Source organism: Heloderma suspectum, chromosome 1, assembly GCF_057233095.1.
Source record: "Heloderma suspectum isolate Gila_16-S chromosome 1, 16-S_ref, whole genome shotgun sequence".
NCBI lineage: Eukaryota > Metazoa > Chordata > Lepidosauria > Squamata > Helodermatidae > Heloderma > Heloderma suspectum.
This window is the reverse complement of record NC_139458.1, coordinates 143,095,621-143,166,467: the sequence shown is the minus strand read 5'-3', so window position 1 is coordinate 143,166,467 and position 70,847 is coordinate 143,095,621. Positions and strand designations below refer to the sequence as shown.

The following is a 70,847-nucleotide window of genomic DNA, read 5'->3' as shown; positions in this document are numbered from 1 at the left end:
AATTCAAATGGTAGCTACATCTAGCTGCCCAGCATCACCAATGGAGCAGGGAACCCACCAGAGGTCACTTTGTAGGGCCAGCCATGCCATGAAGCAGCGTGAAGTGACTTGTTTGAGGTAGCATTTTGGGGGGTGGGATAGATGAAGGTAGGAACTGTTGTCTGAATGGTACTTCAAGACTTTTTAAGAGCAGCGATGGGCAACTTGTGGCCCTCCAGATGTTTTGGCTTACAACTCCCATGATCCCTCTCCTTGGGCTATGCTGGTTAGGGCTGATGGGAGTTGTAGGCTAAAAATATCTGGAGGGCCACAAGTTGCCTACCTCCATTTTAAAGAGTTGGCTTGGTCTTGTGTATGGATAGCATTTGAGCTCTGCTTTAGGCAGCAAAATGTCTTGGGCTATGGCTTGCACTTTGTCTGAGGCCCCTTCAAACCTGGAGTTGACCCTGAGTAAAGTTGCCAAATGTCTTTTTTTTACAGAGATTTTCCATTATTCTACAGTGTTAAATCCATATAGAATATAATAAAAGCCCCATACTTCATGGTGTTCACGGTAGGTCCAGACCTTCAGAGGGCTCCTGTGCCTTTAAGAGTTATATAGAAGGAAAAATTTGATCACATGCAGCTTCTTCCCACTGCAGCACTTTGCTGGGGAAAAGCACACCTGGTCAAATTGTCTTCCGTACAGCTCCTAAAGGCATATGGGAAGCTGTCTCAAAATCTGGACTTTGCAACTGTACCACCAATGTTGTCCTGTATTTTTAAACTTTTGACATGGCATCTTGAGGCAGGGTAAAAAGCTTACCCAGTCAGGAAACAGGAGAGTAGTGATAAGTTCCCTGTTGGCAGGGTGGGGCACCAGGATGTGGTAACTCTGCAGTTACTGGTAGTCTATTTGGCATCCATTACCCTGAACAAATAGAAAGCAGGGATGCAGATATAGCCGAAATGCGTGCTTTATAAGGTGGCCAGATGCAAAGGAAGCCCAGCCTGCTAGGTCTTTAAGGGTGCAATCCTATGCCGTGGATGGAGAATGCTGGGAGTTGTAGGACTTTTTTATGTCTAAACAGGCATAGGATTGTGCTCTAACAGGTCTTTTAAAGACAGGAACAAAAAGTTTTGCAGGCACAGCTTGTCAGTCAAGGGTGATGATGAAGTGCTCCCACCCATCCTAATCTCAGGGCTGTCCCCTTTGACTCCTTCAGAGCAAGAATAATCCAGACCCAGTAAGGCCTTAGTAATATAGATCTGTGGGACAGGTACATAAATACCAACACATGATATAGGAAAACAGAAAAGTGTGTTTTATTTAAACCGAGCAAATCAAATGCCACTTCTGTAGTGTCTGACAGCATACTGAACTTTGCCCCCCACCCCAAATTCTTCTCTTTGCCAGGGCTTCTGCCTTTGATAACTGCACAGCAGGCAATAATTCAGGAGGTGGCTCAGATTTTCCCAACAGAGAGATGTACTAATGGGGAAAGGCTCTGTGTTGAAATTTGACAGCCATCAAAATTTTGACAGTTGTCTGTTAACAGCACAGGACTTCTGCCAAAGATATTTTGTAATATTAATGTCAAAATATGCATTTCCCAAGTCCAGGACTTAAGATGACCCCTGTACCTTTAAGAGTTGCATAGAAGAACACTGTAACAGGACTGCTTCTCCCATCACGGCAGCAGGTTAAAGGAGAAAAGTGTATGTGACAAAAGTCTGCGCAACTGAGAAAGGTCAAGGAGCTGACCTGATAAGCCTAGGTAGGAATGGCATACAGCCATGAAGTACGGTTGCTTCTTCGTTCCTATCAAAAGCTTCAGACTTTGAACAGCTTATGGCAGGCAGAAATTCAACAGCAATGGGGAAAAGCCAAACCTACAGAATTTCTGCCTATCATAGACTTGTTTTTAAAAATAGAGCCCCTCTTAGGTTGGTAGCAATACTAGTGTGGATTGGTACAGCAATCTCCATCCATGTAAACACATTCTATACCTGAAATCTAGGTGGAGAGAATTAAGGGCCAGTCTCCAGAGAAGGACTGGAGGAATGTCTAACCCAGGAGCGGGGAACCTTTTCCCCCCAGAGGTCCACATTTCTTCAGGGGGAAGTGGTTGGCGTCCACATATGGGTGGTAGGTGGGATCAAAGCCCGAGGTAGGCAGGGCCAAAACATCCAGTTTCCGTTCTTCTCTCTGAGAAAGTGAGCCCCCTTTTCAGCATGCAGCAGGGAAGCAAAGCGACCTGTGCATTGACAAAGAGATCCAATCTCTACACATATGCCTCATACAGCAGCAGCACTTCACTTCTGTAATGTGCACACTGCCAGCTAACTCAGTGTAATATTTGACTGCTGGAGTGAAATGGCTGTTGTTCGGTGTCGCCATTCCCTCTAGAAACAGCCTAAAGGAGTTGCACTGTTTGAGTTTGCAGTGCAGGGGCTGTGCAGCAGGAGCTTAGATGGTTCTGGCTGTTGTTGCAGAGTTGCTTTCCTGTTCCAGAGTGTTGTGATATTTGTGTTCATAGGAAGCTTGGGTGAGAAGCTCTCCCTAAGTGATTGATGGCTCTTCTGTTCCTAGCCGGTCACCCTAACCCCAGCTTGCCAAGGACTGGCACCACTACTCCTAGACTCCCAGATACAATGTCCTGATGCAAGAGACACTGATGGAAGCATGCACCAGTGGGGAGAGAGTGCGAGTCAGGTGGTAGATGGGGAGACAGGGACTAGTTACAGTCATGAACCACGTTGGGGTCAACCAAGCTAAATACCACTTGGTGTGCCATTTGTTTAATCCACTTTTGACAATGGAATGGGTCTCACATGAACAGATTTTTGATGGGGGCAGGGGAGAGAGACGAAGGACCTAGAGAACGATATTTCTGCCTAGGATGGAGTGGCAATGGTAAAGTCAGCAGCATTTGCAGGGGTGGCCTCCTTTGCTGTCCCCCCCCCCAGAAAACTATCAGGGCCAATTATCAAAGTTTGGGATTAAATCTAGGGGGGGCATTAATGAAACTGAAAAACCCCACTCTGACTCCCCGCAACTGTAGCTAAATCATGGACTCCCAGAGTCTTCAAACCAACAAACAAACACCACCCAATAGCTAAGGGGGTCATCACAGAAGATATGGGGCTGGACCCACTGGGCCTGTTAGCAGGTAACTGTGGCAACTCATGGGGTAATTAACCCACAATTTGCCACAGCACATGCCAGACATGTTCTACAGCCTTTTAAGATATTCAAACCCTGATCAGGCCAATCAGAGGTTGCTATGTGATGGCTGTTGCTATGTGACACTATGAAGCTGTTTGGATGGGTGGTGGGGGAGAAACCATTGTGGCTCCCCCACCCATCCATGCCACACATCATTTACATAATTACCTGCTTTGCAGCATGGGTTGGCATGTTGTCTGAGCCAGGTGCACAGTGGGCTTAGCTTCGTACCCACCCTACAACCCCTACTGCAAGTCGTGGGTTGTAGGATGGGTACGAAGTCACCCCCACTTGCCATGCAGCAGGTTTGGACAACACACCAACACGTGCTGCAGCACAGGTAATTATGTAAGCAATGGGCATGTGTGCAGCATGCAGAAGGGCAGGGGGAGAAGCTATGATGGCTTCCCCTCCCCACACACACACTATGATCCAAACTCAGACTATGACTGGGTTTGCATGACACACCAACCCACTGTGGATTGTCCTTTGCATCAAGCCATGGTGGGTTGTCATGTCATCTGAACCAGGACAGCTGCCCACAGGGTGACTTGTGTTTTTTTTGCCAACAAGCCACCCTGACAGCCCATAGCTTGTTCTAGGGGTTGGCATGTCATCCTGACCTGGCAGAGTCAATCTATCATGGGTTGTGGCAATTGGACAGTGAGCTGCTCAGCAAGAGTGTAAAGAACCCCAGCTGCTTTTCCCAAGTGATCTTGCCCATGGTGCAGTGACAGCCCCTCTACTGATGCGATGCCCAAACTGCCCTTTGGAGGGGCTGTCACTCATTTGCCAACCCCTCCTTTTTATGCCCTGTCATTTGAGCAAATGGGGCTGGATATATATATATATATATATGCGCGCACACACACACACACACACACACACATACACACACACATATACACATACAGTACTGTGCAAAAGTCTTAGGCCACCACCAACTTTGTTGTTTTAGCAAAGTTTTAATGACCATCCATAATTATTTTTTGGTCTCTGTATTAAGATACAAACAGAAAATACAGGAAATATGTACAGGCAAAAGTCAGTATTTAGTGTGACCTCCCTTGGCTCTAAGCACATCTTGAAATCTTTTGGGGAGACTATCCTGAAGTTTTCTGAAGTAATCTTCTGGTATATTATATTTATACCAGGCTTCTTTCAGCACTTCCCAGAGTTCTTCTTTAGATGTAGGTTGTCTTTTATTTATTTCTCTGTCCAGGTGATCCCATACTGCCTCTATAATATTCAGGTCCAGACTCTGTGGAGGCCAGTCCATGACTGCCAGTGTTTTATCAGCTGTTTTCCTCACTAAATATGATTTCACTGCATTAGCAGTGTGCTTGGGATCGTTATCATGCTGAAAAATGAAACCATTCCCAATCAGGCGCTTTCCAGAAGGAATGGCATGATGAATTAAAACCTGTCCGTACTTTTCAGCATTCATGAGCCCATCAATATGGACAAGATCGCCAACACCACTGGCAGAAATGCAGCCCCAAACCAGGACAGACCCTCCACCACGTTTCACTGAAGGTCGCAAGCACTCATTCGTCCATCTCTCTCCAACTCTTCTTACATATTGTCGACGATTGGACCCTAACATTTCAAACTTGGATTCATCGCTCCATAATACTCTTTTCCACTGATCCTCATTCCAAACTTTGTGAGCTTTAGCATATCTTAGCCTTTTCAGCCTGTTCCCCTTCCACAAACGTGGTTTCTTGGCTGCTACTCTTCCACAAAGACCATTCCTGGCCAGGCGCCCACTGTTACTCTAGTGTAAGGGGAGGTCACACTAAATACTTGCCACTTTAGCCTATGGAAGCTGTTTTTTTCTGATTTTTTTTCTATTGTTGAATACTGCATACAAATCTCCTGTATTTTCTGGTTGTATTCTAATGACGAGACTGATATGGTCATTATGCCATTGCTAAAACAACAAATCTAATGGTGGCCTAAGACTTTTGCACAGTACTGTGTGTGTGTGTGTGTATATATGTGTATGTATATGTGTATGTATGTGTGTGTGTGTGTATGTATGTATATATATATATATATATATGTGTGTGTGTGTGTGTGTGTGTGTGTATATATATATATATATATATATATTCAGCCCCAGGAATTTCCCAAATGTCTTCGATGATGATGATGAGTTGGCTTTTCGCAGTTGCACAAGGGTGCACTTGCAGATGTCAAATATATATATAGCCTTGCCTTGCCTGTTGCCTTGTATGTTTCCGCTGTCAAAGGGAAGTACTGCAGTATTAAACACACAAGGTAATTGACAAGATGGGACTTCATATAGGCAACTTTGACAGCTGTTGACAGGTGGGGAAAAGGGGTCACGATCACCTTTAGCAAGGTGATTCCCAGGATTTTAAGTGCTGAACTGACACTTGGGGGTGCCCTGTTTCTATTCCACAATTGCCCAAGTCTCCAGCAAGTCCTTTTAAGAGAGATCTAGGGTCCACACCGCTTTTCATGGCTCCCATTCACAGTACCTGCTCTGAATGGGAGCTGCAAAAAGGGGGTGGACCCTAGATCTCCAGGGTGTGTTGTCGTGTCATGTGAACTCACCTTCTAGGTCAATAATGGGTTAAGCAACCCACAGTTCCCTAATGACTAATTAACTGTTCAATCCCCGATTTCCTGCCATTACATGCAAATCGGGTCATTCTGTAATTTGAGCACTGACCAGTATCAACTATTTTAGTTCATAGAGCTCTTCTTCATTATACTCCCCCCCCCCCAAGCTCTGTGAAACTAAAAAAACCTAAGGGCCAAACTAGACAAGATGAAAATGTTGGTGATCTGTGATTAGTATCTTTTCTCTCTCTCTCTCTCTCTTTTAAAGGAGGGAAAGCCATGGATGGTGGTGGTGGGGATTTGGATTTGGATGGCAGTGCTGAGAGAGACTTTCCCCCATATATTTTCCCAACTAATCTCTCTCATCCCCTGCCCCATCCCTGATGCTATTTCCCTTGGGGGTTTTTTGGGGGGGAAACAGGCCTTATCTGGAGTACTGTGTTCAGTTCTGGGCACCACACATTAAGAAAGATATTGATAAATTGGATTAAGAAGGATATTGACAAATTGGAAAGAGTTCAGAAGAGGGCAATCAAGATGGTGAGTGGTATGGAAAATAAGTCATGTGAGGAAAGGTTGAAGGAACTGGGTATGTTTAGCCAGGAGAAGAGAAGACTGAGAGGGAACATGGTAGAAGTCTTCAAATGCCGCAAGGGCTGTCACACAGAAGAGGACAAAAACTCGTCCTTTTCTTCCCCAGAGGGCGGGACTAGATCAAATGGACTTAAGTTACAGGAGGGTGGGTTATTTAGGTTTTTAGTTAGGGCACCATCTGGATTTTCTGTCTCAGGCACCAAAACATCAGAGGCTGTCTCAGCTTTCATCACTCACCAAAGCCTGTTGGACCATCAAAAGGAATTCAACTTTATCCCAGTCTTTGAAGCAAATGAGGCCACAATAACTAATGAATGCAAACTTGTCAGTTGGGCCATTTTCATAAGTGTTGCTTAAATTGTTGCATCTTGTAAATATTCCAGAACTATATTGGCTGGATGGTATGGGTCCCTTCCACTTTCTACGCTAGAGTAAAAACATTCAGGAATGAAGGATATATGCTGAGATGTCACTGGTTCAAATCTCACTTCTCAGCCATGAACTCACGAAGTGGCTGGAAGAAGATGAAATATTCAGTGGCTGCATCGGGGTTGTTGTTCCCAGCCCAGCTGTCGGGCTGGGAGCCCTCAGGCAGAAGGATGTTCTGTTCTCACTGTACCACAGTCCTCACTTTCAGGGGAGGGACAGATCTACCCAGCAGGGTTTCATTCATGATGAGATATCGCAGGCAGGTTTTACTGCTGATGATATCAAAGGAGTTTGTTCAGCACCCTGTAGCATGCAATCTCTTTGGTCCCCCCCCCATCACATCTATTTCCTTTGCTTTAGGATCACCATTTTTTTTATTTTAAGGGCAGGCAGAAATTACCAGGTAAAACATTTTCCACCGCCATAGTTGTGGATTTCATACAGCTATTAAAAGACAGCCAATAATAATGATGATGGCAACCCCAGTTCTGCTAATGTCCTAGGGTTGCCAACTTCTTTACCAGCTTCTTTTCTGTGCCTTTCACAGCAGCCTGATCTGTGGACATTAGCAGATGATGAAGATACTTATCCCCATGCTGTGAAAAGTTTCACCTGTTGATTTATGGGTACCAAGCTACTAGTGATGGCACAGGAGAAATTCAAGCTGTTGCTGTGTGCTTTCTCCTCTTGGCCAGTCAGCTAATAATTTACAATACCCTTCAATCCAATGCGGCTGTTTCCCTATTACTATATCCTTAGGCTGCATTGAAAATCACAGAAATTTTGTCCACCAAGCAATCTTGCTTTGAAAGCCACCCCCTTCAAGTGCTACAACAGTTTTCCTCAACCCAGCGCCTTCCAGATGTGTTGGACACCCATGCGGACTAGGGATTATAGGAGCTGTAGTCCAACGCATATGGAAGATGCTGGACTGAGCATGGCTGTGGATCTTCATGTCACTGGACCCAGGGTAGGAGCCAGCTTTCACCTCTCTTTCCTTCTCTCTGTCCCCCTGCCTATGCTGGCTGGAAGGCACCAGGTTGCTATATCACCAGCCAGAGTTCCCTCTTTGAGCAATCAATCCCAAGATGAAATCCCTCCCTGCAAGCCCCTAGAATAAAATACAAAGCCATTTCTGTTTGCTAATGCTTTCAGGTGAGGTATTGTCCATCTCTTGCTATTTAGGTGCTGCTGTTTTGGTTAGCTTCTTTTCATGTGAGGTAGTTTTAACAGTAAAGTATTTTTGTTGGCGCAGGTCACCTTAACTACTAGGACAGGAAGTATGTAAAGGAGTATAAAAATATACTGTTTAAATTGATTTTATCTGTATGCCACCCTGAGATCTTAATGGGATCTCAGGGCAGGAGACAAATATTTTAAATAAATAAAATAAAGCTTTTATATAAATTGTATATGATGTTTTATAATAAATAAAATGCATAAATATTAAAGATATAAATGTCCTGTCCTTTATTGCATCTGGACATCCTAACACACTCACATATGATTGTGAAAATACACATACCCTGTCCTGCATGTAGGGTGACTATGTGTAAAGTAGCAGGGCGAGGGCCCAGAATTTTTTTTTTTTTTTTTAAGTATAAGGAGCTTCTGCAGGCTTAGGTTTTCTCATTCCTGCATGACAACCTCTACCTGTCAATATCCCCTCTTCTACCTTTATGGTACATGCATCCTATCACTTTTATACCTGGTTACCTTTCCTGATGAATGCACACATGTATATGTCTGGCAGATCACTTGCCAAGTGCCCCCCGCCCCAAATGACATGCAAAGTCCAGGTAATGGATTCCTTGGATCCATGACCCGAAAACATGTGGCAGTGTGAGTGTGTGTGTGTGTGTGCGCGCACGTGTGTGTCTGTAAAATAGGCAAAAGAAGCACGTCCTTGGACAAGTATGTAGAAAGTCTTAGGTCCAATCAAACCGCAGTTGAGGAGCTGGAATTTGAATATTTGTTTTATGATCCTATATAGTGCTGGCCACTATGTGTTGGGTAATACAGCCTTGTTTACACACACCCCTACCTCTTAAAATACCTTCCTGTTGGATCCTGCTGAAGAGCCTCTACACTGAAGGAAATATGAACATCCATGGAGGCCTTAACAGCAGTTTCCTCCAAAGTGACCCTGGATACTTTCAGGCGAAGCTTTTATTGTGTCATTGCCCTTCCTCATTCATGGAATTTTATGGTGTATGTGTGTGTGTGTGTTTCTAGATGGTGTTCTTCCATTTGTGACCTTCATGAGCTTTCCCACTGCTTCTTCTGTCTTGTCTTGTTTTGTTTAGATCATGGGAAAGCAGGGAAAGACAGAACAGCATGCTGGCTGTCAGTGATGGGGACTGTAGTCCAATATATCAGGAGGGCACCAGATTTGGGAAAGTTGGTTTGGAAGAGGAAGTCAAGTTGTGCCCCTCTCTCCTGTCAAAAGAAATGCAAAGCATTTTTCAAAGTCCTGCATGGTGGCTGGGTGATGCTGGGAGTTGTAGTCCAACACATCTGGAAGGCCCCAGGTTGGGCGAGGCTGTGTTTGGGATCCTAGTGTTCACTGATTTTATGAGTCCTGGCTTTTGTTTCCACTGAGACATTTTATCTGACGTTTTTCTTACTGTGGTTAGCTGCTCAAGTGCAAGAGAGGTGGCACACACATTTTATAAATAAAACAACAACAGCAATAAAACAACGAAGTTCATACAGCTGGGTTCCGAGGAGCTGTGTGTTTATGGTCTACGCGGCACAGTTCTATGGAGCACTGAGGCTTCTACTGTGAAAGAGGCATCAGTTAGAGACCCTTGTTTCAGACCCGGTAGCCAGGCAGTGAGACATCATCATCTGTGTGGGAACAGCTGGCTGGTCCTTCGTAGCCTTCCAGGTGGATTAGTCCCCATGGCAATCAGAGAGGCCAGACAGGTAACCTGATGTTCAGGGTGGGGGAGGGAGATGCTATGCTCAGGATGGCAGCAGCCCTGTTTCCTTTCACAGGCCTGAGGCTAGGAGGTGTATGCCCCCAGCATCCAAATATAAAGAAACATGACCTGAATGCTGCTTCTTTCAAAGTTCCCTTCAAAGAACCATTTCCTCGGAGATCCTTCTCCCAGAGACCCCCAGGGGCAGTGGTTAAGAGCATGAGCTATGAACTGGCACTCCCTCGGAGTAACCCTCAGTTTAGTCATGAATACACTGGGTTTTAAATTATATTCCTGTGATGCGGAGATTAACAGATGGACAGAAAAAGTGGACTGTGGGAGCCCTACCAGTTGCAAAGAAACTTGTGCTTCAACCCTGGAAGAATAAACACCCGCCACCTATTAGTCAGTGGACTGAAAACCTTACTGCTCTTGCTGCATTTGGACACATATCTTAGAGTCATCAATTTCATCTAGATGTCTCTTTAGACATTTGGTCTGCTGACAGTAATACATATATTTGAAACAGAAGTGTCAAACTTTTTTTTTTTAAATCAAAGCTGATGCAAACAGTTCTTGGGATTGGATAGCTTTTATTATTGTTTTTCTTATATTCTTGCTATCGGTGTTATAGTTCACAGGGTTCCCCCTTTCTTTTGTTATAGTTGCAAATTAAATAAAAATGAACTCAGTGGCTGCCCTTAGGACCTTAGGTGAACCATTATCTCAGTTTCTTCCCTGATTATTATACATGGATAATAATACTGACCTACCTCACAGGATACTTGTAAGGATGATCATTACTGGTAAACCATGTGCTTTGGGCTGTTTGGAAAAGCACTATGTGAATATTTCTTATTCTTCTTTAGGTCGTAATGCACTTAGTGTAGTGAAGTCTCTTGCAGGGATTGACTCAGCTGTTCTGGTGCTATGGAATGTTCATGATCATTCCATCTGCTCAAGGAATACAGCTACCAGCAAGAGAGTATCTGCACTCCAGTTTTTGTCAGGGGAGAGAAGAGATAGATGTCCATTTGATTCAGATTAACAGGTCCTAGGCACAGGGCAACCTGTGTGAGCCAAACTTGAGACTTGGAAAGCAAAGGACTTGTCAGGCAAGGCCATCCCAAGAAACCTGGCCCATTCTGGTGGAACATCCAAATGTTCTTTCCCATCAGGAACATCCAAGAACATCCTCCCACTGCCCATGTTGCACACAGATCCACATGCTGCTGTGATAGTGTGCTATCTGTCTCTCTCTTTTTCACATTGTATTCCCTCTGTCACTTTAATGCACCCCAAATGAGTTCTATGACCTGAAATCATTTTGTTTCATAGAAAGCCTATGAAGGTGCATTTGCAAGTACATTTTTACATAATTAATTTTGAAAATTAAATTTCTGCAGGTGATCTTGCATGACAAGCAACACCTGCTGGAGTTCCTTCTTCTCTACAACTATTAAAAGGTGCAGGAGCCCCTGCCGACTTTTGCTCCTGGTCACTCTACTTAGCCTTTTCACTCCTGCTTCCTTTAGCCATCCAGTACACTTGGGCAGCCCTCCTTCCTGCTCAGTACTAAAACAAAGCCCTAAGGAATTTATGGGTGCTGGGGGGATGGAGTCAGGAGGGGCCGGGGGTGGGGGGAGGTTACACAGTCTACATCTGGGTCAAAAACCTGATACAGGGCAGGAAACAGGAAGTTCTTTAATATGATGTCAGGAAGAGAGTGGACAGGTAAGGCAATTTTAGAAACTGTAGGAAAGGTTGCCACCTTTTAATGGCATAGCTTACATACCTTTAAGATTTGTGCTATGATGGAAAAGCATACCTGGTGAACCTCCTTATATGTAGCTCTTGAAGCAACAAAGGTCTGGATCTGAAAAATCTAAGGGGTAGTGAGGCCCAAGAGGTGTTATGGAGGGCACAGAAAGAAGGCAGAGGCTCAAAGAGAGGCCTGGGCAAGCTATGAGGAAGCAATGGGACATCAGGAGCTTATGAAAAGGTGCTTAGGAACATAAGTGCTAGAAACATAGCACAGGAAACTATCTTATACTGAGCCCAGGAGTGTCAACACTGACCAGCAGCAGTGGCTCTCCAGGGTTTCAGGCAGGACTTTTTCTTAGCCCTACCTGGAGATGCCAGGGATTGAACCTGGGACCTTCTGCTTGCAAAGCAGGTGCTCTGCCACTGAGCCATGGCCCCTTGCCATGCTTGAGGGAGAGCGGAGACTGGTAAACCTCTGCTTGTGATCCAAGAGCACATGTGCTTGAAATGGTGTTGGAAAGACAAGCATGCCCTGCCCAAGATGTTGCCAGTACTGCCTATTGGTCCACAGTAGCAGGGCAATCGATGCAGGTGATGTGGGCTGCTGATGTGGTTAAGGGAGCTTTCCTTGCATTTGGAACGGGTCAAGTTAAGCTTATGTGGCTTGGCCATCTCCTTGCTCTTGCCAAAGGAGATGCTTTGCCTGCTGCCCCTGGTGCACCTGGTGTAATGGGGAAGCAGCCTGCTCCCTGCCTTATTTGCATTTCCTTCCTAAGGGTGCAGGGTGATTTGTTAGTGAAATGAGATGGGGGGGGAGCTATTCCTGATCTAATCAACCAGGCCTGGCAAATAAACCCAGCTGTGTCTGCGCCTGCAGCAGGAAACGGTCCTTGGAGCAAACACCGCACCAGGCAACGGGTGGCAAGATAAACAGGGGTTGGTGTTGCTTCCATCTGCTCTAAGCAGGGAGGGGGGAGACGGGCCTCCAGTGAAACTACCTTTCTACTGGGGGAAGGTCATGCAAAGGGAGGTGGGGGACCAGGAATCTGCTGTAGCACATTAATTGACCAGATTGTCCACCTATTTCTCCATTGCCCCAGCAGGACACAAAATAAAAGACTATGCAGGGGTCATGTTTTTTAAAAGTTCCCTTTGCTTTGGAAATCTGCTGAAGCTTGTACAGCAGGCTTGTACGATACTATTCACCCACCTGTAAACTTACCTAGCTTAGCATTTCTTGTTGCCTCGCTTCCTTATTCAACATTTACCTAATTTGCAGGTGTAATGTGACTGGTTGTGGGGTTGGTCACAAGATGAGAAATAAGTTATTTCATTGGTTGAGTCACTTTTAATGAAGTCAAAGATCAGGTTTGGTTACTCAGCGATTTAGGAGCTCTACAAACTAATTATACTCCAGCCTGTTATAAAAAACAAATGAATCAAAGTTAATGATGCCGAGTTCTTTGTAGGCACTCTAGAGATTTATCAGCTGAAATAAATGTTCACGTTTAATTCGCAAACTGGATCAGCCAAACAAATTTCTGTCTATGTTGTGTTCAAAGCAGACAGCTTCCTCCAGAAAAGAGCCACCCCATTTGCCTGCTAGATAATCTATATTTTCACCAACACTCTAGAGGATCAGATGCAAACGTGTGCCTTAAAGAGTTTCGTAGAAGAATGGATTTTTGGTCGGTGCAGCTTTTCTCATCCCTGCATAACAAGCTCTGTGGCCTGCCAGTGTGATTGCCAAGCAAGCACCACAGAAAGAACAAAAGAACTCCCCCAGCCCAGTGCCCTCCAGATTTTAAACTACAATACCCATAATCCCTGACCATGGGCTGTATTGGCTGGGGCTGATGGGAGTTGTAGTCTAAAACTTCCAAAGGTTGGGGATGGCTGGAGTAGAGACACTCTGTCTTTAAAAGCTGGCCATGGGAAAGAAGCATTTGGCGTACTTTAGTCCATTGCTTCCCATTGCATTTGGGCATCCCAAGCCAGTAAAGCAAGGGGAGGGACCCTGTGGCCCTCCAGATGTTGTTTGACTACAACTTCTATCATCCCTGACAATTAGCCCTGCTGGCTGGGGCTCATGGGAGTTGTAATCAGGCAACATTGGGAGGGCCACAGCTTCCTCATCCAACCCATGTTATAAAGGATGATGAGACAGCATGGAGGCCATGTGAAACTAGACCTTTAATGTTGAGATCCTGATAACCTGACCTGCAGGGAAGGGATAATTAAGCAAGGCCTGTTGGGCACAGCAAAACACAATCTGGTTTAGTGCTGCGTGCAATGGCCTGACCGATCAAATTAACTTATGCAGCAGAAGCAGCAGCAGGCGGTCCTGAACTCACAAGGAGAGGTAGCACCTTCAACAGAGGGAGCACAATCCCTTCCTCCTGCAAGTGTATGGAGGGCAGATTAGCCGGAAGCCCCTGGAGACAACACCAACTGGCCAGGATAGAACAGCTGGGAGAAGGACATGGGATGGCAATTGTCCCATGGTATTAGGAAGCTAAGTCACCTAAGGGTGCTAGAAGACATTGCTGCCTTCTCTCTTCACCTTCCCTCCACCCAGCTCCTTTTCCCTTCATGCAAACCAAGCTGCAACAACTGAGACTCAGCCCCCCTTTCTCATTGGAGGCAGCTGTGGGCTTCTCATTGGCTGGAAGGAACATCAAAAGTTATCTCATCCATCATCTTTCTAGAGTGGGCAAGACTCCACCTGACCCAACTGACGATCCATGGACAGCCTAGGGTCAAAGTTAATTGTAGAATGACACAAAGAGAATAAAACTGGTGGGGCTAAAATATACTGCACCACATTGCATGGCTGTACTCCTGAACATTCCAAGACCTGGCAAAAGAATGGTGTGAGGAGCTGTTACTGAAGCCATCCCAAAACTGAAGCCTTCCAGATGTGTTGGACTACACCTCCTATCACCCCCAGCCAGCATAGGCAAGACTATGATGGCTGGGATGGGAAATGTCATCCAATACACCTGTAGGGTACAAGGTTGTATTACAGTCTATATCTCCTGATTTGTCCCTCAGTGTTGACTTTTGCTCAACACTGATATCTCCTCATAAGGGCACATGCTGTTCAATGACGGGACTATTCATTTTTATGAATACATCCAGTTTGTCTCCTGCAATTTCCCCAAGGAGGTCAAAGCAAGGACACAGGTTAATATCTCATTTTTCTCCTTACACCCCAATTCCAGTTTCTGCACTTGGGCATTGTGATCTTGGAAATGCTGTTTCCACACAGACCAGGTTACTGTACACTTAAGAGGAACTTACCTTTCCTTCATAATCCTCAAAAAGACAATGTTTTGCAGCAGGTTTATTGTTATTTTTTAAGGTGCACCCACTTTGTTTTTATAAATACAAAGTGCCTCACTTAATATGTAGATGCATTTAAACAGAAAATCAATCAATTACTTGATTCAAAGCCAAAATGGGAAGCAATGATGGCTGGTTCGACAGCTCTATCAGGCAGAGCCCTTGGACCCACCGAGATCACAGCTTCTCTCTGACCCCATCAAATTTCAACCATATAATGATTTATCATTTATAGAAGCTGCTAATATATGCATGAGATGCTGTACAAAACCCAAAAGGCACACGTTCCTGCCCACAGGCTCACAAAAAGACCCGAGATAAAAGGGGAGGGGAGTTAGAAGGAAAGGATACTAGCAGGGAGAAAGAAAGAGTAGAAGAAGGGGATAAAAGAATACAATAAAACCTAAGCCTGGGAAATAGTAATAAACATAATCAAAAGGGAAATGCAATAGAAAAAAATGAGTTTGTAATTATTTCTTAGTAAGTTAATAATTGCCATCTATTTTTTTTCCTGTTTTGCAGCTAGCTGCATAATCTCTGCCTTCTTACACCCCCTGGTGGGACATGGGGGAATTCTCAGCAACCACAACAGAGTCTGGTAGATTTTAGAGGAACCATTTGTGCAAAAATAAAAAAAAAGGCTGGGACACGGAAGCGGGAGTCACTCTCACCACAGTTATTATTAAGAAATCCAAAGGGACTGCCCTTCCTTGTTTTACAAGGCAAATATGAATGCTGTGGCCAGAACACTAACCTGAGAGATTGTGCACACACATTATTTGGGGGGGAAGGGGAGGGGTGGCCGTTTACCCATGAGTTGCCATCTGCCTCCAGGTGACATTAGAGGCGGATTCTCACTGACTCCTTGCTGAGCAGATGTTCTCCAAGGACTGCTTCGAAGCAGGCTTCTAGAGGTAAATGCAACTGTTACCTCTAGGCCTGCCTTCCCTGATTTGAAGCCATCATAGAATCATAGAATCATAGAAAGTAGGGTTGGAAGGGGCCTACAAGGCCATCAAGTCCAACCCCCTGCTCAATGCAGGAATCCAAGTCAGAGCATCTCTGACAGATGGCTGTCCAGCCTCATCTTGAACGCCTCCAGCGTGGGAGAGCCCACCACCTCCCTAGGGAATTGGTTCCATTGTCGTATTGCTCTAACAGTCAGGAAGTTTTTCCTGGTGTTCAGCCGGGAACTGGCTTCGTGTCACTTGAGCCCATTATTCTGTGTCCTGCACTCTGGGATGATCAAGAAGAGATCCTGGCCTTCCTCTCTGTGACAACCTTTCAAGTACTTGAAGAGTGCTATCATATTTCCCCTCAGTCTTCTCTTCTCAAGGCTAAACATGCCCAGTTCTTTCAGTCTCTCTTCATAGGGCTTTGTTTCCAGTCCTCTGATCGTCTTTGTTGCCCTCCTCTGAACCCTCTCCAGTTTGTCTGCATCCTTCTTCAAGTGTGGTGCCCAGAACTGGACACAGTACTCCAGATGAAGCCTAACCAGTGCTGAGTAGAGGGGAACTAGTACATCCCAGGATTTGGAAGCTATGCTTCTATGAATGCAGCCCAAAAGAGCATTTGCCTTTTTTGCAGCCGCATCACATTGTTGGCTCATATTCAGCTTGTGATCGACAATAATTCCAAGATCCTTCTCGCTTGTAGTGTGGTTGAGCCACATATCCCCCATCTTGTAACTGTGCATTTGGTTTCTTTTTCCTAGGTGCAGAATTTGGCATGTATCCCTATTAAATGTCATTCTGTTGTTTTCTGCCCAGCGCTCTAGTCTATCCCGATCACTTTGAATTTTGTTTCTGACTTCCAAAGTATTAGCTATCCCTCCCAATTTTGTGTCATCTGCAAATCTGATCAGCATTCCCTGCACCTCCTCCTCCAAGTCATTAATAAAAATGTTGAAGAGCACTTGGGCCCAGGACTGAGCCCTGTGGTACCCCATTCATTACCTCTCCCCAGTTTGAGAAGGTCCCATTGATAAGCACTCTTTGAGTCCGATTCTGTAGCCAACTGTGGATCCACCGGATCGTTGTTTCATCTAGTCCACTTTGAGCTAGTTTGCTCATCAGGATATCATGGGGCACTTTGTCGAACACTTTGCTGAAGTCGAGGTATATGATGTCTACAGCATTCCCATGGTCCACAAGGGAGGTTACTTGATCAAAAAATGAGATCAGATTCGTCTGGCAGGACTTGTTTTTGACAAATCCATGTTGGCTTCGAGTAATCACGGCATTGTTTTCAAGGTGCTTCCAGATGGATTGCTTTATGATCTGCTCCAGAATTTTCCCAGGGATTGATGTCAGACTGACTGGTCTGTAGTTTCCAGGTTCCTCCTTTTTACCCTTTTTGAAGATAGGGATAAAAAGCCATCCTCCAGTCATCTGGCACTTCCCCCGTCCTCCATGATTTCTCAAAGAGAATAGACAGTGGTTCTGAGAGTTCTTCTGCCAGTTCCTTTATGACTCTAGGATGCAGTTCATCTGGCCCTGGAGATTTGAACTCATTCAAAGTAATTAGGTGTTCCTTGACCATATGCCTATCGATCTCAAGCTTCAATCCTGCCCCTTCAGCCTGTACTTCGCCTTTGCCAGGGGGGTCATAGACCCTCTTTTGGGAGAAGACTGAGCCAAAGTAGGAATTGAGCAACTCTGCCTTTTCTTTGTCATCTGTTATTGTTTTGCCATCCTTATTTAATAGCTGAACCACCATTTCTTTCCTCTGCCTTTTACTATGCATGTAGCTGAAGAAAGCCTTTTTGTTGTTTTTAGCATCCCTCGCTAACTTCAGCTCGTTCTCAGCTTTAGCCTTCCTGACGCCATCCCTGCTATTCTGTGCTACCTGCCTGTACTCTTCCTTTGTTGCTTGGCCTTCTTTCCACTTCCTATATGTGTCCTTTTTTGTTTTCAGGTCATCCCTAAGCTTTTTGTGAAGCCACATTGGCTTCTTCTGTTGTCTTCCACCTTTTCTTCTTGTTGGAATTATTTGTAATTGTGCCTTGAGAATTTCCTTTTTTAAAAGCTCCCACCCCTCTTGGACTCCACATACAGTGCAACCCCACCTCCCTTTCTGTTCCTCCTGTTCTTTTTGAACAAGTTATGTCCTTCAATTGCTGTATTCCAGTCATGAGAGTCATCCCACCAAGTCTCAGTTATACCTATCAAGTCATAATTTCCCTCCTGTATTAAGAGTTCAAGTTTGTTCTGTTTGTTTCCCATACTCTGAGCATTAGTATATAGACATCGAAGACCATGTGCTTCATAGTCTGGCTTTCTTCCTACATGTGTCTGAAGACTATTACTGGGCACTATCAGAGCTGTTCTCTCCATTGCAGTGCATGCGCCTAGGTCCATTGTTATCCCCAACATTACATCTCCCTTCCCCGTAGGATTCAGTTTAAAGCTCTCCTGATGAAGTTCTTCATGCTGTGGCCAAACACATTCTTCCCATCCTTTGTGAGGTGCAATCTGTCCCTTGCCAACAGCCCATCTTCCAGGAAGTATAGCCTGTGGTCCCAGAATCCAAATCTCTCTTGTTGGCACCACCTTCGTAGCTGGTCATTCACCCGGAGTATTTTTCATTCCCTTTCTATCCCTCTTCTAACTACTGGAAGGATGGATAAGAAAACTATCTAGGCCCCAAAGTTCTTGAGTTTCCTTCCCAAAGCTTCAAAGTCTGACATGATTTCTTCGTAGCTCCGCTTGGCGGTATCATTTGTTCCCACATGAATGAGAAGAAAGGGATACCTGTCAGTGGGCTTTATGAGTACAGGCAACCTTTCAGTCATGTCTCTAATCCGTCCTCCTGGGAGACAACATACCTGGCGAGTCCACGGGTCTTCGCGACATACTTGGGTCTCAATCCCACACAGGAAGGAGTCTCCCACTACTACCACTCTTCTCTTCTTCTTGTTGTAGGCCTGGGTTTCATCGCCTCTGTTTGACTGACCTTCAGCCTCTTGCTCACTCTCATGTAGGTTCCCCTGTGATTCTTCCTCTGCAGGCTGTCCTCCAGTCTCATATGCAAGTACCTGGAATCGGTTCCACAGCTCCACTGCTTCCACTGGTGCAGAGTGGCGTCTAGTTCTTCTTCTCCTAACTGTCACCCTTTTCCAAGGAGTATCCTCTACTCCATTTTTCTTCACCTCAGCATTTCCCACTTCTGCCTCATCTTGCTGTTGCTCTTCAAGCTTCTGGTCTTCCCTTTGCTGCTAGTAGTTCCCCCATTCTGTCCAAGAACTCTTCATGTTCTCTTATTCCCGGAGGGTCGACAGTCGCCGCTCCAGTCCACTTACTTTTTCCTCCAGCAGCGTGATCAATTTGCACTTGTTGCAGGTGTAGGCCTTGTTGTTCTCAGGCAAGAAAACAGACATTGCACACACCTTGCAGGTCACCACCACTGGAGAGTCTTGTCCTTCCATAGCCTCTTTTCCCTTTTTGTGTCTAGCTTTGTGATTGTTCTAGACTAGCCTGTGCCTGCTCCTCTACTCAGCAGAGGTTAAAAGCAGAGTCCCACTGGTGGGGAAGTGTGTGTTACAAGACAAATAAATGAACAAAGTTAGTTAAAAAATAAAATGAAATGAAAAAATGAAAAAAAAATGTTAGGGGCCTCCCCCTTGACCTCCCCTGCCGAACTCCCCTGGCCAACTCCTGTTTGCTCCCCCTGTTCACTCGCTCTGTTCGCTCTCTCTCTGGGAGCTTGCTGGCTTCTGTAGTCCCTGGACCAGCTGGAGCAGCCTGCTCTGCTCTGCTCTGCTCTGCTCAGCTGGGAGGCGGGAAACAGCGGGAAACAACTACACATCCCATCTGCATCTGCCAGTATGATCAATGGTCAGGGATAATGAAAGGTGTCAACCAAAACATCTAGAGGGCACCTCGCCAGGGAAAGCTGCTCTAGGTACTATACCCACCGATGGGTAAGATGTCATGTGTGACAGCTCTGAGAAGCACTGGAGTTGCCCTTTCCCAACCTGGCACCTTCAAATGCATTGGACTACAGCTCCCATCAACCCTGCTCCTCTTGGGGTAGGCATTTGATTGAAAAGCAAATGTCGGAGCAGACATTTTCTCCCCTCGGCCTGACTGCCCCATGTCAGGGAGCCTGGGGTATTTGGGGCCCCTCTGATAACCCCAGATGTGTCGAGCTAGTCAGGTTCAGCCAGCGGTGTCAGGAACAGGAAAGAATTAGACACCCAGGGGGCAAAGGCATTCCTCTCTAGACTCCCACCCCTGACTGTGCTCGGGTTTGTGTTGCCAGCCTCTGTCCTATAGAACTGCTCCCTCGCCCCCCGCCATGCCCTCGGAAAGGGTGAGGTCCTTAATCCTCTGGCTCAGCGGATGCATTGTTCAGAGGGTGAAAAGAAAATGGCCTGTCAGGGCCTTTCTCTTTTGTATTCCTTGGCTGCTAAGCAAACATGTCCCTAGCTTCCCATTGTTGTCCTGGGGAGAGGAGAGGCATCTTGCTATGATGGGCAAGAGGAATGGACAGTCCAGGCTGGGCCAGAGCGCTTCTCTTCCCGCAGCTGCCGCTGCTGACTCAGCGCAACCTGTGTGTGCACATCCATTGGACCTGTGGCCAGGCCAGGCTATATAATGCTGCAGGGGCCCCCCCGCCCTGGCGCAGCACCACCATTCTTGCCTCTGTGCTCTGCCAACCAAGTAAGTACCAGCCCCCTGCCCTAAGCAGCCCCCTGCTCCATCCCCGGGGTGGAACCTGGGACTCAGAAGAAGACTCGGCTTCCCTCAGGGAATCACTGTTTTGCCCTGCAAATTGGGGAGGGATGGCGCTGCTGTGGCTTGAGGCCCACTGTTGCTGGCTTACATGGGGCAGCATCTGCACTGTTCTCCCCACGGTGTGGCATCCTACAGTGGCTTGGCTCACTTTCCTAAGCCATCTGGGGATGTTTGCTCTAGAAGCACCTTTCCTTCTGTGCCTGCTCTTTGCTTGTGGCAAGCATGCTGCCGTCTGGATGCTACTGGCTGGTGGGCGACTGGATGGTCCTGCCTTTGGATAGAGGGTTAGATGAAATGGCACTGTGGTTCCCTCTATCCCTGCATTTCTATAGGCCCCACTTTTGCAAAAGGGCTAGTTATTTATTTATTTTTGTAAAGGAGCAATTAGAATGTGTTGGCAGAGATGTGTGAAGCAGAGCACAGGAGTGTGTATGTGCATGTACATACCTGTGTGCGGTGTAGGTTAGGACCAAGAGGCACCAGCAGAACTCCTTCAGTGCGATTCTGGCACCAGAGTGTGTACTTGGAGGTTTTTAACCAACGGCTGGATGGCCACCACTCAGGGATACTGTAGTAGTGGATTTCCTGCATTGACTAGATGAGCTTTGAAGTCCCTTCCTACTATGACTCTAAGAACGATGAGTCTATACTCTTTTTCTACAGTTAAGAGGAGGGCAGGATACCACATGGACTTTGGATTTCCCTTAAAATTCAGGGCCTCCCACCTCCCTCCAGCCTTTATCTTTAAATAATAATGTTCAGCCCTTGGGACCTGAGATTTTAGGATGGCAAATGCTGACTGAACTACAGGTTGAAAAGAGAACCGGGACTTAGCTAGGGATGTATGGATTTTGTTAAATCCGTTCCATCTGTGTTTTGTGGATTATCAGGTGCCTTTCATTCCATCGTCCTCTCATTGATGGAACTGAATGTTTTGTATGAAAACTTTGTTCATTTGCAATTGTGCATTAATGCTAATGCACACTTGCACTAATGTGCATTAACACAAGTGTGCATTTGCAAACTAACGAAACTGCAGAACCCGCCCCCCAAGGTTAAAAAAAAATGGTCTGCAATTCTGTGTGACTCAGGATAAGGTGGTCTGCTATGAAATCTGCAGGTGGATTCATAGAAATCCAAGCTCATTTGAATCTGTTGTGGATTTCTCCTGCATCCCTAGACTTGGCTCAGCTTAGGGAAAAAAACAATTGCCCAAGACAAAATCCAAATTCCTCCACCCCAGTACTAAAAGTGTAATAATAAATTAAATCTCTGGCAAGTTGCTTCCCTTTGATGTGATGCCCCAAACCTGCTGCCTGGGGTGAGCTGCCTCTCCCTGTCCAATGGTATGGGCAGCCCTGCTGCTGGTGTGTGTGTCTGTTGTGTGAGTTGAACTCCAGGGTAGGTAATCAGTCCAGCAGGACACCCATTTTCCCATCTGTGACCTGGACTTGGACACCATTCACATGAACCCAGTCTCTGTGGTCGGCAAGAACAGGGTAGTGCTCCACTGTATGGGCTGGCCAGGGAAAAAGTGACAGTAGAAGGAAATGATAAAATGGGGTAAGAATGGATGGAAAGGAACATCACAGTCTCTTCCCCACTCCAAGCTATAAATCTACCACATAGCCGTGCAATCCTGCTCTGCGTCTAATTTATCTTCCCCAGTCCTCTGCCTCCCAGATGTGCCCCCTAAGCTACTGCCTGCCTCTCCTCCATGACTTCTTTTTTCAGCAGCTTTGTATGATGCTTGCTGGTGCTACTCCTTCATCACCATCAACAGTAGCTGATAGGATGCACTCTGGCCACGCTGCATTATGTGGGCAACTCAGAAGGGGCAAGGCCTGACCCCCTGCCAGCCACTCCCTAAAAACCCTATTACATTTCCACAGTAGAAGAGCTGTCTATGACCAGCCAGCACATGGAGACCCTGGGCCAATTCAAGATCACCGTCTGGGAGGAAGAAAACTTCCAGGGGAAGCGCTGCGAGTTCCTGATGGAGTGCCCCAGCATCATGGAACGAGGCTTCCGCAAGATTCGCTCCATCAAAGTGGAAAGTGGCCCGTGAGTGCTTCTGTACCCCCACAGTGACTGTTGGCAACCTCCTGAGCCCTGGACTCCCCCTAGCACAGCCTCCTCTGCATAACCTACCCTGAGTGGCTGAGCAGCTTCACAGGATACAGATACAGATATAGAGGAATTCGTTGCAGAGGGTCTGCAAACTTTAAAAGTTGACTGAATTAACCAAAAGCTTGACTTGATTTGTCAGTGGGGGAAACTGTTAATTGCTGAAGACAAATTTTAATTGGTGGGTCCGAGACAGAAGGACATGTTGGTCTAAGTCCAAAGTTACGTGAGCAGACGTCTGCTTATGCAACAGGAGTTTCCCTTCCCTCCTCCCCTCTGCAGTCCCAAACCCACACACCCCAAATATGCTCTGGAGGATCCTCAGCCCTCTGAAGCAGATTGGGGGGGCACAAGAGGCTGCAGTGGGGAGGGGAAATTTGGTCTGCTAGTGGTGTCCATTCCGCTGGCTGAAGGACATTGTTGGATACAACCCATTCATTTTTTAAGCCCTTTTAGCACCAAAGTATTACAGTAATAAGGACAGCAATAGATAGAGAGAACCTCTTCTTCTAACCTTGCTTTTAAAAATTGAATTCTAAGATACCTGACTCTGTCTTCCATATCCTCAAAAAGGCACCAGTCTTGAGGTTATGGAAGCAAGCATGCATATTTATTTAAATATAACAGATTAATCACTGGCATTTTGATTAATTAATGAAGCTACAATGTTCAGTCACTGGAGAGCTGAAAGACATGAGCCAGAGGATATGATCCAGACATCCCTTGAGAAAACAGGGGACCCATTTATTAAGCAATTGAATGGTAGGCTGCAAGGCAGGGGTGTTGAACTTCTTTCAGCCCGAGGGCCAAATTCCATTTCAGAGAAGCTCTCAGGGGTCGCATTCCAGTGGTGGGTGGGGCCAAAGGCAGAAGGGGCGGAGCCAAAATACCAGCATATTCCAACTTACTGCCAGTAGCTGAGTTTTAGGAGAGGCATTTCGACCTTTCAGTATGGGAAAAACTACACGAAAGTCAGAACGTCAAACAATAGGTGGTCGGGTAGAACTCCAAAGGGCCAGGTTGGGTCCTCAGATGGGCCGCTTTGGACCCAAGGCCTAAGGTTCTGCATCACTGCTGCAAGACCATGAAGTATATTCTGTTTGTTGAATTTTGTTTCCAGTTATGTTGTGCGCATGTACTCTATATTATTTTCAGAAGCAGTCATAAAAAAAAAATGCATAGACCCTTGCGTAGAGTTGCGTAGTCTTGGGGAGGGGCCAGTGGCAGAGCACAGGCTTCGCACCTAGAAGGTCCCAGGTCCAATCCCTGAGACGCCTCCGATGAAGCAGGGTCAGGAAGCAGGTGAGTTGGAAGACTTCTGCCTGAGCCCCTGAAGAGCTGCTGCCCCTCAGAAGAAAGAACTCGGAGCTGAACGGTTCGATCATTTCATTCAGTATAAGACAAGCTCGTAGGCAGTGCTGTCTCTTGCATTTCTGGGGGCCCTTGCTTGGGCTAAACACCCTCAGTGGGCCCTCTCCCACTGTGAGTCTCCTCCTCACCGCCATTGCCCCCAGCTGCTGTTGCTCCTCCTCCTCTCTCTCATCATCGCTGCCGCTTGCTGGCTTGACAGGCAGCGAGCCAGGGAGCGAGGAGGCCGCGGCACCTCCTGCTCCCCCTCCTCGCCACCACCGTTGCCTGGGCCAGAGTGAGAGGCAGGTGAACAAGCAGGTTGCCATGGGGAAGAGGAAGGGCCACTCCAGGGGGCTCTTGCCAGTGGACCCCTCCTGGGGTGTGGGCCCTTGGCAGGTGCCAACCATGCCTACCTTTGACACCAGCCCTGTTCATAGGTTGACAATAACAAAAATGAGTGGAGAAGGGAGAATTCCTCCCCCCCCCCCGCAAACCATGTGACTATTTCTATCACAGTGCTACAGCAGAGGAAGTCTATGAACCTAGTGGGATTTCCCCTTCTATTTAACTCTTGAAGATAAAGAACACTTTGCAAAGAGAGCAATTTTGTGTTGCTCTCAGTGTGGCAACGTGGCTGTGTGTCTATGAAGGGGAGGCACAGCAAGTGCCCACTACATTGAACTATATGTGCGAAGTGGGCTTGAAAAGAAACAGAAGCAGGCCTGGAGAATCCATCAAAAAGTACTGTATGAGGGATGGAAGAGAAAGGGGGTGGGGAGGCACGCCACATGGGATTTTGCCAGTCTTTTGCCCATAACCTTTCACAGGAAATTATTATGGTCTGGTAAAAAAAGGTAAAGGTAAAGGTGTCCCCAACCAGTCGTGTCCGACTCTAGGGTGCGGTGCTCATCCCCGTTTCTAAGCCGAAGAGCCAGCGCTGTCCGAAGACGCTTCCATGGTCATGTGGCCGGCATGACTGAACACCGAGGTGCACGGAACGCTGTTACCTTTCCCGCCGAGGCGGTACCTATTTATCTACTTGCAATGTCTTGCTTTCGAACTGTGAGGTTGGCAGGAGCTGGGCCTGAAGACGGGAGCTCACTCCGTCACGTGGCACCCGGGTCTCGAACTGCTGTCCTGCTGACCTTCCAGTCTGCAGTTCAGCGTCTTAACCACTAAGCCACCGCGGCCCTATTATGGTCTGAGCAACATTCAATTTTGATTTAAGAATCTGAAGTTACCACTATTCATGCCTTCTCTCTCTCTCTCTCCCCCCCCCCCGCCACCCGGCTTACAGCTGGGTGGGGTTCGAGTACCCTGAATACCAAGGACAACAATTCATTCTGGAGAAAGGGGACTACCCTCGATGGGAGGCCTGGAGTGGGAACAGTGGCTACAGGACTGAGCACCTGCTCTCTTTCCGGACTATCAAGTGTGCTGTGAGTTTAGGGTACCTCCTCTGCTTTTTTAAAAGACCTGAAAGGGACCCACTCCCAGACATGGGATGAAAGACCTGTAAGGGACCCACTCCCAGACAGGGGACAGCTCCCTCCCGATCTCCCTCCCGAGAGCACAAAGTCAAAGCGAAACAAAAAAGGGTCTGGTGGGGTTGTCAGGCAAGGGGAAGCCCAAAGGGAGGTGGGCAGCAGGCAAATACCGTATTTCATTGCTCAAGGACCCCCTCTTTGAAAAACGCTCTAACAAAAACCACATCCAGAATTTGCTAATGTCATTTGCTACTGCTAATAAATTATGTGGAAGTGTGGGAGGAGAGTTGTCGAGGACAAAGGTGGTTAACATGAAATTGCCAGAGGGAATGACATTAACAAAGCTGAAATAAAATTAGCAGGCATTCTGACAAGCTGACATCCTACAGATGCATAATAGGTGAAGGTGATATCTTTTAACAGAGGAACTGCTGTTGGTACAGGAGTAAGCGAGCTTTTGAGTTATACAGAGCTCTTCATCAGAACTCTTTAAGTCAGGGGTTGGGAACCTCTTTCAGCCTGAGAGCTAAATTCAGTTTTGCAGAAGCTTTCAGGAGCCCATGGTGGGCGGGCCCAAAGGCAAAAGGGGTGGAGACAAAAATTACCAGCATACTATATCTTAAAGCTGTTGTTGCCAGTAACTAAGACTTAGGAGAGGCATTTTAACCTTGTAGAAGTGGGGTGGGTGGGAAATCGCACAAAAGCCGGGAAACCACCAGATGATTGGTGGATGTGGGAAAGGGGGCAGGGCCAGGGGAAGGGGTGGGGCCATCTGGGGAACCGCAGAGGGCCAGGTTGGGCCCCCAGGCCTCAGGTTCCCCACCCCAGCTTTACGTCACTAAAAATTTATGTAAAACTGAATACCCTGCACATGCCTGTCACTCTAGTAAACAGATGCTACTCTTCTGTCTTTTTCAAATTTTCTGATAGCCATGGACCAATAATGTAGCAAGCATGCAGCAGTGCAAATGTAAAATTCTGCTCACTATTGCAGGGGGGCGGGCGGAGGAGACTGCATTCAGAAGGACAAAAGGAAAGAAGAGCTTGGAGAAAGTGTAGCAAACTCATCTTTTGCATCCTCGAAGAGCGTAAAGGTGCATATTCTAGGGCAGCCTTCCTCAGCCTCCCCCACCCAATGTGTTAGATTACAACCCCCATCATCCCCACCCAGGAGGCCATTAGCCATGTCGGCTAGAGATGTTGGGAGTTGTAGCCCAATACATCTGGAGGGTACCAGGTTGGGGAAGGCTGCTTTAGATTTTGACCGGGCAACCCTGGGATGGAGGAGATACCCACAAGCAATGAATTAACTATATAGTGGAAAGCACAGAGTCAAATCTGGGTACATAATTTCATGACCTTTCACAAATGAGGGTGGCTGCAGGAAGGGGGAACTATCAAAATAAATACTTATTTCAGCTAGAATTCCCAGGTCCAGATAGCGAGAGGGCTCTTGTTATAGCTGAATGGCAGCCAAAGTGCCACCCAGTTTGGTTTTTCCCCATCATAGTACCGCAGTGACAAGAGACTCTTCCCCTCTGTGCATCTCTTAAAGGTACAGAAGCCCCCTCACGGGGTCTTAAAGGTACAGAAGCCCCCTTACAGCCCCCTAGATCTGGCAACCCTCATCTGAACAAATCAAATTGCTAGATTAGGGTCGCCACCTTCTGCTTTAGAGGCAGACCATATTTCTTTAAGAGTCAGTGCTGTAGAACAACTCACTCAAAAAACCCTTTCCTGGCTACCACCAGGCTGTGTTTGAGATGGAGAAAGACTTGTGGGATTGGAGAATTTAGATCTCCCCCCCACCCGCCCCTGCTACAAGTGCTGTGCACTGGGGTATAGGCCATTAATCTGCACTTACACAGGCCACTAGAGAGCATGTCCAGCTCAGAAGGCTAGATAAAGATTAGATAATAGTCCCATAAAGAGGGGCATAGTATATGATGCTCTTGTACATACATGCACACATACACTGCAACCTCAGTTTGTAAATAGTCCTAAATTGAATCATATGGATGGAACCTTTTAGACCAGGGGTGGGGAGAAGTTAGATTAGGAACTACCAGTAGTTCTCTGAGTGATTGGCAGTAGATCAACAAGGATTTCCAACTGCCAATGGTTTAACAATCCTGCCAACAAAAGGCTTTTCCCCTGCTTCTAAATTAGGATGCCAAAATCAAGAAATCATGTGGGGAAACAACAGTAGATTTGAGTGTAAAAAGATCTATCTGCAAACTCCAATTCTGGTACTGAAAACAAATTCCTGGGCTGAGCATGTGATCAGCACCCCTTGTTCCACAATTATATGTCTGCCTCCCTGAGCCAATATTATATACCTGGCTCCAGTTGGTGGACCTCTGGGTTCTAGTGAAAAACAAAGTAGATCCTGCAAGTCTAAAGTCTGCCCACCCATTTTAGACAAAAAGTGCCCCAGCCATAAGCAGAGTGGGACGATGTTGGTCAAAGGGTATATCCTCCAGATGCTAGGTACTGAAGGGGATCATAGCAAGCTGCCTTACTGAGTCAAACCATTGATTCATCTAGTCCAGTATTGTCAACATCAACTGGCAGCGGCTCTCCAGGGTTTCAGACATTACTCTTTTCCAGCCCTACCTGGAGATGCTGGGAAATGAACCCAGGACCTTCTTCATGAAAAGCAGGTGCTCTACCACTGAGCTGCAATCCTTCCTCTCCAGCCCTTGGGGAGAAATCACGAATTCATGGCAGTCCAGTCTTGGAGAGAAAAGGGAGACAGTGGTAACTTTGGCACTTGGTCTTTGACTGAAGGAGTAACCTCAACATAGAAGCAAAACAAGCAAACCATGGGTGAACCAGCATGTATTAAATAGGCAGAAGCTGCCACATGCAAACGAGTAAGCAATGTTGGGAGGGGTCCTTTTTTAGTGTTAAGAGGGGCTGGTCAAGATGTGGGAAAGAGGGCAATCGGAAGGGAGTTTTGCAAGGCCACCTGGACAGAATATACAGCCCCCATTGCAAAGAGGCTCTACAGTCAGGATGGCCTATCGCTCCATCTCAAGAGCGGCTGCTTCTCTTCCTAACTGGGGTTTAAAATCTCTGCACGTCCCCATCTCTGGGCTTTAATAACAACCAGTCAGATTACGTACTCACTTTAATAAAGGGGTGCGAGATATCATCTCATTCCTGGCTGGCAGGATCACTTGGCGGAGTGCAGGCAGGAAGGAGGGAGAGGATGCCGCTGTGCCCAGTTTCAGAGTTAACCCCTTGAGACCACAGGACACCGGCAGTCTACAAATCCTCAGGGATAATTTTTCTTTTCTTTTCTGCTTGCTGGGGATCACATTGTCAGACACCTACAAGAACGCCCCCCCATCCCCGACATTTGACAGCCATCCACATTCACCAGCATACAAAATGAGAGACAATAGCCAAGCAAGCTGTGCAATAAAGACCAGACTCAGTGGGCACACAGGGTGACCAGAGGCAAAGGATAATAGGACTCTTGTGCCATTGTTGTTGTTAAATTAGTTATTTATATAGTGTCATCACTGTATGGTGATGACACCGTATGGACATGGTGTTTTTACAATCAGGGTTTTAAAAGCCTCCATTGGTGCCTGGGGAGCATTTTCAGGAGGGGGGAGTGTGTTTTGTGTGTGTGTGTCTGAACAAACATGTTGGAGGGCTACATGACAGTAGCGGGGTGGCTCTGCCCACTTTGGAATGTGGCCCCCAACCACTGTGGGCATGCAGCCCCTGATGTGCTTCCCTGGAGCCAATCTGGCCCTTCTCTGAAAAAGGTTCCCCACCCGTATTATGTCACTGCCAATATAGTTGGGGGAATTTGGGCTAGTGCATCATCTTCTTGTGCAGTTCCGAAAAGCTGAAATGTGCTCTTCTAAGCAAAGGCTCAAGAGCCCCTGTGCTCCTTAGCATTGGTGACATGCTACATCCATCAGCCAATGGGACAGCAAAATAGAGGGAAGTGGAGAGAGAACAAAGGAGAAGGAAAGGAGAGCTGAAAGGGAAGGAGGATAACAGTGGAGAAACAGCAAATGCTGCTGTTTAGCTTCTAAGAACATATCTCAAACACACACACACATTGTCTGTAGGGCTTTAAAGGTCTGCCCAGGCCTCTAGTCCATCCATCTTTTCATATCCCTATATGTATCGTTATGACAGCCAGTGTGGTGTAGTGGTTAGAGTGTTGGACTGGGACTCAGGTGATCTGGGTTCTGGCCCCCTCTCAGCCATGAAGCCCACTAGGTTACTCTGGGCCAGTCACTGACTCTCAGCCTAACCTACCTCCCAGGGTTGTTGTGAGGATAAAATAGAGAGGAGAGGAAGACCATGTAAGCCACCTTAGGTTCCTTGCAAGAGATAAAAAGGTGAGATATAAATGTAACAATAAACAAATTTACTGGGACCCTCTTCTTTCTCAACCCAATGGGGAGTTCATGGCTTCATTCACTCGCCCCACTGCCCATTCCTGGTAAAAGACAGCAAGCGTAGGATTGTCAGCTCAAAATTCCAGAAATGTAGGGACACTCAGGTGCCATGATGTTCTGTGAGGTACAGGCGTTATATCAGCCTTCTACAACCTGGTGCCCTCCGGATGTCTTGAATTATAGCAGCTGGTTGGGGATGATGGGAGTTATAGCCCAACACATCTGGAGGGCATCAGGTTGGGGAAGACTATGTGATGTGTGGAGTTGCACAGTTACACAAAATGACCACATACAGAGGCTGACTACCTCTAATTCCCAGCTGGCAAGGACAAAAAACCTGGCTATAATTTCATGCTTCATTGATGAGCTTGTAGAACAGGGGTAGGTAGCTTGTGGGCCTCCTGGTGTTTTGGCCTACAGTTCCCTTCACCACTCACCACTGGCTATGCTGGCTGATGGGAGTTGCAGGCCAAAACATTGGGAAGGACACAACTTGCCTGCCCTTGTTCTAGAAGCACCTGGCTTGCCCACTGTTAGAATGCCAGACTAAGTGGACCTTGCTATGAGATCTGACCTAGCAAAGCAATTCTAACATTTTGTTCTGAAAAGGGGGCAACCCTTTCTAACAGGGGGGAATCCCTTAAATGAAGGACATCAGCTAGGCCAGCATTCCCCAACCTGGTGCCCTCCAGATGTTTTGGACTTCAACTCCCATCAGCCCCAGCCACATGGCCAATGGGCAGGAATGCTGGGAGTTGTGGTGCAAAACATTGGAGGGCACTAAGCCAAGGAAAGCTGGGTTAAGTTAACACGAGAGTGAGAAAAGAGGATTGTAAAGAAAAACAAGTCAAGTGATCCATGCTACCCCATCCTTAAAAATTAGAATGGGTGGAGGAGGGATCAGGGTGGTGGCCCATCATGTACATGATTGTCTGGAGATGCATGCCAGGATATTTCAAGATGGGAGGAGAGAGATCAATGCACACAAGTTCAAGACAGGGAGCCTGAGGGGTGGTTAGGGGAAGCTTAGCTAAGAGATGGGAATGAGTGAGTTTTGCCTGTGATGGTACTAGCCTGAATCATCCTCCACCTTGCCCTCTCCTACAGAACCACAGTGACAGCAAAGTGACCCTGTACGAGGCAGAGAACTTCCAAGGACGCAAGTTTGAGCTCAGCGATGACTACCCATCCCTGCAGGCCATGGGCTGGGGCAACAAAGAGGTGGCCTCCATCAAGGTCAACTCTGGAGCGTAAGTGATGTCTCCTGGGCTGGGGACAAGTTGGAAGCACCCTGCGCCACTGAGTTCTGTGTTGGCATGCTCCCATACTTCATTCCTACCTTTACAAGGATACTGATAAAGCACCGCTGGCTGAACCACGAGCAACCTTGGGATGGCCACAGCTGCCGCTATTAATGGTTTATACAGCACCATCAACATACACGGTGCTTCTCAAAGTACAATAAGCAGCAACAAAAAAAGCGAGGAGTTTCCAATCTACATCTTGCCAGTTAGGAGGGCAATAGAGGAGAAGGCAAGGCAAAGGGGACAAACAGCTGAGAGAGGAGAGGGTGGGAAAGACAAGGGAAGATGGTGAGGAAAGGCAGTGAGTGCATATGGGAAAGGTGGTTTTTGAGGAGAAATTTGAAGGGAGAGAAAAGACATGGCAGTGGCACCCCAGAGATGTTCAGGTAGAGAGGGAGTTTCAGGCAGCAAAGGAGAATCATGTGGCCAAGGGTACCAAGGGTTGGAGGAGGAGTGAAGGTCATGGATAGAGAGAGTTGGGGAAATAAGGGCAGAAGGCTGCCCTCATTGGGCAAGGCTGTGGAGATCTTTAGAAGTAAAGCCAAAGAGCCATGCTGGTTGGGGATGATGGGAGTTGGTTGGAGATGATGGGATTCCCAACACATTTGGGGGCAGCAGGTTGGGGCAGGCTGAAGAAGAGATTGTGCTTCATGCTCCTTTTCCACTTACCCCTGTCTCCTTGATGCTCAAGGAGTTCTTCCTGAAACTCTTTAGGGTACCTTTTGCTCAAGGAAGTGGGAGTTGTCGGGGAGTGTCCTGGAATAATTACAGCAGCAGCCCTAGATTAGCCTTCCCCAACCTGATGCCTTCCAGATGTTCTGGACTTCAACTCCCATCAGCCCCAGCCAGCATGGCCAATGATCTAGAATGCTGGGCACTGTAGTCCAAAACACCTGGAGGGAACCAAGTTGGAGAAGGCTGCCCTAGACTTCCTAGCACTGAACCTGCTGCACAATTTTCTCCAGGGCTTCAAGTTCCTTCACTAGAGTTGGGCTGGAGAGAGGAAAATCATTTTTAAGAGTTTTGAAAGTGGTATGAGAGAGGTTTCATCTCTCACCACGTATGCATGTATTTCTTTTTGTCCTAATGTTGCCTATGGCCAAACAGGTTTTGCAATGTTTGTTTAAAAAAAAACAAGGAAAACCCTACAATGCAGTCACTTCTGGCTGCAGTGTGCATGTGTGACTACAACCACCACATGGGCAGGGTTGAAACATCAATGATCGAAGCTCCTGATCTCTTTCCCAGTTGTGGCCTATCTCTTTTGAGACTGGTTGACTAATACAGGTGCTGGAAGACTGGGCACCCAAAAGCTTGGTTAAGTAGCAGTGGGGCACCCCACTATCCCCTTCCCAATGGAGAATATGTACGGGGGGGGGCTGAGAGTGCCTGTCTTGCCAATGTTCTGCTTTATGTCCACAGGTGGGTGGCATATCAGTACCCAGGCTATCGGGGCTACCAATATGTCCTGGAGAGGGACAGACAGAATGGTGAATACAAGAAGTACAGCGAATACAGCACCCAGGCGCATACCAACCAGATCCAGTCCATCCGCCGTGTCCAGCACTGAGCCAGGTCTTAGCAGCAGCAATACTGGCTCTCCTGCACTCCCCCCCCCCAACCTGCCTCTGTGTCCAAGGGCCAACCAAGCAGTAGACCTGCACCCAGCCAATAAAAAGCATTTACCACACCCATCCTTTTTTTTGTCCATCTATCAGTGAAAGCTTTGTGTTTTGGGCCACTACCTGGGGAACAACTGAGAAATCCAAGAATGCCAGGCAGAGCTCACTGTATCCTACACAGATTGCCCATGTTTTATTGGTTTATTACCTTTATATCCTGCCTTTTCCTCCAAGGAGCCCAAGGCAACATACATGACTCTCCTGCTCTCCATTTTATCTCAGAACACCCCTGTGAGGTAGGTTAGGCTGAGAGTCAGTGACTGGCCCAAAGCCATCCAGTGACCTTCTTGGACAGGTGGGGGCCTTGAACCAAGATCTCCCCAGTCCCAGTCTAATACTCTAACCACTATACCACTCTGTAGCTCAACAAAGCACTAAAGGTCCATTTTTAAAGCCTCAATAGGGCACAGGGAATTATTTTCCTTTGAAATTGTGAGGAGACTGATGAACTAGGGCTAGTGATAGGATTGCCAACTGACCAGGAAGAAATGGCCTGGCCCGATCTTGTGCTTTGAACAGCAGCTTAATATTCAGAAACCAGCCAATGATTTTGGCATGGAGATAAGCCTTATCAGCTAATGTCTGCACACCAAGTTAGCTGTTAATGGCACTGCTACTGTGGCCTGTTGAAAAGTTGGCAACTCTAATTGGCAGTCCTTAAATGAAGATAGGATTGTTTCTGGCTTTCTTGCACAGGTTGGGAATGGGAAGACATGGCCCTTTGAATCCTAGAGATGGAAACAGAGAGGCTTTCCCTCAGCTACTCAGAATACAGAAAGGAATCATCAGGTTTTGGTACAACACAGCCAGCCCACATTCATTCCATTACAAAGGGGTAGGAGCCAAAGGGTTAAGCCAGGTGCTAACAGAACCCATGCATGTTAACATATTGTTTCTAGGTTAAATGTCCCATGACCAGTGATGCAGGAAATAGTACAAAAAAGGCTACATACCAACTGTACAGTGGGCAAGATTAAGGCAGACTTAGGGTTGCCAACTCTCCAAACACTATCACATGCCAACCTGGCCTGGTTTTCTGCCTTTGACGTGCAGAAGTCAGCAGGTGAGGGCTTTTCACCTGCTAAAGTCTGTGCGACAAGCTGCAATTAAAGGCACAGCTACAGAAGCTGGTGGAAAAGTGAGTAATCCCAAGGGGGAAATTTAAGAAAGACTGAAACTGAAATAGGCTCCCACTCTTCAGGCCAAGAGAAATATCAGTCTATAAGTCACTGGCAACCACTAGCATGCTGGGCTGCAACAGACTGCTGTGGGCTTGTTAAAATATCGTGGGTCATTTTTGGACACCACAGTGAGCCTATCAAAGCTAAAGCAGGCTCTCAAGGACTGCATGTTGGAAAGCACACAATCCTGACCTAGAAGACCTTATCGCTAACCCCAGATGTGTGGGGGCACTGGAGTTACATGGGAAGATGGGAAATGCACTCTGCAGATGCTCAGAAGCATTCATTTCATCCCTTCATTTGTTCCAGGACTACACCGATTAGCTGTATTTGTGTAACTAGGATTCAGTGGTCTTGAACTGGAAACCCTGGAGTTAGTAGTCATTTTTCTTGCATATCACATGTCGGTTAGCCACTTGTTCTCAAGAGCAGACTGAGTCCCTGTAGGCTGTGGCCCAGCCTTCCCCAGCTTGCTGCCCCCCAGTTGTTTTGGACTTCAATTCCCATCATCCCCAGCCAGCAATGATCGATGACTGGGAATGCTACCAGTTGTTGAGTAGTTCAGCAGCATCTGGAGGGCATTATGTGAGGGAAGGCTGCTGTAGCCTATGAAAGCTCACGCCATCCCGCCCACGTTAGCTCCAGAGGTGCTCTGGAGTCTGCGCCATTTTTGCGGCAGAGTGGAAGAAGCGAAACGCAGGCCAGGCCCCTGGTGGGAAGATCTCGCCTGCGCTGGAAGAGCTTGGAAGCGCGTGGGCCACTTCCCCTCCCCCAGCATCTGTTAATGTGTGACTTGGCAAGCCTCGCGTAAACTAGTCCTGCGAACCCAGCATCTTTGAACTGACTTGACCTTGCTTGGAGTCCCTCCCTGCAGCGAGACGCTGCGGGCTCCACCCCCTAGATTCAGCCACGCAGTCACATCCGCCCCGGAATCCGGCACTGTCCCGGGCAACTTCCGTTTGCAGTGGGCAACCCCAGCACGAGGACACCGAGCCCAGAAACAGAGTGTGCCCTCCCTCTCGCCACCTATTGGTGGTGATCGATCTATTGGACCGGCTTTTTCAGCAGTGGAGCTGCTTCACAGTAGAACTCCCCCTGCCTGGACCCATTGCACTAGATAACCGAGGGGAGGGGAGGGGGAAAGAGACATTAATTCCCATCAAGCACCTGCCCCTGTCGCCTAAACAGGAAAGGGCCTGAGCACAGTAAAACTTCAGGGCTCATCCTGCAGAATTAATCACAAGGGGGCATCCCACGTTTCTCTAAACTGAGGTAATCAGCCCGACCTTAGATGCAAATAGTGCCTTGGGGGAGGGAGGTACGTCTGCTGGTTTTCCAGGAGCAATACTTTCACACAAATGCATTCTCACTGGTCAGACATACCACTAAGCTGTCATGATTGATCTAGTCTTTCCTCTGGGGTGACGGAGTACCAAGCCAGGGGAGACAATCCTTCCACAAACAGTGTTTTGAACCACATGATTATTCCTGGGGAACCTGTTATCTCTGTCCAGCTCACTAGCTCTACATACTGATTCACATGGGCATGCAAGATATAGGCACAGATCACCTTGCTCCCCACCCCAAAAGAGGGGGTCCTGTTCATCCAATGTTAATAAGACAACTGCTATAGTTTGCAGGATATATAGTAATGACATGATGCACTCTTAAAATACACTGCATTTGTGCCGTTTCACCTTGAATGTACCCAAGAGAAAGGCATGGAACCCTGCTGAATTCCCCCTTTCTTTGACGTCTGAAATGCCATGCCTATGGTCATATTTCCAAGCATTCTTTCAGCCTTCAGCTATTCTTAAAGCCTAATTTAGCTCAGGCAATACTTGCTGCCTGTCCAAGTATGCCATGCAAATATACTCAGAAAACCTGGGTTCCTATGTTGTATAGACATAACCTGAAGACAGGGCTTATATTCCTATAGCTGTTCTGTAATTATGGACTTTGGACTGTATCAGATACTTTGGCTTTGGGGAGAAACTCCTCCAGCCAACTACTTCATGGCTCGAGGATTCTGAGCTCCATTCCTACTTGGAGAGTTGCCATTCTTCCTTTCCCTGTCCCCAGCCCCCGTCAGCAGGTCTGTGCCTTTAACACCTAGAAACAGAAATTTCACATTGAAGTTTCCCCCTTCCATCATGCAACTAGGAAATGGCACTGGTTGAATTTCTGCCTGCCATGTATTTATTAAAAGCCCAAGAACACAGCCTGAATACATCCACAATCCTATGTACCTCTCTCCCCTTTCTCTCACTGTCTAACACTACACCTTATGGAAAGCTTAGTAATTCCCCCAGCCAACCTCACCAAGGAAGTAAGAAAATGATCTGAACTGGCAAATAGCAAGCTTCCCACTTAAACTTTAAAGGGTGCACATCTTTGGGGTTGAAAAGGTTGTGCACCCCTGATTTAAACCAACAGTTACCCCCCCCCCAAAGTGGACAGTCTGTTGCTCCAATAGCATTTTATAGTAAAACGCTGGGGGGGGGGGAGATTGTTAGTTTTTTTTTTAATTATTTTTTACAAAGCTCTCCACAAATCAGTTCTGAAAGAATGCAGGAGGTCAACAGAGTGAAGACTAGAATGCAAGGATTTGACAGCAGCATTGTGGGAATTCTCTGTAAAAAGGAAGTGAACAGGACCAGCTCTAGATTTGAGGGGCCCTTGGCAAAGCACCTTCTGGTGGGCATCTTTCTACATTTGTGGACCCCTTTGATGGGCTTACCTGGCAGTGGATGGCAGCAGTGGCACATTGATCACCACTGGGGAATCCCTGTGGGAGTCTGGGAGCCACCATTTACATTTTCCACAATGCCATGGCGCAATGCTAAGTCGGAATCGGAATCTTAAAGAGATAAACCCAAGACCGATATTCTATTCCCTGTACTGCTATCTTCAGGCCTTATCACATATTATTTCTGAGCCCAAATGGTACAGCAAAGTTGAGTACCAAAAACATAATAAATGCCATGGTGATTATTACAATCCAATAAGATATAAGCACTTTAGGGCGCAATCCTATGCATGTTTAGACAGGAAAAAGTCCTACAACTCCTAGCATGCCCCATCCAGTGTAGGACTGCACCTTTAAAGTCCCCTTGATTTTAATGGGAGAGTTTTAAGCATATGCTTGATTCTTCCACGGAAGTTACTTGAGACTTAAAACTGCTTAACTTTGGCTTGATCATGCCCTATGTAATTAAGTCACCACCACGATGAGTTCAAAGTTTTCAGAGGTGTTGTATCTCTGGTCTTTAGGTTTAGCCTGTACTGACAGCCCGTGGCCTTAGAGGGGGAGGGGGAGAGCTCGCGCGGGCGCGCCCCCCCCCCACACCGCACCCTCGTGTGTGTGTTTTAAACTCAAGTCTCATGGGATAACCACATTTTCTGAGAAGGTTCCTGTGCCATGAACAGCAGCACACAGCAGAAATTCAGCAAGTTTTCGGACATTGTGGTGTAGAGGTAGTGATTGATTCCCTCGGGTTTCTATTTGCCATGCGGTGGTTGAAAAAACCTAAAGCATGGAAGCCCTGCCAAAAAAACCCGGTGGCAGCCACAAACGTTTGCAATACGGCTTGGCAGGCACACTCCATACTGTGGGCTGCTCCTTTGCACTTTCCCTCGGCCCTGTCCCCAATAAGGAAGTGCTCGCCGCAGGCCTCTCCCCTTGCGCAAACATTCCTCCGCACAGAGAGCGTCCCACCGGAGCTCCGCGGTCCATCCTCCCTGGCTTTCGCAAGCAGGTAGTAGTACACCTGAGGCTTTCCCTGCTAGGGCCACGTCAGCTTCTGCCCTGAGCAGGCCCACACAGGTGAGTGGGAACAAAACTGGAGGGAGTGGGCGGTTGTTGGGTTGCAGTGAACATCTGCTCCAGAGCCCTGATGAAGGAGAAAAGGGAGCGAGGTTTTGTGAAGCTGACATGTCTTGTTTTAAGGGAAAGAAAACTTTTTGCAGCAGGTCAGCGTCTGAGCACAAGACAGATTGCTGTTTAACGCTGCTGGTGAGAATGGGCGGATCAGCCTGGGGCAAAGACGCTTCCCTTTTCATTAGGGAGCACTCACGATCAGGGTGGTTAAAGGACTGATTGATTCTTCCCCCTCTCCTCCATTGTTTGGATGCGTTCATAAAGGTAAAATGGGGATTCAGACCCATATATTATCACCTGCAAGTGCAGAATCCGGGAGTGGTGGCTATTATGGTTTGAATGGCACAAACGGAATACACCTGTGTGAGCTTGTATATTTTGTAGTTTCCCTTTTCTACACCAGGACAGTCTAGGCCAGGCTTCCTCAATCCAACGCCCTCCAGATGTGCTGGACTACAATGCTCACCATCCACAGCTGGCTGTGAATGATGGGGGTGTAGTCCAACACATCTGGAAGGTGCAGGGTTGAGGAAGGCTGGTCTAGAATAACTCTTCACACACACACACACACACACGAACCTGGTCAATCTGTTCCCCCTTCTCCCCCATCCAAGCCTTCAGGCCTGTCCCAACTGCTCCTCAGTCCTAAATTGCCATCCAGTTGGTCTCCCAGACCAGGTGAAGTTGCAATTTGCAAGTAGCAACTAAATAGTTTGCCAGTGGGTGGGAGAGTGTGTTTTTCACATGCATAGAATGGCTGGGAGGTTAGCACTTAAGGCTGCTGTAAGAAGAGAGACAGGGATGTGCAATGGCTGGAGTATGGGGTATGGAAGAGTCTGGCTCCAGATCTTGATCAGCCATGAGGCTCACCGGGCAAGTCTCTGTCTAAGTTATCTCTGGGGATTTGGGTGAGGATACAAATAGAAAAGAAGTAGTCAGGTAACCTACCCATGCAATGGCTTGTTTATTTGTTTATTTATTACATGTTTGAATTTACCCAGTAATATGCATTCACTGGGAGAACAGTTAAAAGAATAAAATATAATGCAAATAGTTAATACAAGACAAGACAAATATTTAGAATTGCTATATTTTAATTGTGATATATAAATGTAAGTGTCAGAGTCTATGTATATTTGCCTGTGGGAAATCACATCATCTGAGCAGGAGGCCTGTTTCCTAATCCCAAAAATGTTGGGGCTGACTACAGTTCTTTACTGACAAAAGGAATGTACTCCCCATATATTGAGGCACCCTGTTTATCATTGCTTAACATGTTCCAGGGCTGTTTGGATATCATGGAATTTCATGCTTGTGCTATGCAAGTGTGGGACATGGTTTCAGATTGAGGATTATCAGCTTTCTTTTTTTAAGGACAAGTTTCTAGCCCTTATGGCTGCAGATTGTGTGGGCAACATCTGGCAAGAGTCTTAGAAGTTAGATGAAGCACTGAGTGGGATTTCTAGTGGTAAAGGAGCTCCTTCACTCTCCCCAGGACCAGCAGATGCAGAATCCAGATATTAAAAAAATAAACAAATATATGCAAATGTGATTATACATGATATGTAGAATTCAGCTTTTCTTGGTGCAAAGTGTATGCTAACTTACCTTGATGTAGGGTGTTTTTTTTTTAAAGTGTATACAGCCCTGCACTTTTAGAATGGGATAGTACATATGTCTTCCTAGCCCTCCTTCTTCCCCTGTTCCCTATCCAACCAGTGTACCTCAGTGCAAATGGTCAATAGATTCAAGTTGCTGTGTTTTCCCTTTAGCCTCTTTGACATTTGGACTCAGTAGGGCAGCTGTCCCCAACCTGATTTCCCTCCAGATATTCTGGACTACAACTCCCAGCATTCCTGACAATTGGCTGTGGTGGCTGGGGCTGATGGGAATTAAAGTCCAAAACATCTGAAGGGTACCAGGTTGGAGGAGGTTGCAGTAGGGCAACTGGGACCCTTTTGAGCTTCAGACAGATCTTGGTGAAGCACTGACTCAGCAAGCCAAACTGTTGTCTCCATGCAGGGGAGGGAGGCTCTTGCAACTAACACACATCTCTTTTGCTTGCTTAGATGCTGCTTTGCTTCATCTGTCTCCAGAGACCACATGGGAAGAGTCTTTGAATCAAGAACTCAATTCCAGCAGCACTGCTAATCTGTGCCCCATACCTGCCTGTGCTGGGCTTGTTTTCAGTTGCCTGCGGCTGATTAATAGGACTCAGGCAGCTAAAGCAAGTCTGGGGCATGAAAGGAGAACCAGCAGAACTACCACCGCCCCATTTGTAAAAGATAAGGAGGAACAGCACTTGGGCCAGGCAATGGAGCAGGACATATAGGAGGCAGGGCGGAGCTCTGGAACATGATGGGCCCTGGGGAATCACACACAAAAATAGGGCATCGGGCTATGTCTTTCATGGGTATCCTATTTTCCAATAGGAACTGTAGGGGTTATCCCATTTCCTTCTGACTGTTGGATATCTTGTGCTTAAAATTAGATGCTGCAGCAGAGCTGACCATCTCTCACCAGGAAGACTCAAGGGTGCCACCTATCTTCTCAAACAGATGATGGATGACCTGGAAACATGGTCACTTTACATCGTTCTGGGGAGAAGTGGGTTTCCACATGTGCCAAAAGAGGCTTGAATGAGAGGGAGAGAGAATGAGAATAGGATCCAGGGAGGTTCTCATTCAACTCCCCACCCCCATCCCACCTAATCCTAATATTGAAAAAGGCATATAGGGAAGGGATGGGTTCCTTGAATGGGTTCCCTGTGATAGCAACAACAGATAAGAAAACTTTAGAATACCACTAACATTGTCTATAGATGTTTGAATGCTTAACCTCGCACACTCCCAAATGTTTACTTTTCCATTAGAGTTCACAAACCACCTGTGTTTAATTTATAGGAGAAGTAGTTGAGCCAGTCAGCCTGCCTGTGCAAGAAATCCAGCCTCCAGGCTCTCTCTTTCACTCTTTATGTGTATGAGGGAGACCTGGGGTGAAAGCAGAGCACTCTGCACATGTTCAGAGGCATTCCACTTTCTAACCAGCTTACATGTGCAGAGAATCACCTCAGTTAACAAAGGGCATGAACATCTGGAGTTCCAGAATTTGGAACAGGTGGTGGGGTCCCATATCAGCAAGCCCCTGTCTGGGAGGATATTAGAGGAAGCCATACAAAAGAAATAGTCCTCTTCCCCCCCATGTCTTTTTTGCGGATGACCCATGGCTTCTACCAAAGGCTACTAGCAAGGGACAAGCACACATTACTGCAAACAACTAAGACAGGGGTGGGCAACTTGAGGCCCTCCAGATGTTTTGGCCTACAACTCCTAAGAAGCCCTAGATGGCATAGCCAATTGAGAGGCATGATGGGAGTTGTAGACCAGAACATCTGGAAAGCCACAAGTTGCCAACCCCAGCACTAATTCCACATGTGGGAGGAGGAAAGGAACCACTTGCCTTTGACATTCAAAGTATGCAAGGTAGTCTCCAGTTGGTACAATATCAAATCCCATCCACAGCAAGCATCAACCATCTGTTCCAATGAAAACCCTCTGAAATAGAAACTGTTTGGCTAACTGCATCAACCAGGTGACATTTGAACACTTCTTAGTGACAATACTTATGTGGTTGAATGGAAGAACCGTGGCTGATGGGCCTTGAATTATAAAGTCTTCCCATTCCCACCTCCCACTCCCATAGCAGCAGCCTGCCCCAAAGCTACCCAGGCTTTCTGTGGCATCAAACATTCTAAGACAATGGCTGACAACAGAGCTGTGATTTCCCTACATTACATAGGCCTCATTGTGACATCAGAGAAGATCAGCTGCCAAATAGCCATGGGTAGGCAAAGGCATAGCTTAATGGCATAGCAGCAGCAGCAGGAGCATCTATCTTAGATTGCACCAAACACCATATAAAGTTAAGCATCTGTTTTTAAGTCTGGAGATGGGCGTGTGTCCGTCCATGTACAATAACAAGGCCTATTATGAAAGCAACAAGATCTATCGCTGTTTTCTGAGACTGACAAAAGTAATAATCCAGGTGGCCCAGACAAGGAAGGGAAGGCAGTTGTTTTCTCTCCCTCACCCCATCTTATTTCAGCTTTTGCACAAAAACACAGGTCACATGGAGCTTTATTGCTGCCTCCTGCTCCCTTGACAGGAAAATGCACCAGTGTTTTCCCACAAGTGTCCACTAGATGTCTCTGTGCTGTGTACAGGTGTGGACAAGAGATAGAGCCCAGTGAACAAGGTGGAACTCAAGCAGGTAGAACCACCGTTGTGCGTATGCTTGCATACATGTGATGATTATTCACAAGTACTTTGTCAAATAAAGATTTATTTTTAAAGACAGCCTGTGCTTCTATATGCTAACAAGGGAACAGGATAAAGGCTCTGCAGAATTTGTCTGGACAATTGCTTTAGCCACATTGGGGTAGACCCTACGGCTGCCTTCCTCCATCAGGTGCCATCCAGACACATTTGATTACAGCCCCCATCATCCCAGTCAGAATGATGGGAGTTGTAGTTCAACACATCTGGATGGCCCAGGTTAGGAAAGGCTGCCCTTGGCTGAACCTTCCCAGGAGCAATGCTATTTCACCACCATCACCCAAATCTGGGATAGTCACCTCACTCTGCCTCATAGCACGGCCAGCCTGTAGCAATCCCCAGCAGGGGAACCATGCTGATTAGCTCTGATGGCCCTGCATTTCAAAGCGCTTCTCTTTAAGGAAGAAGTATCCAAAGACAAGGGGATAGCACCACACCTGTTCACGCAAGGACCCTTGCTTTGTTGTTGTTGCTGCATATTCCTGAAATAGAAAGTCTTGTGGCTGACACAGAACTCAGTGAAACTCAATGCTGTGAGGTAGTGGGGTGCTGGGGGGGGGATGCTAACATATAGAACTTCTTGGAAGACCTGGATTTAAATTGGGGGTGGGTGACCTTTTTGACTCAAGGGCCAAAAAGTGGGAAAGTGGTTGGGGCAAAGGATAGGGCCAAAAGCAAAAGTGAGCCCAGAGCAATGAGTAGTTGGGAACACCCCCTTTCTCTCTCTCTCTCTCTTTCCTCCCCTTCATTCATTCATTCCTCTCTCACACATCCATCTATCTACACAAATCCTTTACTGCCTGCCCCACAATGATCCTAATGCAGTCAAAAAGCAGCACAAAACAGCAGTTTCTGGAAAATGGAGGGCAATCTCAGAGAACAGTCCGGCCTTCCCCAACCCAGTGCCGTCCAGATGTGTTAGACTACAAGTCCCATAATCTTCAAACCAGCATGGTCAATGGTTAGGAATGCTGGGAGTTGTTGTCCTATACATCTGGAGGGCACCAGGTTGGGGGAAGGCTGGAATAGTCACAAATGATCCTTATCCTCTTTCCTGTAAGTTGTGAGAGGACACCAGAAACCCCTGGAGGAAGAGAGTTCAAGAGTGAATTATGCCTCTCTGTTAGGGAAACACAAAGGGAATGTGTGTGTGTGGGGGGGGGGTTGTCCAGAGTGTGGCATGGCGGCTAGGGCAGACTTCCCTAACCTGGTGCCCTCCAGGTGTTTTAGACTTCAGCTCCCATCAGCCCCTGCCAGCATGACCAATGGTCAGGAATAATGGGAGATGTGGACCAAACTATCTGGTGTGCACCAGGTTGGGGAAGGCTGGGGAGAATCAGGTTGGAATCCCCACTCAGCCACAAAGTTCACCTTGGATCCCTGTTTCTCAGCCTAACCTACCTCACAGGGTTGTTGTGAAGATAATAAGTGGGAAGAATGATGTCCACTGCCTTGAGCTCTCTGGAGGAAAGGCAGGATGTAAACAGACAATATGACTATTAATACTAACAATAATGCTCAATGGTGCTTGAGACTGCAGCATTAGAAGGCAATCCTATGTGTGTTTACTTGTGTTCGGTGCGGTTTACCACTGTAGCTCACTGGTAGACCACAAGCCTTGCATGCAAAGGTTCTCTGGTTCAAGCGAGATAGGGCTGGGAAAACTCCTGCCTGAGACCTTGGCTAGCCATCATAGCTGCTGCCACAGAGTATAGACCAGGGGTAGGGAACCTTTCTGTGAACCACCCAGAGTATTGGGTGGTGATGAAATGAAATAAAATAAATAATTCTCTAGCTAAGCGTGTTCAGGGCTGCAGCCTCAATGCATTTGCAATGTTGGGGTTGGGGTTGGGGTGGGGAGATAGTGTAGTGATTCAGAGCGTGAAACAGGAGCAGGAAGATCCCATTTCAAATCTCAGACACTGCATTGGACAAACTATTTCACCTCAGCACCCTACCACAACTGTAATATAGGGGATGATGGTAGCGGAGGTCTACCTTACACAGGTGCTGCAAGGAATGCTGAGATCAAGATGCACTCACTAATCTTACATAGACTAGGGTCCACTTCATCAGACGTATGAAGAGTTGTCTTCTGTTAGCGATGGATGGATGGATGGATGGATGGAGAGATAGATAAATAGATAGATATGCACATATGTACAGGGGTATAGAGAAAAATGTAAACAGTGAGATCAAAAGGCCATGAAATGCAAGAGGTCCCATTTCTGTGCACAGCACAAGTTAAGTACATCATGACATGCCACAGATCACCTTCTTGCATGTTATTGTCTTTGGGATCCAACGATTACCTCCCCCCCTCCCCGCTCTAGTGTTATTATTGTAGTTCCTTATTGGGTTTTAAGGGACCACAAACTATTTTGGTTCAGAAGCTATTGTTATCCACCCGAGTTTGGGAGAGGGAGGGAGCTGTACATTTAAATACAACATTCTTAAACTTTGGGTGGGGGGTGAAGTCCAAATCAGCCTCCAGTGAGTAGCCATGGTTGTAGACAAAACACACTCCAGTGGTGGGTTAAGAACAGACTTTTACTGGAGATATAACAAACTTACATCTCAAGGTAAGTTGGCTGAGGTCAGCCCCATGGTCAGCATCACTTCCAGGAAGAAGATAGAAAAGTAGAGGGGGTAGACAAGGAAAAGGCAGAACGACCTCCCAGAGATCCCCTCCTACCTCACTCAGGTGCATATTAACCCTTCAAGTTCAGGTTAAGTGATTCATGGTTCTAGTCCTACCAACAGGGGGCAGTAGAGGGAAGGGATGGAGTGAATGAAACATCTAAATCCGGAGTAGGGAACATGTGGCCCTCCAGATGTTGTTGGACTGCTACTCCCATCAGCCCAAGGCAGCCTAGCCAATGCTGAGGAAAGATGGGAGTTGGAGTCCAGCACATTGTTGATCCTTGATCTAAATCTTGGATGACTTGGGTTAGGCATCCATGGAGGACAGGCCAATTAATGGCTGTTCAGAAGCAGCCCACCTCTGAATACAAGATGCTCTGGACAAACTTCAGGGGAGACATTTGGTCTGATCCAGCAGGGCTCTTCCTATAATAGGGGTTGATGGAGGGAGTCTGGTAGGGTGGCCAGGTGCCCTCTTTTACAAAGGGCAATCTTCTCTTTAAAAAGCAGCCAGAGGGCCACCCTCTGTTTGAAGGTGTCCTCTGTTTGAAGGGCTGTCCTATCCAATTCCAGTTTAAAGGTAAAGAACCATAAGAACTGCTGCCCATCAACATTTAGCTCCTGGACAGCAGATTGAGCAGTCAGGCACAAGGGTCACCTCGCCACAGTCTTCCACACCGTGGTGAAGTATTTAAATTATAGTAATGGTTTCTAAATGTGCATCTGTACACAGGCTGTAGCAGACGCAAATGCACCTGAGTTTGTTGTCCTCTTCTGCGGTGATGCATCCCCTCTTTTTCGGGTATTCATAAGCGGCCACCCCAGCAGGACGAGGGTCTCCCTCCCCACATCGCCTCCTGGCCCCATGCCCGTCCGGGTTCCAGCGTGCGCTCCTCCTCGCCGCCGGGGGTGAATTGCTTTCAGGTTAAAGACCCATTACGGGCCTCGGGCCTCGGTCGGGGCGCGTTTCCATGTTAGCTCAGACGCGCTGGAGCAGAAGCGGCGCCGCCGAGAGCGGGCCAGGCCAGGCGCTGCCTGTTTGCAAAGAGTTAAGAAGGCGGAAAATGCGGCTGCCTCTCTCCATAGAAACGGCGATCTTGAACGCGGGGAAACTTTATTAAAGTCCGATGGGCCGATAAGCGCCCGCGCCGCGCCTTTAATTAAAGCGCAGAGGAAATTGCGGCGCCCGGGCCCTGCGCCCCTCGCGCGTTGCTTGGAGACTGCCCCCCCTCCCCGCCCCCCCATCCTGCGCCCTGCCTCGACGGGTGGGGATCGTAATACATAATAATAACAACCACCGTCTTCCCCAGGCGAAGGCGATAATACCCCCCGCGGGCGCGGGGTGCGCGCAGAGCTGCCATGAGACGCGGCGCGGCCCGGACGCTGCTGCTCAACATGTACCTGCCAGGTAGGGCGGGGACCAAGGCCGGGCTGCCCCGTCCAGCTGCTTGGGACTCTGCCCAGGCCAAGCGCCGGGGGGGGGGGCGATCGCGGGGGGGGGCATCTCTGCCTTCCTCATGATGGATTGCTCCCTTTCCTCCCGATTCAGAGCCCCTGGCCCGTTTCTTTCCTCCCCGATTATTTCTTCCTCTTCCTCTTCCTCCTCCTCCGCCTGCCTGCCTGCCTGCCTGCCTGCCTGCCCACCCCACCCCATGGATGCTCCTTCGGGCTCTTAAGCAGACGCGCTAAAATCTCCTCTCGTCTTCCCTATTTAAAGCTGCCCCGACGGCTCCCGTCGGAAGTCGGATTTCCTTTTTCCTGGACGCGTTTCCTGGCTTCATAGCGGCTTGTCATTGGGGGGGGCGAGGCAGTGGCGCAGAGGCGGGCGACTGGGGGACTTGGACCTACAACAAGGCTCCTTCTGGGAAGGGAGTTTCCCCCATCCCAAGTTTCAAGGACAGAGAGATTTCGGGGGGTGGGGGGAGAGTCGGAATCGGTTTGGGTTTGCTTGCACTCATCCCTTGTTTCTCTTTCTCTCTTTTTTTCTTTCTGACCTTCCTTGCAGACCCAGTCGGGGAAACTTTGTTCAAAGAAGGCAAAAACCAGGCGTGGGGGTCTCTAGGGCCTGGGGTTCAAAAAGGTAAGATATCGTCGCTTCCTCTGCTTCCCGGATGGTACTCGGAGGGGTGGGGGGAGCCCTTCAAGAAACTCGAGGTCCTGCTGGGTTGCTAGAGGATGTTCCGTTTCCAAGGGGAGCAAATCTGCTCGGTTTCCACTATAGAGCTGTGAGTGCGTCTTTTGCTTCGTCCGCCTGGCTCTGTGTAGGACCCGCATCCCACGAGGCGGCGTCTCACCTTTTAGGATTTGAGAAGGGCGCATCACGGATCCCACCCTCCGGCCCCGCAATGTTTTCTTAAATTTCTGTGCCCTTTAAAACAATAAACAGAAGTCCCAGCCAAGGCCCGCTATTGGAGTGCAGACAGAAGCTGTGGGGTGGTGATCTCAGATTCTTGCAAAGCCAAGTCCAAAGTAAGACTGTATCCTAGGTAGGGGCGGGTAGAAATTGGGGGCGGGGGAGAGAACCAAACCAAAACGAAGATCTGCTCCGATTTACACGGGACAGGATTTGGACCTTAGCAACAGAGGCCTTTGAGCAAGTGATCAAGTCAAGCTGTTAGGGGTTTGTTTGGTGTTTTAAAACACTTCTAACCGCAAACCCCGCAAAATGATGGGGAAAATATGGGAATCATAAGAGACCTCCGGATTCTACTGCATAAAAATACAGCACACAATTGTGTTTTGTTTTGTGTTTAAAGTAAGAACGGCTCCTAACACATATGAGCAAGCCTTATACTGAATTAGATCACTGGTTTAACTTAGTCTTGACTACCTCACCCGCACTGACTAGCAGCAGCTCTTCAGGGTTTCAGGCAGGGGTCCAATCCAACCTTGTCCGTGCCCCTCAGCCTGGTGCCTCCAGATGTGTTGGACAACATCTCCCCCGTGGGGGTGCAGTCCAACACATCTGGGGGGCAGGTGAGGGAAGGCTACAGGGGTCTTTCGCAGCCCTACCCGGAGATGTCAGCGACTGAACCTGGGACTTTCTGCATGCAAAGCAGGTGCTGGAGCTACCGCCCCTTCAAATCCTGCTTTTAGCTTCCCACTTAAAGGTAAGTCCCGTTTCTTTGAAAGGAACTTAACTTCCAAAGGCGCAGCTGCGGTCTTCTCTCTGCCTTCCAAATCTCCGCTAGGGTTTGCAATGGGCAACTTTGCTACGAAGGGCGACCCGCCCCCCGAGCACTCACGCACCTTCCTTCTGCACCGTCTTCCGTTTCCTGAAATCTGTGCTACTACCTGGAGACGGACTGCGCTTACATCTTCTTCTTGAACCCCAGTACACACCATCGGCCAGCTGGTTGTAGCCAAAAGGCAAACAGGCCCCACCCCACCTTTCCCGCAGCAAATCTTCATGGGAGAGGCTGCTAACAAAATAGCGAGCTGCATAAGACTCCTCTTCAGGCAACAATGACTGTGTTGTTCACGGCCATTGATTTTAATGGGTTTATTTGAATTGTTTATTTACTTTCAAGCTGCCTGCTTTGGGAGAGTTATGCGAGGCCAGTCCCCCACCTCCCACCCAAAGCGGCCTAGAGTTCTGTGTAGTTCGAAAACGCGCTCCTCAAACACTGTTGTTTTAATCAGTGGTGGCTGGTGGCTCCCATTTCGGTGGGGATGTAAACGCATCCTGGGTTTCAGTCAGAACCACCCCGAACTCTACAGGAGCTATCCAAGGTGCTGAACCTTAAACCCAAATGGGTTCAGCACCTTGGATAGCTCCTTTGGGGTTCTGGATGGTTCTGACTGAAACCCAGAGCGGATTCAGAACTCTAAAGGAGCCATCGAAGATGCTGAACCCTACCCCCAATAGGTTCAGCACCTTGGATAGCTCCTTTAGAATTCTGACTGAAACTCAGAATGGATTTACAGCCCCACCGAAATCGGAGCCGCCAGCCTCCACCCGTTTTATTAGCAAGGTCTATCTGGGCAAATGGGGGTGGGGGAGCTACTGCATTTCCTTTCTGCTCCCCAAGCACTAAACAGGTCCCCACTCAGCATCAGGGCCAATCGTCATTCCCCGCCTGTTTTCTTCGGAGGCCTCCCTCCAGATCAGCCTCGGGTAGAGTAGGGACTGGAGCCGGGTCCTTGCCTATGATCATAGCAGAAACAACTAAAGAGAAAAAGATTCATGGGCATGGGAGTGCCTTCTCCTTACGCGCATTAACATAGCGTGCCACGACTTTTTTCACGTTTCCGTTTGGAGCAGAGAATTAACTGAAAAGCATCTCTGAATATTGATACTCCTGGATACCTATTTATTAGGTTTCTATAAATAATAAAGAATGGGGATTAAAACAAAAGGAAGCCACAGATCTCTCTCTTAATGAACTCATCTGTCCAAAACGGAGCTGCCAACCCACTGTGAGTTTCCAAAGTCCATCTCTTGCTTGCATCTCTTGTATTTTTTCAGACCCTCTGTCCCCCCCGCCCCATGACCTCATACACACATTCTTGGAGCAAAGGAAACCAACAGTCTTCTCTAGTTATGCCGGAGCACCACCCGTGAATTTGATCCTCTTTGAACATATCTGAATTAAAGGCGCTGAAATTCTACTGGCTTAAATGCACGTAACCCTGGATTGACTCTGTTTGGGGGTCGGGCTGCTTAATTAAAAAGCAAGAAAGCAAAACACAGAACTCCTGCGGAGAAGCTCTCTGGTACCCCAGCAAAACAGGTGCCCCGATCCAGTCTCTAGAGATCCACGTCCCCCTGCTCAATGGGTTCCCACTGATGCATGCCTCTAGGGCAGGTTTGGGACGCGCGTTTTAGCACACACACAAGCAGAGTAGTGCTGATTTGACTTCTTGAAGCATGCTCCGAGCGGGTTCTCCAGTATGTTTACCAGGAAGTAAGTTCCACTGCGTTTATTGGGAGTCACGACCAGGCAAGTGAGGGCGGGATGGCAGCCAAGGAAACCAGCTTCTTCCATATAACCTTGTTTACGTAGTGAATGTTAATCCCATTTTACTTCTATGTAAATATGTATTAGGAATGGGGCGCCAAAGGAGTGGTAAGTGATTGAAGATGGGGCGCTAATAGGTGGGTTATATCCAACGTCAGTCAAACTTAAGTCCTGTTCATTTCAATGGGTCTACTCTGAGAAGGGGTAACATTGGATATAACCCGGTATGGACTCGCAGTTTAGAATACGCCAGCTTTCCCCGACCGGGGGTCCTCCAGGTGTGTTGGACTACAGCTCTCACAATCCCCAGCTGTTGGGCAGGTTGCCTGGGGATGATGGGTGCTGTAGTCCGACGCATCTGGAGGACGCTTGGTTGGACAAGTCTTCTCTGCGCCCCATTTCCTACGGAGTCCCGTTTCCTTTGGCAGTTGTGAAGGACGAATTACACCAACTCAAATGCCGCTGGCGTATGACACTTTCGCACGGACATTGACCTAACGTTGCTCATGACTCAAGAACTGCCTGGCCTGTACATGGTCACAGACGCTCATTTTATTATTTTTACTTTCAAAATATATCCTTTTCTACAACGAAGTGGTGCCTACTCCCAACTCAATGTATTTCGCATCAGGGCAGCTGACTCAGTTTTATTCCTGTATCATGATGGTGCTAGGATTCAAGTGAGTTTAAAACGTGAACTGGCAGATACTCAGATGATGATAATGATGATTTTATTATTGTTGTTCAAATCAGGGTTGGTAAATCTTTGGGGAGGTATTTATTTATTTATGTGCTGTAACATATTGGGAACATAGAAGAAGTAGCTGTGAAGCACTAATAGGGAAGGCGAGCAGAGAATGCTCATGCTGTGTTTCACAACTGAAATAATACAACGTGGCCCTCCGGGTGGAGGTTTAAGACCATTAAGTCCAGGGTCTAAAATTACCTCTATGTCACTACATCATCATACCATCTAATAACCCAAACATCGTGTTTCAACAATACTATCACTGCAACATTTTAAATTCATTACAAAATAGGCAATGATCAATCATCAAAATACAACATCAGTTGATTTTATTTATCCACTGTTAGAAGCCAGACTCAGATACGCCAAAACTCTCCAATGCAGGTATCATTAAACAGAAGATACGCACAGCCACGTATTTCCCAGATAGTTTTACAGCACAGTCCTATATACGCACGCTAACTCGGAAAGAAGGCTGTCCAGCGGGACTTACTCCCAGAGTAGCATGCTTGGGATTGCAGCCTTACTCGCCAGTTGCGGGGGAAATGATGAAAGATCGCCCTAAGGCTGAGCGCTTAAAAAGAAAAAATACATATATTTGCAGGACTTAATTTCTCCTCCCCGCTCTTGCGCGCACCCCCCCCCCCAATACCTTATGACCTAGACCTTCTCCAAAGTATATCTGCAAGGGGTGTGTGTGAAATTCACCTTTTTGGAAAATTGTGTGTGTGTGTGTAGAATGGAGCAACACAGAAAACGTCTCCAAATTAAATTATGTACGACATTCGCGCGTACTTCTGCCGAGCCTTTTCTTCATAGATTTCCGTATCTCGAGGTTGCAAAAGAAATAGTTTCTCTTTAAAAAATGGCAGGCCAAGAAGACACAATTCCGGTGAAAGTCTCAAAATTCAAGGAGGGCCTGTCTAATAAGGGCACAAATTCGGCGGGACAAAAATGATTAAGGAATAACAATTTGCATGAATATAGCTACAAAATCCTTCACATGCCTTATCTTGTTGTTATCTTAACAACAATCTTACAAGGGCGAGAGGGTGTGGCTTGGTTTGAGGCCACCACTGCCACAGATTATGCATTGCTTACTCAGAAGGAAGTCCCACTCTATTCAATAGAGCTTACTTGTGAGTAATCCTAAGTGTGTTTAGGATTGCAGTCTAAGAAATCTCAGAGTGGGTTTTTCTTTTTTCCTAGCCCCTTGGGGAAGGGAGAGAAATAAAAGGAATTCTAGGCACAGGATCATCTCTTATATAGGCAAATATATTTTTCGAAGCTTAAGGAAGTGTTGTAGACAATATTGTCCTCTCTTTAACATCGGCGTATCAGATCAAGTCGTCACAGCAATGTCCTTTTCAAATAACATTTTCTTTCTTTCTTTCTTTCTTCCTCTTTTTTTTAAGAGTTGTATGTTGAAATACTGGGAATTCAGTTTCGTACACATGCAGGTTTTTCGTGGGGGTGGGAGGTTGGTGCTTTTGGCGCGACACCTGTTTGATCTGCTGATCCCTCCCTCTTCCTGTCAGTTTGCAGAAAACAACTTCAAATCTGCCATCGTTTGTTTTAATGCTGAATACAAAGGCTTTAGGTACTATCATGACTCAGCCAAAGTGAAGAGCATTTTAAGTCGCACTGAAATCGAGATTTACTCCCACTTAGAAGTGCTTAACTTTAGCTGGATCGTGCTCATTGTATTAATATATAGGCACCGTATATGTATATATTATTATTGCAAGCATACACACTTTCAGTAAGGAAACAATCTAGAAATCTGACCAAACTCGGTGGGGTTTACTTTCGAGTAGACATATGTAGGAGTGCGCTGTTCTTTTTGTTTTTAATTGTCAAATTTCGAGATCACCTCTCTTCTGAAACTGTGCATACTTACAACGTTCATATACGCAGGTAGGTGTGCATCCTCCCCGAAGAGTGCAATCATATATGTGTCTGCTAGGAAGTAAGGCCTATTGAGTTCAATGGGAATACTCCCAAGTAGGTGTGTCATCTTTCCCAGCAGCAACGTATGGCTGTGAGAGCTGGACTATAAGGAAGGCTGAGCGCCGAAGAATCGATGCTTTCGAGCTGTGGTGCTGGAGAAGACTCTTTCGAGTCCCCTGGACTGCAAGGAGGTCAAATCAGTCAATCCTAAAGGAAATCAACCCTGAGTGCTCATTGGAAGGACAGATATTGAAGCTGAAGCTCCAATATTTTGGCCACCTAATGCGAAGAGAAAACTCTCTGGAAAAGACCCTGATGCTGGGAAGGATTGAAGGCAAAAGGAGAAGGGGACGGCAGAGGATGAGATGGCTAGATAGCATCACCGATGCAATGAATATGACCTTGAGCACACTCCGGGAGAGAGCGCAGGACAGGAAGGCCTGGCGTGCTATGGTCCATGGGGCCACGAAGAGCCGGACACGACTGAACGACTGAACAACAACAACAACAAGGTGTGGCCTCTCAGTGTATAGGATTGCAGCCTAAATAGAAAGCGGATACGATTCAAAAATGTTAACTTGGGCAGGATGATAAGATACCCAACCAGCCCTGAGACATGAGGAGGAGACGCGGATTCCTCTTTACGAGGCACTGCCAACGAGTCGGGCAAGCGCCGGATCGGATTCCTTTGGGTCGTTGCTCTCTCGCTGCTATCTGTCACAAAGCGAGTGACTACAGAGGGCGAAGCCAATTCTGAACTGCCGGTTTCCACAACAGGGTGCGCAAACGGGGCTCCGAAAGGCGAAAAGCACCCTTACTGCTCGGGCGCGGAAAGGATTCCCGCGCAGGTCTTTCCCCTTCCGGACTTCATTTAGGGCGCAATCCTATGAATATTTAGACAAAAAAGGTCCTATAACTCAGGGAAAAGCCCTACAACTCCCAGCATGGGGCATGCTGGGGACTGCAGGACTTTTTTCTGAATTAAAATCTCGACTACTCCTGATCCGAGCTGTCAGCTTTTTTAACTGACTGAAAACCCTCGATTGCTCCTGACCCTATCCAAAAGGATCACCATCTCGGGCCTGACTGGTTTGTAGGAAAGGTGATTGCAGTGGTGAGTTCATTTTTGTAATGGTCCCCTATTTTAAAAAAGAAAAACAAAGAAAAGAAAGAAGAAAGAAAAAAAGAGAGGATTTTATAAATAAAACTCGAGTGTGTCAGGGATAAAAGTTCAAGCCCGTCCATCATCTTGCTGTGGTAGTTTTCCGCTGGAAGGAAGGGGTTGTTTTTCTTTATTTCAAAATATGATCACCCCCCCAATCTGAAGTAGTACAATCCATTGCACCACCACCAACCTCTACCACCTCATTCTGCTGCAGCTGTAGAGCCGGTCTCTCTAGATAGACTTCAGTCATAAATTGAACGATACTTCCCTTTGATTAAAATAACAGATTACTTCAAAGCACATGAATTCAGAATTGCACTCTTAAGAATGAATTCACGCAGGCATGTGCAGCATGATTACAACGTCAACTGAGGGTTTGCATGAGTGAACGTGATGGCAGGACTCCAACACAGAACAACGTTTTATATCACCTTATAACGCCACCAAACAAAAAGACACTTTTCACTGGGGACAGTTCTCATGTTCAAGTTGCCAGGTGGCCATGAGGCACATGGCTGTGTAAATCAGCCCCTCTTGTCCCGGAATATGGAAGATACATATGTACATGGAAGTTTCTACAAACATACACCAACAGGGGCTGGTTCAGTTATTGTATATTTTTATTGTGATACGCTGCCACATACCTAAAAACAGAGAAAGCACGGGGTTGATCTCCCCTTCATCTTCAATGTATGTTGCTGAACTCCGTTCCTCTAAATTAGGAGTCATCCAAATTGATTATTCAGCCTTATTAGTAAACAAGTTCATTGGGTGTAGATTTTAAAGGGAAATTTAAAACAACACCCTACTTAACAAGCAGCAGCACAATGGGGTGCTGTGTAAGCCATAAACAACACCCTGTTTTTAATGGATTATACCACAATCCTCTCTACACACTTAGATGGGAGTAAGTCCCATTGAACTCAATGGGGCTTATTTCTGAGTAGATATGTATAGGATTGCACTGTTAGTTACAAGAGCCAAGTGTGTGTTAGGGTGTGATCAGTGCACACCCAGAAAGTCCTTGTGAAATAAATGGGATTCATTCCCTAACAAAAGTGTACAGGAGTGGCATGGAAATATAATTGTCAGGACATATCCAGATATATAATAAAGCTATTTTTAACAGCTGGTCTGTGAAAACTCGTCAGTTTCATAAATACAGTGAACCAGTGGTACATTTGGAAGTGCAGGAGCTCATCATGATAGTGTGTACACATACACATGTGGATGCACAGATGTGCATGCAGACATACACACATACATCACAGAATAACAGTACATAGAATAATACCCAGTATATTACAATCAGCATGACTGCAATCCTATACATAGTTGCCTGGGAGTAAGCTCTATTGAACTCGGTGGTGCTTACTTCTGACTGGATAGGTTCAGTTTTATAAAACATGTTGCGCTTTGTGAACTGCCCAGAGAGCTTCAGCTATTGGAAAGTACAGAAATGTAATGAATGAATGAATGAATGAATGAAGATCTTCAGCCCGCTGAAATGCAGGCTTTAACTTTTAATTGGCATGCAATCTTGCCAAAAAGTACCACCATTTAAATGGCTTGTGTGAAGTAGGAACCCCATCAAAGAAAAGGCAAGAAGTATCCAGCCTCTTGCTTGATTATTTTCCTCATTCTCTGACTTTCCTTCTATGGTAATCTGTCACAAGCAGTAGCAAAACTTGAAAGCCTCATCATCACCTCATTGGTTTACAAGAGCAGGGAATTACCTCGACTCCCTAGTAGATTATTTTATCAAGTCTGCTCTGAACATGATCCTGGAACTACAGTCCCCCTTTACTACACCTCTGTCACAAAGTGTCATTTTCAAAACAGTTATATATTATACAATGAGAAATTTCCCACCAGCTCTATTTCAAGAAGGGTCATGACATATCTGTCCCATAACTCCACCCTCCATGGCAATCTGGTAACACCTGACAGATTTCCACATAAGAACATAATCCTGGCTGTGGGATTATACCAAAGGTCCATCCAGCATCTTGTTTCCCACACTGCCTGAACAGATTTATTTATTTATTTAAAACATTTGTATGGCACCCTATATCATTAAGATCTCAGGGTGGCATACAGATAAAATCAATGTAAACTGTATAGAACAATGAATAATTTAAACAGCTAAAAGCACATTAAACCATTAAGCAAGCTAATACCAATTTGTTTGTTTGTTTGTTTGTTTGTTTAAAACAGATGCTGCTGGGAAGCCCACAAGCAGGTCAGGAAGTCAATTAGCCTCCTCTCCTGCTTGACCCTCTGCCTCCCTTGGTATGCAGAGGAATACCACTTCTGAGCTCTCAAGGTTATTACTAAAAAGGAGAGAGATACCTTGGATGTGCCTATAGGGCCAAAACAGAATGCCAAAAGGGAGGTGCTAGATTTATTAAGCCTTCTAATATGTCTCCATTTGCTCCTTCCTTCCTTCCTTCCTTCCTTCCTTCCATCATTCATTCATTCATTCATTCATTCATTCACATGCACTCATATTAATCTGCCAGGACCTTTAAAAAAACACAAGAATCTGAGAGATCCCAGAGCTGAATGTTCATTTGAGGCAGATAATTTTTATTCATTTCTTTACTTGCAGTTTTACTTGCAATTGTTTTATGACAATAAATAAAACAAATTTATTGTTTTAAATTGTTTTATGGTGTGTTGTACATCGCCCAGAGTGGCTGGGTGACCAGCCAGATGGGCGATTAATAAATTTAATAATAAATAAATAATAAAAAATGACTGGGAGTCAGAAATCCCCGGAGATCTTACTGCAAATCTCACACAGGCCTACCAGTAGTTCCCAATCTACATTTTGTCTGCATCTATCTAGAAATGGTGCAAAGGCCATGGCTTCTCCTGGCAATGGTTGAACAGGGAACTAAAGTAGTCGCCCCATTGCAGGGGTGTGTGTGTTCCCAGACAGAAAGCTGTCAGGCTCGGATCTCCTCTGGATCACGAGCTGTGCATGGAAAGTGTGCTGAGTGTGAGCATTTCCCAAGCGCTACGAGTGCAGTTCCCATGTTTGGATCAGGATGGGGGTGGCTCATTGCCCAAAGGTATGGTCAGTGCTGATAGCTTTGACAGAGCTGCAAGCAAAAATCTGGAAACAGCACAATCCAATGTTCCAGTCCTTGCTAGACGTACACAGGTTGCTGGCAAGTATTAATATTCATGGCCACAGTCCCATTAAAAAGGCAGGCTTAAACCCACTGAGCAGAAAGGTGTAGTAGTATAACTACTAAACGGTGTTGGGAGGATGGTTATCTGACAACAGTGTTTAGTGAATGGCAACGTTAAGGTAATCATCACTGTCTGTACTTTTACTTTTCAATTCCCTCTGACAGAATTTACATATCCCCCCCAGTCCTCCCCAGGATAATGTATATCAATCTGCCAGTTTGAGGTGAATGCTCCATGCATCTGATGGAAGTGGATAGTGTGCAGAAAAGCTTATGCCAGAATGAAAATGTTGGTCTTTAAGGTGCCAAAAGACTTTTTGTTGCTTTAATTAAAACATGGTCACTGTGACATTCTTGTATTGTAACTGAGTGCTCTTTAAATCGTTGCGTATCATTTCAGAAAACAGTGAGTAATGATGATTAATGGCAGTGTAAAAAATACAATAACGGTACTCAAACAGAATGTTTAGGAGTAGGGCTGGTGTAAAAATTAAGGGCATCAAATTAAGTAGTACTTAGCTGTTCTGACAGCTGCCTTTTAATCAATCAATTGATTATATATGTTGCTAACCTCGATCCGAAAGTGATATATTGAAATAGAAATTGATTGATTTAAACATATGTGCATATCACACAAAAAAACACAAACCCTCAGCCTTTTGAGGGGCAAGCTATAGCTCAGCCGTAGAGCATCTGCTCTGCGTGCAAAAGATCCCAGGCTCAATCTCCGGGAAAGACTCCTGTCTGAAACCCTGAGGAGTCACTGCCGATCAAGGCAGAAGACAATGCCGAGCTAAGGCCACAATTCTATGCACATTTAGACAGAAAAAAAAGTCCTGCAACTCCCAGCGAGCTATGCCAGCTGGGGAATGCTGGGAGTCATAGGACTTTTTTCTGTCTAAATGTGCATAGGGTTGTGCCCTAAATAGATCAGTGGTTTGACTTGGTATAAGACGTTACATACAAATGCAAGTAACAAAAACGCAGTGGTTTTCTTTTCAGTGAAGCACACCCTTAAGAGGCTACACTTTGGTGCAATGAAGTGGCAGGGGACTTTCCCCATGCCAAGCATTTTCCCACCCCCAGCTGCCTTTTCTCCCAGAGGAGCATGTAGGGGGAAAGCAATGGGTTGGGTTGGGGGGGGGTGGGCAGCCGCTATTTGAGGTGGAAACCAGCGAGTGGGGAAAGGTTTAAATACCCGTCCCCTCCAGTTGCTGGTTCTCGCTCAAAATAAGTCTCCCCAAGCTGCCTTTAAAAAGAAGAGTCAGGGCATCCTTCCATCCCTTTGTGTGTAATGTGGTTGGCCCCTCAGAAAAAGGCTAAAGAGACACTGAAGAAAATGTGAGATGAGCTTTCCCCCGCTCATGCCCTCCAGATGTGTTGGACTACAACTCCCAGCATGCCCCACCTCCCCAACCTGGCTCGACCACATTGACTGAGGATGATGGGGGTTGTAGTCCAACACATCTGGAGGGTTCCGGGTTCCGTAAGACTGCACCGTGTGTCAAGATGTCAGAACATGCAGTATTTCCTACTCCCAGCCAATTATGTGAAGAGGGAACAAGGGTAAGGTATATCTATATGCTCTTCTCCTATTGCTGTTTTGATGACTTGTTCTATTTGTTTTTTTTTATTATTCTTATTGGATTATTTCATGATTTTATCTGGAAACTGTCTTGAGAGCCCCTTCGGAACAAAAAGTGGGGTAGAAATTTCATATTGTGTATGTTGAGGTAGACAGTACATCATGTAGGGAGGGATCTAGTGCTGTGGTTGCTTTTTTCAGCAGCAGCTGCACCTGTGTTTAGCATGACATCGAGGGTGTTTCCAGAATGAGGCCTCCTAGCACTACCAATCAGAAGGCATGGTGCAGCTATTCCATGTTTTCCTCCTTAGTTGGATTTTTTTATGGTAAGAAAAAGGATGAAAGAAGAGGTGGGAGGGTTTTAACCTGGAGGGTTAAAAGACTGGCAGAGCAATTGTGATGCCTTGTCCTTCAAGGGTTCCGTGGAATAAGCGCACATATAAACGAAGGCTTCCAGATAGCAGACAAAAGGTTTATTCCTTGATCCAAATATGAACCAAAGAACAGGATAACCGCTATGCTAGGAATAGCCTAGCTGAAAACACTTGGTTAGTAAAATACTCTATAGCTGTGCTGGGCAACAATTAATCTTAAAGAGAAATTACACCACAGCAATGTTATCTTTAGTGCAGAGGGCTCCTGCCTTCGAGCCTCCAAAGCTTCCATAATGAGGGAGGAGCAGCATTTCTGCTGTTTTCTTCCCTCCCTGGCCATTTTGTTTTGTTCTTATAAATTTCCTCCCGTTATACAGATAACATTTGTACTGGAACAATCTTTAATATTCGCTGATGTAGCTGCTCTTTTAAATTATCTACCAGCTTCTTGGAAATTAGCTAATGGATTATCCATACCTGTTTGACAGATAAAAGACTGCTGTTACAACATTGGAAGGATAAATGCTCCCCTCCTATAATGCAATGGATTGAGGATTATACCATTGATCCTTACAACCCTTTCAATATCTGGACAGGTGGCATATAGACACTAACTTCAAATGGATACTTATTTGGATATTTGGTCCACTTTTATTGAAGCCCATGTATAATTGCTAGAAAGTTGTATTTTCATATATATATATATATATATATATGTGTGTGTGTGTGTGTGTATAGATATATAGATATATATGCATTTCATATGCATTCATTGATATTGATATGGATATATACAAATCTCTGTATGTAAATAATTTTTTTCTTCTCTTTTTTTGTGGTTTTTTTTTTGAAATTTCACAATAAAAAAGAATTTAAAAATGAATTCCCTCCTATTGAAAGCAATGGGGGTCATTAAAATATTCCAGCTCCAGGCTGATGTAGATCAGGAGACAGTTTGGGGAGGAGCTGGGGGAGAGACGTAGTGGTAAATTTTGAAGGGTGGGCACTCGTAATGACAATCCCAACAGCCACGCCACCAAGGAGGGTCCAGAAGAGAGCCAGTGTGGTGTAGTGGCTAGAGTGTTGGACTGGGAGCTAGGAGATCCGGGTTCTAGTCCCCACTCGGCCATGGAAGCTCACTGGGTGACTTTGGGCCAGTCACAGACTCTCAGCCCAACCCACCTCGCAGGGTTGTTGTTGTGAAGCTAAAATGGAAAGGAGAAGGATTATGTATGCCACCTTGGGTTCCTTCAGGAGGAAAAAAGGTGGCATATAAATGCAATCAATCAATCAGTCAATCAAGATGCAGGCTGCTCTGTTGACATCTCTGTCTGTCTGTGTATTGTGTGTGTATGTATGTGTACACACACAGAGCTATATTGTTGCAGGGAAAATCCGCCCCCCACCCCCACCCCTGCAGCTACTGTAAGGATTACAGCTAAACTCAGGGGAAACAGGGAATTCTGAGAGGGGTGGCAGATGACATCAGCATCCCCGCCAATCAAAAAATCCCAGTACTTTGACCCTGCAAGCCCTGGCGCTACTACACCACTTGTCTGGGGCCCAGAAGAACTGTGGACCCTGCGGACCCACAGCCTCTCCCAGCACACCCACTAGCCCGCCCTGGGCATGCTTCCCAGTCCCCTTCTCCAGCATCAGAATAGGCAAGGGCTCCAGAGGATCCCATGGAGACTGGGAGGAGGCAAGCGAGGTCAGCTCTCCCCCTCCAAGGCTGGGCCTCTCGCTCTGCCTCTGATAAATCCTGTCACGGCCCCTGGGATGCCCTCCCATGGATCTCAGGATTGCAGCTGAAGACGTCTGTCTCCCCCTCCTCCCGCCCTAAAATTCCACGGAAGAGGCAGGGGGATTGCTCAGTAAAAGACTCCTCTAGAAGCACCCTGTGTTGCCCTCATCATCTAGTCCGCAGTACAGGACTAGATGGATGAAGTGTCTGACTCAGTACATGGCAGCTTGATACGGTCGTGTGGGGGAATGGGAGGCTTGCCCCCCGAGTGTGGGCCTTTCTGAATTGGCCCCTCTTTCTGCTTTCCAGGCAGTGGGCAGATCCAGTTGTGGCAGTTTCTGCTGGAGCTGCTTTCCGACCGGGCCAACCTCAACTGCATTGCCTGGGAGGGCACCAACGGCGAGTTCAAGCTCCTGGACCCCGACGAGGTGGCGCGGCGCTGGGGCGAGCGCAAAAGCAAGCCCAACATGAACTATGACAAGCTGAGCCGGGCGCTGCGCTATTACTATGACAAGAACATCATGACCAAGGTGCATGGCAAGCGCTACGCCTACAAGTTTGACTTCCAGGGCCTGGCCCAGGTCTGCCAGCCAGCCACACCTGACCACACTCTCTACAAATTCCAGGCCCCCCTGCCCTTCGCTGGCATCTCCAAACTCAACATTATGGCCTCAGGTGTGACCCCAACCAGCTTCTCCTATTGGCCAGGTTCTACCCCCACCCTGTACCCCAGCCATGGCTTGCAGCCTTCAGCGCCCTTCAGTACCATGGCAACCTCCCACATCAACAACATGAACAGCCACTACCACTAGGCCTCTTGTGGCTGCAGGGTGGGTGGGGAGGGAGGGATGGCCCTCAGATTTCACCTTAAGACATTTCCACTTTAAGCAAGAAGATATTGTGTATAGTAGGGAGGGGTGCTTTCTTGAGATGCACTGGATCTCAGCAAAGGAGCTGAAGGCCTTTTCTGGCCCAAGATCCCTCCCAAGGCCTGTAATTTCATAGGGAACATTTCAGCAATGCCTTCAATTTCTCCATTAAAAAACCCACACCCAAAATACTGGAATGACTTTGGAACTTCCTTGTACTTGCTCTCCTGGGAACTCTGGTCATCCATAAAAGCTGAGATCAGCAAGGCCTCAGCTAAGCAACACCCCCACACAGCCCTTTCCCACCACACAAATTCCTCTCCCCAAACACAGTCTATGTGAATGTTCACTCTTCCCCCCCCCCAATCCTGCTCAGCTCAACGCCATTCTTTTCTTTGGAGGTGGCTGCTTCTTTGGTGCCATTTCCCCACTTGGCTGCAGCTTCCAGTGGTGCAGTTCAGTACTTGTAGAGTCTGGACTGAATTGTCCAGTGTCCATGAAGGGCACCCCTCTTTAGATGGTAATGTGTATCACTTCACTTCACTTGGAAATGTTGTACGCCAGCCCTGCTGTGTCTGGCAGCCCTCCTGCTCATTCCGCTAAGTGGGGCCTGGGGCATCTGCCCCAAAGTCCTGCCCTGACAGCACCACAAACATTATCTTTCCTGGATTAGAAACATGGGTAATCAGAGCCAGCCCTACTATTAGGCAGAGTGAAGTGGCCACTTGAGGCAGCAAGTTATTCATTATTAATTTATTATTATTGTATATTTACTGCCAGAGATGGGAGAGGTGCTTGTGGGATTTTCTGCCTCAGGTGCCAGATTAACTTGGCTATCTTAACTTGGGAGGGGGGTGCTATTTGCTGCTCTGTGGGTAATCCCTCCCTCTCAGGGATCATGTGGTGAATGGGACTACCTTACATAGTTACACAACCATTCAGATTTAGCTGTGTGATGATGAGGATAAGTAAGGGCAATTTGAATGAACAAGTGAACATTTTCACAGGGAGTGCTAAAATAAATGTTCAAAAAGAGAGTCTTTTTTTCTTTTACCATGGCCAAAAATGTGAACAAAACCTACCAGCAGTTTTCGCTCAGCCCTAATCAAAATGCAGTTCTACAGATACTTGTTTAACCTACAGAAATGAATACTGAGGGGCCGGGGCTCCCATCCTCAGATACAGGCAGATCAATCCAACCTGGGCAGGGGAGGGAGAATCCATGGCTGATGAACCACCACTTCCTATACCCTGCCAGGCTCACACCAGCAGGGGGGAAGGAAGGATTTTTCTTTGCCCTCTCTCTGTCCCCCTCTATTTTCCTTCCCTCCCTCCCTCCCTCTCATTTTCCCAGGGCTGGCATACTTTCCCTCATCCCATTCCAGGGACATGGTGGGAGAAAGTCAGGGCTTTGGATCCAGTGGATCCAAAAGCTCCCCCAATCCACCCCTAATGCACACATACCCAGAATGCTTCCTTTTTGCCCTCTCCTTGCAGCTTGCCCCCTTCCACCGTTCCACCACCACTACAGGGCTGTATCCATGAACAGACCTCCCTCCCCACAGAGGGAGATCCACTATATCTGATTACATGTGTGACACCCCCCCTCCAAGGGACTACAGGATTCTGCCCTTAAAAAGATGTAACAGGGTGTTACATCTTCCACTTCTACCAATAGTAATGGAAGCAATCCTAGAACTTTGATGAGCTTGTAGCTGCTTGTCTGAATGCCCGGTCCCTGATCTCAGAAACTAGTCTAGGTATCAAACACTCTCCTCAGAGCCTTTCAAAGTGAGAAGCACAGCGGAACTCCCAGGCCTGTCAAGATGCTTACTTTTGCTGCCACAGACCCTTGAAGCTGAGCATGCACAGGGTCCCATGGGTTTCCATGGGGAGAGCCTGAAGTTCAAAATTTTCAAAATATGAAATTTAATTCAAAAATAATATGGGGACTCAAAAAAGGGAGGGAAGATGATAGAAGCAAAATATTCAGTGAAATTCAGTCTTTCTCCACTGTAATTGCAATGTATTAAGCTAGGTTCCTTGGCTCTGAGCAGACTGCGGCCTTTGGAGATTGGGGCGCGGGCTGTGGTCAGACAAACATGAATATACAGCTGTGCCATCTCTCACAATCCTGCCCCCCTTTTAGCCGCCCAAGAAAGAAGCTAGACACCCACCATGACAAACAGGATTCTTTCACACATGAAGTTTAAAGTGGCTTTTGCTTTAATGTAACAGAAAAGTAAACCTTGCCGAGGGCAGAATGTCCATTTGCATCACAAATGCCTTTCTTCTACTTTCTCTTCCACACGAAAATAGAGCATAGATCTAAAAGTCAAAGTGATGCCCCCTGTTCTGCAGTGGAGTTCATTTTTGATGACATGCAGAGATGGAGACTAAACTCAAGCAAATGGGACTTCTCCTAGAAAGCATTGCCCAAAGCGATAGGTTCAACCAATGGCCCAGGCCATTCTAGCCTTGCAGTTGCTTCTGTGCACTGGCTCTGGATTATGCCTTTCTCTTGCCTTCATGACTTCATCCCTTTTTGTTCCATTCTCATTCTCAGATTGATGGGAATCCAAACATTTAGATCCTTTCCCTTGACAAAAGAAAAGAAAAAAAAGAAAAGAAAAGAAAAGGGGCACTGTTTCAGGTTTCCATGTGTGGGGGGAGCTGGGGGAGGAGAGGGTAATATTCAAAGACCTACTCTTGAATATGTTCAAGATTAAATTGCAAAAATAGCAGTGTACTTTATTAGCACTTGTTGTGGTTACTTTTTTGGGGGGGCACTTAATTAGAAACAAAACAAAACAGCAGAGAGGGTTAGGTGATCTTGAGAAATAATCCCACGCAGTGCTAAACAGAGTGGGCGGAGCCACAACTCCCTGCCTGACTAGTGATCCTGCACAAGATGCTACTTGATCTCAGCCAAGTGCTCACACTCTAGCTGTACCAGCTCCAAAGCTCTTCCTGCAGTGGGGATATCTTTGAGAACTGCAGAAAGCAAAACGGAAATGTAAGTAATAGCACTCATTGGGGGGTGGGGGGCCCTATGTGCCTCTAGAAGTTTAAGGAAAACTTCTGCCTAGCAAAACTCATGACAGGCACACAGTGCCCGCTCCAAATGGGGTGGGAGGCTGGGCAAATGCCCCCAAATGGCTTCCCTCTCTGAGTAGCCCCTCTCCTCTTGCCACTGTCCCCAGTGGCCATTTGCTTGGCCTATGATCTCTTTGGCCTCACAGCTCATCACCCGGAGGGAGAGTGCAAGGTGGGTGAAGGATGTCGCTCCATAGTTCCACTGTAGTCACAGCTTGCCTGCTTAGAGGAAGGAGCTGAACAGGCAACAACAGCAAGGAGGAGAAGAAAAAGTAAGACCAGGAGACCACAAGGATTGCCATTGGACCCCCTGTAGGGGTGTGGGCCTTGGCAGATGCCCAATGATGCTGAGCCCCAATGCTGGCCCTGCAAACACATGTGCTCACCTTATTCACAGATGAAAGTTCTTCCCAGTTGTTGAGGGTTTGTAACAGGTGTTCTCAGGTAACCTCCGGTTGGGCTCAAAGTGGGTTGTTCCTATTTCTATGATAGAGGTACATCACTGAACAGCTCTGCTTATGCCCAGCAGAGGGCAGTGGTGACTCACACAAATGCCCTTTGGGGGGGGCCTATAATGCTATTCAACCGTGACGAATTCTAGCCTGCAGTACTATGTTAATCTCTGGCAGCGCCCAAGAATCCTGTGACTCCTAAAAGTCTAACAAACATACTGTGCTATTCAGATACATGAAATGTTAGCCTGACTTGGCTGATACATGAGCACACAAATAGATTTGGGTGTTATTATGAAGACAGGACAGAAGGCCCAGCTCTGCAAGAGACACAAGCGGATCCCAATACTCTGCAGAGCAGAAAAAACAAGGTCCATTCAAAAGAGTACAAGATCCAATCAGAGTGGGTGGGTGTGACCCACTCCCCCAACTTGGTGGTGCATTAGCAAAGCAAAATGAATAGTTTAGATGTGATTGGGCTGTAACTCCCATCAGCATTGCCAATGGTGAGGGACGATGGGAGTTGTAGTACAACAGTATCTGGAGGACCATATGTTCCCCATCCCTTGATAGACAGAAAGACACACCTAAAGAGAGACAATGAAGTAGCCTCTCCCTGTCTTGTCTTTATTGAGCCCAAGACGTCTGATAGCGGCAAATCAAATCTGCGAAGGAATTCCAACTCAGCAGCATCATGCTGGACTGAGACCGCCTTGGAAACGTTTTTCAGAGTTCCACATGCTGGCTGGGGGATGCTGGGATTTGTAGCCCAGCATATCTGGGGAAGGCTGAAATAGGGGAGGGGGGAGTCATGCTGAGGGCCCCTCATTTCACCGCCCTCAATTGTGTTAAGTCTTCTGATGGGTTTACACAAGGTAATCAGTCAGACCCAATCCCTATTTTTTTTAGGGCGCAATCCTATGCATGCTTACACAGAAAAAGCACTACAACTCCCAGCATGCCCTTCAGGCTCTAGCTTATCCTGACAACTGAGTGACCTTTCCTGGCATAATTCTAACTCAGAGATGGGGAACATGTGGCCCTCCAGATGTTGGTGGACTACAACTCCCATCAACCTTAGCTGTCATAGCCAATACTGAGGGGGGATAGAAGTTGCAGTCCAACAACATCTGGAGAGCCACATGTCCCCCCCCCCCGTTCTAACTGCTCATCTTTCATTTTGTTTTTCACTGATACAGCTTTGGAGTGGGAGGTTTTGCTCTCGAGCCCCAAAAGCTTGCTAGAAAATGGCATTCCTACACCCTCCTCTGTCTTAGCTCCTCTCTGCTAGAACCACTACCCATGTATACACAGCAGGCAATCACACACCTTGTAGGCTAAAGAGCCCCAGTACAGCATTTCCAGCTCCCATATATCTGTCTGTCAAGCCATACATGCTCATTCTCCCTCATCGGCTAGGCTGGCCAGGGCTGATAGTTCTAGGCCAGAACATCTGGAGGGCCACAAATTGCCCACCCCTGCTCTAGATCTTTGGATCTACTGGGCCAGTTCTAATATCAGACAGTTGCCAGCACATTCTGGTAGAATTAAACTATTCCCATCAGATGAACACACCAGGAAGCTGCTTATGGTTTGAGCCAAAGCAGACAAACCTGCTTTGATGTATGGTTCCAGCTGTCTGGATGCTGGCAGAGGGTGGGGATATATTCTTTCCTATTGTGATAATATTGGTGATTTATAGGAAGAAACCCGGCACATTAGCATCATGTTCAGCCTAGTGAGCACTGGGTAGAACGTTACATTTGGACTAGGGAGGCATGGGGTCAAAATCCCCAATACAGTCATGCTGCATACTGAGGCCCCTTGACCAGTCATGGTTTCTCACCTTAACCTACGTCACAGGGGTGTTGTGTGTAGATCAAATGGGGAAAGCTCTACAGATGCTATCCTGAGCTCCTGGAGGAAGAGTGCCATACAAACGTGACAATGCCTTCCAGACACACTAGCAATGGAAGCTGTTGTTGTTTGTAGCTAATGTGAAATGTTGGTTTCCTAATGGGAGTAGGGAGTTAATGTTTCATGCCTTGCACGTACCAAGGGTCACATGAGGACAAGGGCTGGGCACCTGTGGACCTCCAGATGTTGTTGGACTCCAGTTACCATCAGCCCCAGACCAGCAGAGCCAATGGGCAGGGGTGGTGGAAGTCGTAGCTTGCAACAACATCTGGAAGACCATAGATGGCCCAGACCTGTATTAGGAGATATGGTGTGTTTTACAGTCAAAAGGCAATGCAGCAAAACCCAATCCCAGTCTTCCGAAGCTTCTAGAATTTCCAGCGAACAGCAAATCAACTCAGGTTGTCTCCTTTTCAGCCAGTTCTGTGCTTCACATTTTCGTGTTCAGAAAGCATTTATTTCTGTTGCTGTTATGAATTGAAAACACAAATCTAGTGCAGGGGTGGTGGCGGAGCCTGTTCTGACAAACATGTGGGTGGATTGAAATGCGGCAGGAAGAGAGGATGCTTTGGGTTTTAAAAAACACCAAAAAAATGGGAAGTGAGCATGTGTTTTCAGATGAGATGAGAAGACATGTGGTGTCCTCTGTGCTGGGGTGTAATACAAGATCTTATCACAAGGTGTCTCACTACCTCAGCATCACAGATTCGGAAAGGATTTGTTGCTGGGTGTAAGACCAAACAATGGGGCTTGTGTAAAACAATGGGGCTCCCATCGAGTTACAGAGGTGGCCTTAAATATGATGACATCTTCCCCATGGCACAATGGCCTCCACACATCTAAAGGGTTTCCTCACGTATCCTGTCCCACTCTGAAATGCCCTCATTCCCACGCAGGTCCTGGCAGGGGTCGCTGGCGGCTCCGATTTCGGTGGGGCTGGATGCCCATTCAGTCAGAACCAGTCAGAACTCTAAAGAAGCTATCCAAGGTGCTGAACTCAATCCCCAAAGTCAGTTCAGCACCTTGGATAGGTCCTTTAGGGTTCTGACTGGTTCTGACTGAAACCTGGAGTGGATTCACTGCCCCACTGACATCGGAGCCACCAGCCTCCACTGGATACTGGTATGGTGCCGCAGGGCCAGTGTCCTCTTAAATTTCCCTGCCTCTGTTTCCCTACTCCCCCATCTCTATCACAGAGAGTTGGGAGGACCTTGGAGGTTATCTAATCCAATCCTGTGTGCTCAATGCAAGATGCAACTGCAGCAACCCTAACAGACAGCTGTCAAGATTCTGCTTAATAAATATATTCAGCAAATACCTCTGGCTGCAGCTTCTCCCCTTTTTTCAGCTGCCGATTTTAGCAACTATGAGCAATTGAGTAGACTAGACAGGTATCCATCAACCCCTTTTAAAGCCTGAACCTCTCTCTGGTAAAGAGGGCATGGATTCATTGTTGCTGACATTGGGGAGGACTAATTACTATTTGATGAAACCCTTTAGTTGGCCAAAACAGACCCAGGGCATTGGGACGCCAAGTCAACAAGCATTTTCTAGTGTTAGGGAAGGCAGCTAGTAACTGAAAAGGAACTAACTCAGGAATCATTTCAGATAGAGATTACACTGTGTGACAAACTTGCACATTTCCTGAAAAGGTGATCCTCTGAATTCACACCTAGAGATTGTGAAATAAATGGGAGGAGGCACGTGGCAGACCTATAAGTGGCCTGGCTCTTTACATTTTGTGCAGTTCATAACTCCTCCCCCAGCAGCTGTCACTGTCTCCCCACCCCCAGCCCCCCTCCACACTGGTTCATTGCCTAGAGCCTGGATAGAGCTCCTCCCTTGATTTCCCAGTGCTTACGTCAATTCCCCTTGTGGGCCTTCAGTAATTGGCTCTTGCCAGATGCTCTGTGTGGCTGTGAGCCAAGAACCACTGGGAGGGAGCAAGGGATTACGCTGCAGGGGAGATGGAGGAGGGATGGGGTGAGCAGAAAGGCATTGTCCCTGTAATTACAAGAACCGCCCAGACAGCTGCCTTGCAAGGAATCACACTCTGGGCCGGATGTGGGTCCCATGGAGCCGATTTGGGTTGCACCTGGGGCCCTGAACCCACCGAGCCAGGAAGTGCTGTCAGTCTACACTCAGGACTGCCAGTCCTAGCTAGCAGTTACCTGGGGACAGGTGTGCCTGTTGCCAGCCTGGTCAGGCATTCCTTATTGCAAGGATAGGCAACTTGGGGCACCCTCCAGATGTTTGCAATTACAGCCCCCATAATCGCTGATCATTGGCCATCCTGCCTGGGGCTGATGGGATTACAAGTCCAGAACATCTGGAGGACATCCCAGGTTGCCTACCCCTGCCTTTCTGCTTCTCCCGAATCACTATGGCTCTTGGCTGCCCTGGTAGGCTGTTTGCTCAGCATAGACTGGTCATGGCTCTTGTAATTGTCCCCCTCCTCTGGGAACTGGGTCTGAGATCTTTCACAGAGCTGAGGAAGGCTGCAGAGCCAGGCAGGTTGCAAAGCGGCCTGTGGAACAGATCCAAGGATGGGTGATTCTAGTTCCAGGCAGCAAGGATGGACTCCAGTCCTTGAGTGCTTGCTTGCACAATTTGTGAGCTGCCCAGCTCCGCTCACCAGCTATGTATTGTGGCCTGATGAGGTGCTGAACAACTCTCACCTCACCTGGCTTTTGCAGACTTGGGAAGGCAACTGCAACAATCAGAGTTTTATCAAGGCTCACGGAGAGAAAAGGAATTGAAAATCAAACTGCCAATCTCATAATGCCTTTACACAAATCTATGGTGTGACCACATTGGGAATACTGTGTGCAGTTCTGGTCAACACACCTTTAAAAATGATACTGTAGAGCTGGAAAAGGTGCAGAAAAAGGCAACCCAAATGATCAAGGGGCTGGAGGAACTCCCTTAGGAGGAAAGGTTACAACCTCTAGGACTTGGCTTATAAAAATGGTGAGCGCTAAGGTCTACAGAGGTGTACAAACGGATGCATGGTGTGGATAGGGAGAAGTTTGTTTGTTTGTTTATTACATTTCTATACTGCCCAATAGCCAAAGCTTTCTCATTTTTCTCGCTCTCTCTTAATACCAGAGCCCAATGGGGTCATCCAAAGAAGCTGAATGGTGGGAGATTCAGAAGAGATAAAAGGAAGTACTTCTTCACACACATTAGTTAAACTGTGGGATTTGCTACCGCAAGATGCAGTGTGATGCCCACCAGCTCATTTGGCTTCAGAACAGGATTAGACAAATTCATGGAGGATAAGGCTATCAATGGCAGCCAGTCATGTTGGCTGTATATTACCTCCAGTATCAGAGGCAGTATGTCTCTCAGTACCAGTTGCTGGGTAACACAAGAGGGAGGGTGATATTGCACACACATCCTGCTGTGGGCTTCCCACAGGCAGCTGGTTGGCCACTGTGGAAATAGGATGCTGGACGGCCTTTGGTCTGATCCTGCAGGGCTCTTATATTCTTAGGGTACCCTCATAAAGTGCAAAGGATTTCACCAATACGTTGAACAATAAATCATAATCCCCTTCATAACTACACTTCTTCCTCTTCCTCGTGTCATCAACATTTTTATTCCATGGGAGGACAGACCACGAGAGTGGGAGCAACTCTTGATTTGCTGCTTAATGTTATGCTTGGGCTTGGGGTTAAGTTGGGACTTCGTACCACTGCTAAAATAAACCCTTGGTGAGGTGCATTCAGGAGAAGAGGAACCAACCATGTGATTGTTCCAGTTTCTCTGATG

At 47.0% G+C, this 70,847-nt stretch overlaps 3 protein-coding genes across 3 annotated transcripts; 2 read left to right on the top strand and 1 right to left on the bottom strand.

Annotated features, from left to right (window-relative positions):
* Positions 1-22,500: 22,500 nt before the first annotated feature.
* Positions 22,501-32,862, top strand: CRYBA2 (crystallin beta A2). Its single transcript, XM_084829372.1, has 4 exons — positions 22,501-22,658; positions 25,369-25,510; positions 31,096-31,238; positions 32,715-32,862. The coding sequence occupies exons 1-4, from the start codon at positions 22,501-22,503 to the stop codon at positions 32,860-32,862; spliced, it is 591 nt and encodes a 196-aa protein (XP_084685498.1).
* LOC146358217 (uncharacterized) lies at positions 23,314-28,728 on the bottom strand. The gene is made up of 3 exons (XM_084829358.1): positions 28,691-28,728; positions 28,175-28,294; positions 23,314-24,356 (listed from the first exon to the last, which is right to left on the bottom strand). The coding sequence occupies exons 1-3, from the start codon at positions 28,714-28,716 to the stop codon at positions 23,873-23,875; spliced, it is 630 nt and encodes a 209-aa protein (XP_084685484.1). The 5' UTR covers positions 28,717-28,728; the 3' UTR covers positions 23,314-23,872.
* A 13,291-nt stretch (positions 32,863-46,153) lies between the features above and the next one.
* FEV (FEV transcription factor, ETS family member) lies at positions 46,154-62,636 on the top strand. The gene is made up of 3 exons (XM_084829352.1): positions 46,154-46,420; positions 47,018-47,092; positions 61,049-62,636. The coding sequence occupies exons 1-3, from the start codon at positions 46,372-46,374 to the stop codon at positions 61,549-61,551; spliced, it is 627 nt and encodes a 208-aa protein (XP_084685478.1). The 5' UTR covers positions 46,154-46,371; the 3' UTR covers positions 61,552-62,636.
* The last annotated feature ends 8,211 nt before the right edge of the window (positions 62,637-70,847 follow it).

What these genes read in the sequence shown, in the direction of transcription:
- CRYBA2 (XM_084829372.1), top strand. Translation starts at nt 22,501, where the DNA reads ATGACCAGCCAGCACATGGAGACCCTGGGCCAATTCAAGATCACCGTC. An exon ending in ATCAAAGTGGAAAGTGGCCC is followed by an intron (nt 22,659 to 25,368) that starts GTGAGTGCTTCT and finishes CCCGGCTTACAG; the next exon opens with CTGGGTGGGGTTCGAGTACC. An exon ending in ATCAAGGTCAACTCTGGAGC is followed by an intron (nt 31,239 to 32,714) that starts GTAAGTGATGTC and finishes TTATGTCCACAG; the next exon opens with GTGGGTGGCATATCAGTACC.
- LOC146358217 (XM_084829358.1), bottom strand. Translation starts at nt 28,716, where the DNA reads ATGATATCTCGCACCCCTTTATTAAA. An exon ending in TCTCGCACCCCTTTATTAAA is followed by an intron (nt 28,295 to 28,690) that starts GTGAGTACGTAA and finishes TTTCTCTCCAAG; the next exon opens with ACTGGACTGCCATGAATTCG. An exon ending in TCATTTCCCAGCATCTCCAG is followed by an intron (nt 24,357 to 28,174) that starts GTAGGGCTGGAA and finishes ACTCTGGCCCAG; the next exon opens with GCAACGGTGGTGGCGAGGAG.
- FEV (XM_084829352.1), top strand. Translation starts at nt 46,372, where the DNA reads ATGAGACGCGGCGCGGCCCGGACGCTGCTGCTCAACATGTACCTGCCA. An exon ending in GCTCAACATGTACCTGCCAG is followed by an intron (nt 46,421 to 47,017) that starts GTAGGGCGGGGA and finishes CCTTCCTTGCAG; the next exon opens with ACCCAGTCGGGGAAACTTTG. An exon ending in AGGGCCTGGGGTTCAAAAAG is followed by an intron (nt 47,093 to 61,048) that starts GTAAGATATCGT and finishes TCTGCTTTCCAG; the next exon opens with GCAGTGGGCAGATCCAGTTG.